This window comes from Sparus aurata, chromosome 5 (assembly GCF_900880675.1).
Source record: "Sparus aurata chromosome 5, fSpaAur1.1, whole genome shotgun sequence".
NCBI lineage: Eukaryota > Metazoa > Chordata > Actinopteri > Spariformes > Sparidae > Sparus > Sparus aurata.
Window position 1 is genome coordinate 6,107,786 of NC_044191.1, and position 63,537 is coordinate 6,171,322.

General features: G+C 39.4%; 1 protein-coding gene across 8 annotated transcripts; it reads left to right on the forward strand.

Moving 5' to 3' along the window:
• The first annotated feature begins 11,582 nt into the window (after positions 1 to 11,582).
• Positions 11,583 to 56,811, forward strand: fgfr1a (fibroblast growth factor receptor 1a). 8 transcript variants are annotated; one of them, XM_030416502.1, is made up of 18 exons: positions 11,583 to 12,204; positions 19,445 to 19,625; positions 25,133 to 25,369; positions 25,960 to 26,046; positions 27,039 to 27,211; positions 34,054 to 34,177; positions 35,724 to 35,914; positions 36,160 to 36,310; positions 43,683 to 43,879; positions 44,921 to 45,066; positions 45,914 to 46,035; positions 46,513 to 46,623; positions 47,453 to 47,643; positions 47,771 to 47,893; positions 48,832 to 48,902; positions 49,012 to 49,149; positions 52,874 to 52,979; positions 53,071 to 56,811. In XM_030416502.1, the coding sequence occupies exons 2-18, from the start codon at positions 19,472 to 19,474 to the stop codon at positions 53,245 to 53,247; spliced, it is 2,499 nt and encodes an 832-aa protein (XP_030272362.1). In that variant the 5' UTR covers positions 11,583 to 12,204; positions 19,445 to 19,471; the 3' UTR covers positions 53,248 to 56,811. The 8 variants fall into 8 exon arrangements, with proteins under 8 accessions (XP_030272362.1, XP_030272365.1, XP_030272363.1 ...); XM_030416505.1 differs by having other exon boundaries at positions 43,683 to 43,873; XM_030416503.1 differs by having other exon boundaries at positions 25,963 to 26,046.
• The last annotated feature ends 6,726 nt before the right edge of the window (positions 56,812 to 63,537 follow it).

A 63,537-nucleotide genomic window follows, 5' to 3' on the forward strand; every position in this document is an offset into this window, starting at 1 on the left:
CAAGGCTGTGAACAAGGCTGGATGTACTCGACAGGACGAACGAAATACTCTAGCAACGAGGACAGGGGAAGACAAAGACTATATACACATTAGGGGGAGGGAGCACAGGTGGAAACAATCAGGGATTAGGGGAGACGCTAGACCGGTAACATAAGAGGAAGGGCAAGTGACCTGAAACGAGAGGAGAGTTACTTTTCAAAATAAAACATGAAATTCACAAGACAAAAAACCCAAAACAGGACATCCCTCACTGCAGTGTGACAACACACAGGAGCTTAAATGTCATTCAACTTTAAAATATGTTTATGTTTTAATCATTATACCATTCTTCTCTTTCCTTTTTTTCATCCTTTTGTTTGTTCTGTCACCACTGAGTCAAATCAGAACGGTGGCACTGAATAGGAACTGCTGAGACATCCAGTATCATTATTATGTACCATGAGCATATGGAGGTAAGTACTAAGGATAATCATGTTACGTACAGGGATGTTACACACTAGTACACATGTGCATATACAAACCAAGGCTACTTTGTCCTACTTCATACTTCAACTCAACTACATTTCAGAGGGATTTTTGTTTTTGGCACTTCATTTATCTGACTGCTATAGCCACTAGTTACTTACTCAATACACATATGATAAATTCATAAAACAATACATTGTTGTAGATTATACTATCCAGGAATTTAAAAAATAAAAATGAGCTTTACCTTATCCGGTTAAAACATTAAAATCACATTCACCTTCAAAACATTCCTGTAGAAATATAGAAAGGCAGACTTTATGTAAAGGCAAGCTCCTGCCAGCCCTCATTTTAATATAAGTCAGATTCTCCTGAGTATTCAGATATCATTTGAAAGTAGTGGGAGCACATAAGAAGGGTGGAGCTAAATTGCTGCATTTGGTGATTTGGTGATTCACACAGCTGACACCACATTAATTCTTCAGTACCAAACAGCAAAATATTCACAGCTTATCCCATCAGTGTGACTGACCATGGAATGCAATACTGTGCTGCACACATATTTCAACAAGATGTTTATATTGATGGACTAAGACTCATAAAAGCACACCGTCCCTCTGTCAGCAGGTGCACACACTGGCTCATTCATATGCGCATTCCTGTCTCTCCACTCGCAGCCCAGCAGATTTCCTCACGACCACTCAAGACAGGGGTTGACGCACACAAAGAGTCTTCAATCTACCTCAGACAACAGCCAGCATAAAGGCCCAGAAAGCCACAACAGTGTTATGTCAAATAGTGGGCTGGGGGTGGTGAGGTGAGGTAGGGGGGCCCAGCGTAGAACAAGGTTACTGCTGATGGATTGATGAGGGCTGGGCTTTAGCGGAAGGCCTGCCAGAGGCTTTTGTGCATAAAGGAGGATATTTGGACTTGCTCAGTAACAATAGAATGCAAACACGAGATGCAAGGACAATAAAACACGACACTGGGGTGATGAAGAAGCTGCTAGGGAAATCATCATGCAAAGCATCCCTGTGGGAGATTTTGTTCACTCTGAGGACTGCATCACCCCCCTTTGTTCTCATGCTCATGTGTGGCTTAGCCTGCCTTTGCATAAGGCATTTTTGGCTTTAACAGTGTCCGGCACATTTCCTTACACTGAAAGGAAGTGAGGAGTGATCAGAAATGCCCCACCTCAACTTAAAACACACTGTTCAGGCTGCGCTTTTGTCAGCCACATCTGAGCTGGTTCAACTGACATTAATCACTCAAAAATTATTAATCATTATCTACTCAGCTCAATGCTGATGGAAGGTCAGGCAGAGTTTCATAGTCTACAACATTTTTCTGGAGCTTCACAGCAACACCAGGGCACTAACCGGAATATAATTTTAGGTTCTGCAGAAAACAGGTATGTCCAAGGTTGACATTAGTAGCAAATATGGCATATCACATATACATCATATGCTTTTCTGCTGTTATATCAGGCGACAGAGGGGACGGAGCTGGCATTATTACAAAGCAAGAATGCTGCAACAAAAGCAAAGATAATTGAGATTGTTGAGATAATTCTAGGGTGACCAAAACTGACTATTTTTCATTGGAAGTCAGACCATCTCCATCCATGATCATGGCAACCAAAACAGGTATTTTAAGTCAGACCATGATGTTTTTCTAACACTAACCAAGTGTTTTTAGTGTTTAAACCTAACAAGAGCATAAGCAGTGTGTTGTGATGAGAAGGAAATACAAAACTCCCCCTACACACCCTTAACATCCAGAGTTAACTTATTTGGGGTTTAGCAGAAGCATACTTAACTAATATTTATTCAGGTGATTGGGTTGGCAATGCAGATTTACAGCATTCTCCTAAACAACTAAAGTAGCTGGGGACTTGTTTAAAAATGTAAAAAACAAGAAAAGATAAAATGTCTCCAGTGCAGTGTAATCCAAGTCCCTCGAAGTCCCGAGATCTGACGTGTATTTACTGGTGTAAATAATGTGTTTTCAAATAATTTTGGGCTCTTGGGGCATTGGAGACTTGGTTTTCCCTGGATGAGCTGAATGGAGACATTCATGTTTTATAGGGGTGTTTTTTGTTATTTTCCTGAATTACTTGAGGCCTACATAGTCCTGATCCTACCACAGATTGTGGTGTATGATCTAATCCTTTGTACATTTTTAGCATTTCCTTACAGGTGTAAAGTATCCACACTGGTTAATTATTAATAAACATCATAAACTTTAGTCTATCATTTTATAACCTTTGTGGTAGGCTCGTTTAAATATCTCTTTCGCTACCATGGCATGCACATATCACAGGGACAAGTTGGTAATTAATGATATGTCTCCTCAGTGCTTTTTAAATCAATCATAGATCATCTTTTATTGGCCTGAGATTTGTTTTTTTTTCTTTTGTCTCATCTGTTTTGCACAAATTTTCCAGTCAGAGCTTTGACTGTTCAGACTAAGTTGGAGATTTACAAAGTTTCAGAAATATTACTCACCTCCAATCATCAGACGGAAACAATCAGCAGCCAAATGAATAAACAATCTCCATGTGTTTTTAATTTTGCCAAAGTACTGCTTGTGTTCACTGTAGAACATTAACAACAGCTTGATGCACATCTCAAGTTAACTTTTTTTATCAGTGACACAGAGAGAAAAAGAGAGGTCTATAAAATTTCTGGTTCCAAACCGCTGTTGCATCAAAGATCTTTTGCTGTGTTTTGATGCTCTAAGATTGTAAGATGTGGCTGATAGCATGTTTAACTCTCACTGTTAGTTAACCTGATAAGAATGCTTTCTTCTCTCTGGTATGTATGTGGTTGTCAGATTCACACTCCATCTGCTGCGAAGTTAACAGCTCTCTTTGAAGTTGGGTGCAAGTTAACTTGACCCAACAGTAAATGTTAGCAAGAAAAGAAAAAAAGAAATTTAAAAAATGCTGTTTATGTGTCTGATCAAAATATACCTGACTGATAATGTGAGGTTAAGGTAGTGTTACCTTTAGCAAAAAACAGCTGGCGTTTTTGGAAGTACGTGGTTTTGCTTTATAGAGCGCTGCACGGATGAGTTCTAAAACCGGAACATGGGTTTGCATTAGTAAAACATTTTGTTAGCAGACATGAAAAACTCACACTAATAAATACAGTACATCACTGGTGAGTTTTGTAACTTTAAAAAGTGCTTGCTAGAAGGTGGCTAAATGAGGCTATAGAAGTTGACAGGGACGTCAAACGAGCCATGATGATCTCTAATCCTTCTAACTATAGATGATTTTTGGTGCTGATGTGAGAGTCATGTGACCATGATGTCATATGTTTATAGCCTAACATAAGACATGTCAGTATCATGCACTTGTGTTTACCACAGATATTTTTTTCTGCAATTATCCCAAATCCAGGTGAAAAATGTGATACTCTTTTTGTCAAGGGAACCAGGGCAATGTTAACTTCCAGGTTAGCCTTCAATTAACGTCATCCTTGATGCGCTCTATTGCCAACAATTCAATGAGAAGATGTAGACCCCTCTCATGAAACAACAACAAAATCCACCACAAAATCCAAAGATACCAAATAAACTGCTATGTTGTTTTTTTCAACCTATTAAAAAAACAAAGTGTAAAAAAACATGTTGGATTGTAATATCAGCTGTGTGCTAACTATGATGCTACCACCAGCTGTCAACTAGCTTAGCTTATAACAAAGTCTGGGGACAGAGTTTGAATAATGACTGTTGCCATCTAGATTATTGGTAGCCATAGGTGGATGGTGTATGGAGCTGGCAAGAATAGTCAGATTACATTGAAAAAAATAAATCAAAATGGGGAGAAGAGAACACACCATGATAGCTACACTTTTCATATATTTTATTCTGAATGGGACCATAATTTACTAAATGAACATAATTCTGTATTGAAGAAGGAAAAGAACAACAAGAAGAAAACACGCCAAACACAACAAAGTTTTTCAAAACCCAACAAAATGTTAGATTTCAGAAAGGGTGGAAACATATTTCTTGTTCATAATTGGACAAGAAGGTCCCCATTCCATGGGACGTATTAAAGGGACAGTTTGGGTTTTTTGAAGTGGTGTTGAATGCAGTACTTGTGAAAGGTTATATTTTCTGCCACCTCAGGGCCATGATGATATCCTGACACGACTCAGTATTTCTTTTGTTAGGTTGTTATTTAAACAGTAAAATGTTCTGTTTTGGCAAAACTTTCTTTGTTTGAGGCTCAGTGTTTATGTCCCTCTCTAGTGCTGATCTTCACAAATACAGAATTTGGATCTCTATTACAGTAAGGCAAATAAAAATAGTCACCTCATTTTGTAAATTTGTCCCACACATCACACAAGGTTAACACTGCATGGAAGATGAAAGGCTAACACATGGGCACAAATCTGTTTCTTTTTCATTTCATTCTTTAATCTAACTACTAAGCTGGCCTTCATATGTCTTCACAGCTTCAATCGTCAATCATTTGTCAATGATGTCAAAATCAAAGACCATATGAGCTATTTGCATATGAACTATTTGTTTGATCAGCCAGCACAAACTTGTGTATGTGCTGAGCTGGCAGATACATTAGAATTTCTGATGTGCTTTGAAATGCTGCCAAAGCATGTGAACCTTATGCCAGCACAATAAAGCTATTTTACAGTTGCTTTCAACGGGAAGTTGGTGAAATAGCTCACTTTCTGTCAGGGAATTTGCATTTATGTTAGTTTGAATCTTGCAAAGAAAACAAATCTCCCTCCTAGAAGACTCACCTGTGTCATGCCTACCCGGTCTGTAAATAGATATCTCCTTACACATCTGTTTACATTGACTGTCTTTATCAGCCACTGCTCTTTTCAATGTGAACACATCTGTGGATGGTTGAAGCTTAAATATTGCCTAGGCTTCAATCATGTATGTTTACTTGAAGATGGAAAAACATCCACAGGACTCCAAGGTAAAAAAGGATAAACAAAATTTATTGTAGGGAGCTGAGGTTTCTTGATAGACAAATCAGGCAGAGAGATAAACTCTTTGGGAAATTCCCTTTTATTCCACTCTTCACATAGCTCTCTTGAGCTCAAGTTCAGCTCCAACACAGTTTGTTCCATTGTCTGAGTGTAGGACTTTCATCTGGCCTCTTCTAGCCATGAAACGATGACGAACATTTAGAAAGGAGTCTGTGTCCGGTGAGAAGGCTACCTATTAGTGCACTACACAGACTGCCAAAATATTGAAATTAACAACATATCTTTCACTGTACTTCTTCCTTGTTTTACCTTGAACAGATTCAAGTATTTCGCTGTACTTCAGGACTCTCTAACAAGGAAAGTCAGCCATCTGTTGCTGTGCTGCCAATAGACATGGCACTTGATACGATTCTCCTAATAGCCAAGTTTGCACCGGGTATTACAAACTTGGGCCCGTATTCACAAAGACTTTTATCTTAAAGTTAGGAGTACTTCTAAATCGAACTAAAAGTTTTTATGTAGGAGTCATTTCTTAAAAGTAATTCACAAAGCCGCTGAGACCTACTTTTAGTCATGAAAACAGTGAACTTCTAAACTAGAAGTAACTCTCTGTTGCTATGGATGACGTCATTCTATAAGGACGCACTTAGAAGCGGTGACAACGGTGATTGGTTGTTGAGTGACAGGGCAGCCCATTGAGAAGTCATTTGGGCTACGCAATGCATGAAGTGAAAATAAGGAAGTTGCCTACAAGCCCATGATAAAGCCTATGAAAAGATATTGGATAAAGAAATGTATTTGTGAGGAGAATTAAGTGCCCCCCCCCCCCCCCCCCCCCCCCCCAAAAAAAAAAAAAATAACAAACCAAGAAAACAAAAACAAATTAGAAGATTGCGATGAAAAGCTGCATCAAACCACTCTCTATTTAAATTCGGGAATTGTGTGTTGAGCCGGGCCATTTCGCAACAGTGTCCAGTATATTGTAACATGCGTCAAAGACAATTTGTGTATTGATGGAATGCAACTTTTTCCGATTGACAAAAGCCCTATTCACACAGGACTAGTATAACCTGGGGACCTCCAGTAATTTGTAATAATTGCGGCGGTCGTCTGTGATCTTAATCCCATGCGAATCTGCCATGTCTGTAATTTGTAAAGAGGAACGCACCGCAAATTACTTACCATATTTCACCAAACACAGAGGTCATGTGATAATATTAGTCCCATGCGAATCGGCATCTCTGTGATTTGGGGTCGTTTTTTGTTTTTCTTAAGGTTTTTGGTGTTTTCCACACCTTTTTTCTGCCTTTTTCCCAGTCGAGAATTATGGAGGCTGCGTCGGGAATTATAAATGAAAGTTTTGACAGCATTTTGGGTGCAAATTCAGGAGGCTCATCAGAAGAGCGAAATCTCGAAAGATGATTAGATGGATTACATGCATGGCAGCATGCGGTAAGGAACATTTTTCCATCTTTCAACAGACTCACCAGTTATTATATTAAAAATATCCATATCTAACAGTTGTGCTGCTCCAGTAAGGGCTCCGGTGCGATCAAATGTCAGTAAATTAGAGTTAAAACACAGACGTTGCTTATCCTGTGCGAATGCGCCACACGAAACACAGACGTGGTGGGATAATTTCTAAATCACTTGAGGTTCCCAGGTAATACTAGTCCCGTGAGAAGAGCTGCATTTTCCCCGTAGCCTAATACCGGAGTGTTGCCAAACATTTTAACTCCGGCGTTATTGGATTGTTTCGGTTGGTTGGGAACGTTATTGCGTCCCTCACCAACTCAACCACAACTTCAATCCCTTCACGGTCCATCTGACATCGTTTTAATAATTCCCTGTCATTTAGCGTCTCCAAAACATTCGGCTGTGACCAGGTCTTAGCGAGTTAGGAGTCCTCTGGACTACTTCTAAGGTCTCCCAGACTTAGGTGCTACTTTTAGGCTTAAAATGTTTTGTGAATAACTCTTATTTTCAAAAATTAGGAGTCCTAAAGTTACGACTGACACGCCCATTATTTTTAGGAGTTGCTCCTAAATTCGCCTGTTAGAAGCTACTTTTAGCCTTAAGATTCTTTGTGAATACGGGCCTTAGGTCTGCAACTTCGATAGCACATGATTGCGAATTGTGACCAAAGTTCATATGGATATCTTGGAGTAACAGTTTTGTGACATGTCTTTTATGGGCTTGGTGTGCAATTCTGGCCCCTGCAACCAAGTGTGGCTTTGGATGAATATTCTGTGATTATAGAATCAGACCATGCCCCCAAACTAATGGATATCCATTTCCACCACAGTAAACGCCCTCAGTGGCGATTTAACACTACATTGCTATCAGATCAAACATTCTGCAATTCATTTCTAAAGCTAATTTACAATTTCTAAAGCCATCACACTTTTTTGGAAATTAATAAAACAGATTCTGTGTCCCCATCATTATTATGTGAAAAACTTAAAGCCTATCTAAGGGGAGTAATTATAGCTTAGTCTTCTCATCTCAATAGGGAAAGAAACAGACAAAAACAACAGTTGATGCAATATTTGAGGTGGATTGTAAGTATTCCACCTCTCCAAGTCCATTGCTTCATAACGAGAGAACAGCATTACAAACTAAAGCCTCAAACCTCAGTATTTACAAATCAACTGTGCTCCCAAAGTTTTCCTCTATCGAGAGGTACCACACAGGGTTGCCCATTGAGCCATCTATTCTTCACTCAAGCAATAGAACCACTATCCCTTGTCTTGAAATGAACATCCTCAATACATGGTATTAGTAGATGAGGATTGGAAATTAAGTTATACTTATATGCAGACGACATGCTACTTTACATATCAGATCCATTGAGATGTATCAATTAAATAATTTCAGTGTTACATACCTTTAGTCAGATTTCAGGCTACAGACTTAACTTGTCAAAAAGCGAATGTTTACCAGTAAATAAATTAGCTACGCAAATGCTGGACCAAGCTCCGCCATTTCATATCTCAAAATCAGGATTAAAATATTTGGTATTAACATAACTCCTTCATTTAAAAACCTATTTGATGGATATTTGATGCCATTTGCCCCACTCATTTCTAAACTTAAATCAGATTTACAAAGATGCAACATTTTGCAGGCAGGCAGAGTGAACTGTGTTAAAATGAATGTTCTGCTGGGGCACCATTTGGTGTACATACACCAATTGAATTTGTAATGATTTCCTCCAATGACCAAAAGCAGGAGGTGGGTTGGTTCTGCCAAATTTTAGAGGCTATTACTGGTCAGCAAATGTTCAGAAAATGTCATACTGGATACAATCTCCAGTACAAACTGGTGTGGGCAGGAAAGCATGTCATGCATATCATTCTTCCTCCATGCCCTGGCTTCATCTAATATTCCGATTAAGATTTCACAGTTCACATCCAACACAGTTGTCATCTCCACTGTCAAAATATGGTCTCAATTTAGGAGACATAATAATTTGAAGGAAACTCTTTTTATTCAGAGCCCACTGTGTAACAATCACAACTTCAAAACTAGATCAAATCTTTGCAATGTAAGATGGAAAAGTGATCAGAAGGTTCAGAGATCTTTACATTGATAGGACCTTTACTAGTTTTCTATGATTTGTGTCTCAAATGTGACCTCCAACAAAAGGACCTATTTTGCTACTTTCAAGCCCGCCAGTCTGCTAAGAAGGTTAGAGTCTTCATCTGGCACCTTAACCTGGTGGATAGTCGCTTCCACATCAGCCAAGACTCACAGTTCCTCTTGCCTGAACTTGGTGATGACACCAAAGAGTGTGTTAGTGAGATTTGCTCTCTGTAACAGCTGATCATTCAGAGTAGTGCACTGGTAGGATGCTCCGCAGTCAAAAACCACTCTGAGCTATGTTCTTCTTGGAGTTATAAACCCCATGGTGTGGCAGGTATCAACTTACTATTGTCACGGCTGGGGTCTTCGCTGGGGACCTTCCAGATATAGTCCTTTTCAGTTATGTTATCAATGAATGTATGGAAGGCTGGATTTTTTTAATGAACTTAAGCTCAGAGTGCATTGCTTAGCTACCTCATGGTTCCTGGACCTTGTTCCTTAGTGGCAGAGCAATGCTGTACTGTCCACTTGTTGTACTGTGGCAGGTGTCTTCCCAGAGATGTCCAATGATGGTCCAACCAAGCCATTTCCTTACAGTATAATGGTTCTTTATTTATGATGATACCTTCTGAATGATTTCTGGTCAGCATGGACCTTCGCACATTCCCACTGTTATTGACACTGATCTGCCCAGTCAAATTCACAAAGTACAAGTCTTGCCCTTTCTGTTTGACAAGATTATGATATGTTTTCTGGTTAATGTCGTTGAGTTTTCTGACTTGCTGATGTGTTTTCCGACTTGCTGTTGCGTTTTCTCAATTACTATTGTGATTTCCACCCGTCGGCCACCATTCTTAGGACTCAGGTCCTATCTTGTTTTATGTGCCCTAGACTGCTAAATACGCTGCTGTAGTTTCTTGTGCAGTTCCCAGACTGTTTTTTGTGTTCTCTGTAAATCAACATTTATTAAATCAAATGAATATTAGCTGACTTTTACCTATGACTTACCTTATGCAATGAAAATGTGTTTATTTTCAATGGACATGAACTAACAAACAATAATACAGACAAGCTTAGTTATTGAACCAAACATGTATGAACTTTACTTGGCTCTCACCCCCTTTTAAAGTGCATTAGGCTATTATTTTGCAAAGTGGAGTTGTTTAAGTTTTCAGTAAGTTTTAAGTAAAATATTATTGTTCTTTTATTTCTATATGTGACTTGAGTGATCCATAGGAATCATTCCAAAGTAAATGTGGTGTTCAATAACGTATTTAATAGTTTCTAACGTTTTATTGCATTTATTTCTCAAAGCGTTTTTGTTTTGATCCGGAATGAGTTTGCAGTGAGTTTATCTGGATTATACTCAGTCGAAATTAAGGCAGGAGTACTATAATCATTCATAATCACAGTATTAGCCTGTGTTTTATTTACGTCTCCAATCCCACAAAGCAGAGAGCGCGGTGTGGAGAGTTAGTTGTGCAGGAGAGGTGCTGTGGATGGCAGGGGGAGCCAGGTTTCCACCAGGCCGGATAGACCTGCGTCAAGTTGGAATGTGGCAGCACGAATAATGTCGGACTTTCGGCAGTTTAACGTTCAGAATAAAAGCAAACCAATTACTCTAAGAAGGGCTGCAAATGATTTCCAATGTAAAGTCAAGTAAAAACTAATTGTTCAGCACGAACAAAATAGTTCTTGCAGTGATGGAAAGTACATTGTACTATGTACTCATGCACTTTACTTAAGTACAATTTTGAAGTATTTTTATTTTACTATATTTAGAATTAAGGATATGTATAATATATATCTTTAATATTGCTTTGGTAAAACTCACTCATTCAAATAATATTTGAGTAAAATATTAAAGTATCGCATGTACTTAAGTATCAAAAAACTTTTCTGATAAAATGTAGTAAGATTCGGAAGTACAAATGAAAGTAATAAATGAAAGTATATATTTTACACCGTGGGATGACTGTTTACCTGCCTGGACGATTATCAAATCTGATATTCAGTATTTTTCTGATTATCAGAATGTGTTTTTTTCTTAATTTGTTTTTTTTTCCTTACTTTTTCTTTTTTTAAAATCTAATTGCAGGTGAAATAAAAAAATTAATTTAAGTGCAGTTTGTATTTCTCAATAACAACTAACTAGTGACTAGTGATTTAATCAATGTATTGAGTGTACAAATAAATGTATTGAGTAAAAAGTACTATATTTGCCTCCAAATTGCAGTTAAGTAAAAGTATGCCGTAGCAGAACCTAAAACTTTTGCTCAGCTACAGTACTTGAATAAATGTACATAATTACATTCCATCACTAAGTACAGGGTAAAATATTTGTAATGTTTGATTTTTCGAAAAGTAATCGTTAGGTTAAACATTTTGGTGTAATATACTTACAGACATTGCCGTGCAATTTGTGTTCAGTAACTGTTTACATTTCCAGTGAAGCGCTATCAAGCGATTACACTTCAAGCATTGATCGCATCGGCTTTTATTTTGGAATGAGCGAGCAGAAGTGGAGTAATTCACGGTATCCGACTTCACATCGGCCCGGAGGATGCGCATATCATCAGTTTGAAGGGAGGAGGTTTGGAGCAGCACAGACCGTCGTTGTTCAACAGCATGTCTCCGCCAGGAACAGTCTAATTAACCCGAAGGGCTTCATTTCACTGCTGCCGTGTTGTAAGAATATAAACCTGACTGACATTTTGCTTTCGGATATTTTGTTAGAGTGAGTCGAAGAACTTGAGCACAAAGTTTTCGGAGGTTAGGGGACTTAATTTCACCGTGAGCAGAACCTTTTTGGGATAAGGGGACTAGACTGGTGCCTTCTGTTTCTGTTGAGGCGAGCTAAGTGAAATAAAAGACGCTTGTCGCCAAGGAAATACGAAGAAAAAAGCGAACCTAAACGCCGCTGAAGAATTTCTTCCCGCTCCGTTGGTTCTTTGGGGGTTTCGGAGTGGGGGACGCACATTATTTTCTTCTGCCGCATAAGTTTGGCAGAAATGCGCAAACTTGTTAGCCAGCAGTGTTAGCTCTGAGTGCTCGAGCTTTGTTAACGGGCCACACGTTGAAATCTGGATTTTCAGTTTTTGGGGGGGTTTTTTGAAAGTTTTTCTGCCTTAAATCTGAGTTCAGGAGTTTATCAGACCCCCCCCCCCCCCCCGCTAGTAAGGTGAGTTGGTGTCTTATTATTCCTTCTCTCTTTACTGTTACGTTTACATGTCGAATGTGGTTGTCTTGTATTGCACGTTTGATTGATTAGATTTTACTGATGAACATCTAATCATGTTATTGAGACGATTAAACAATTGTGGCTCTTGGATAGTTATTGTTTCCACTTCCTGTTTAGCTTTAGAAAATATTTGTCTGCTCTGTTATTAATACAAATAATAGACCTCCAGACCTCAGACCTCCTCCATGCTTTTAAAATTAAAGGCCCAAATGTTGTCTGCAGTCCTGCTAAAAACTGCTCTGACTTTCTATCTGAAGCCTCAGCAGGCGCCTTTAATCAGATTAGATGATTATCTTGAATAAATGCATGCCACATCAAAGATGAGGCACAGAACGCAACGGTTTCAAACTTCTCTTCCTGGTATGGTCTTTGCTAAAATGATCCCGATTCTTGTCACCCCATGCATCTTTAGTTGTGTCTTTAGCAATACGGTCACAGACAGAACTATCAAAACTGTAAACTAAAATCAAATGTCTTCTTTTAAATCCAAAGTCTAATTACATTTTTAGCACAGTTGCATGTATAAATCCTCAGGATTAGGTTTGCCATCGTTACTGTGTCTGTCATGAAGTCTGGGTCTGCCGGGGCCAGTTTGAAGTTATGTAAAGCTCTAAATGTTATGATATAGAGGGAGAGGATGGGAGTTCCCCACGAGATTAAAACGTTTTCTCCTGAACCATATAATGGGAAGTGAGGAACAGTCCTGCCCTTAAATTTACTAGGCAAGTTACTAGTAATTTAATTGTAGTGGCTCATCCTTCAGATTGATATTTTTAGTTGTTTTCAAGAAGTTTGAGATTTAATTTGTGTGTGTTTTAGTCAAATATACTAATGTGAATGTTGGTAACAATGTTGTGAGAGTCTTGTCTCTGGATTTTACCTTCCTTGGGAAAACACACATTCATGTATAATAGTGAGGGTTGGACAACCATATGGGCCTTTTTTTTTATTTTCAAACAATTATAAGAATAATAATGCTGTTTGGTTTTTTTGTGAGGTAAAATGCTCTTTAAATGTAAGAAATGCCTTCTTATTATTTTTTTATCTAAACACAAAAAAGATTGGCAGGCAGTGTGACACTGGAAACGTGGGACAAGACACGTGTACAAGACACTTGATGTTACTTTTTTACCTTCAGCCCAAATTATTTTCAACTTTTCAACAGTTAAAGTTTGGCCATCAAAAAGGGATTGAGCAAGCTAAAAAAGCACTTTGGATTCATGTGTCTTTCAGATGGCTTTACATAAATGGTCACACTATACATTTGAGTTTAGTCCCATAACACCTGATTCCCCCCCCCCCATGACATGGCGGTGTTGAACTGCTGATTCAGACGGTGAAGCTGCAAAGAAAAAAAGCCAGAAGTGTGTGTCTTGGTGAAAACAGTAGCCTGAGGGAAATGGTCGGATGCTCTGTGTGCATACTAGCCTGTTGCACAGTTAAACTGGAAAAGGGGCTCCAGATTTTTGGGAGCTGAGGAATTTTATGCATGGATGGCAGTGAACAGTAATTATGGTGCAGACAATGTTATGGGTTAGGCCTGTAACCTTTTGTCTTTGATAGAAGCTAAATGTGCCTAGCGAGATGTAATTGGTTCAGTTTAGACCCGCCAGTAAAAGTTTGTAATGAAGCAGAATGTATAAATGCTTTCAAAAGCAAGTTTTCTTTTATTTTTGGGCAGTTTCAGTACTTTTAGAATAATTAAATTGTGTATTTAGAAGCAAAATTGCTTCCTGAAAAAAATGGGAGTTCCTGTCAGAAAGTCCTTTTTATGCCATACCAACATTTATTAGTAATAACATGGCGCAAAAACAATTTATTCCCCTCCAAATCACTAGTGAGTCTACAAATTTTAACAGGACAGGTACTCGAAATCCAGTTTTAAATGGCCCTTGTGGTTGATTATTAAAGACTGTAGTATCACTAGGCTCCAGCATTGTTGGAGAAATCAAGACATTCATCTATGATGCATTTTTACAATTCTCCATCCAGAGGAGAGGTCTTTCTATCTCCTAGGATATATTTTTTACATCTCAAATATAATTTAATAGTTTGTAATTGTTATTTTGTCAACATATAATATTAATCCTGTTCAGAATGTTTTGTTTTCTCCTCAAAAAATTACTGAAAACATCAGATCTATAAGAAGTATCGGTAAGAATAGTAATACTTTTTTAAAGTCTTCACAACATCCATCCTTAGAAGTTTTCAGTTGTTTGTTGTACAGTTGTATTCTGTTTTGGCTTGTAAAAGAAGCAAATTTCCCAGCCTCTTGCACATTTTATTAGGTTTTGGCCGGTATTGGTGCCAGTAGTGTGTCCTAAGTGATAATGAAATGCATCAGAAGTAGGCCTAAGAGTTTTTGAAACTAGATGGTTGTGCCCTGAAAGAGCAATGAAACATCAAATCTATGAACATGTTTGTTGGTATTTTGGTTTAACTTCACACCAGTCTGGTTTAAAGTTTGAAGTGGATATAAACAATATAATCAATCACCACTAGTAGATGAGGTTTAGCTACCTAAAGAAGAGGACTGTAGATTTGGGTTGCCCACAGGAGTGAGACGTGTTATGCAGGAATTTGGTTGTGGAGTTACTAGTACTGATAATGTTACTTTTAATAAATTAGTGGTCAACTTATCAATTCATGTCCAGCTACTTTTGAAAACTTTTGATATTTAAATTTTTTTTTTTAACAAAAAATAGTTTTCAAAATTCTCTGATCCAAATTCGGTTGTGGACCAAACAAGACAATTGAGGACAACATCTTGGGTTTTGGCACACGTGATTGATTTTTCACCATTCTCTGACATTTTGCAGACCAAACAACTAATCAAGTAAAATGACAATGAAAATAGTAATTAGCTGCAGCCCTAATTGGTTGCATGTATCACAGATCAAATGCTGGTAAAATATTAAAGTGGCTGGTAGATTTTAGACACAAAATAATGATTTACTGTTGAGTGGCAGGTGATTTTGCACATTTATCTGTCGGTGGCTAATAGATTTTCACATTTTAAGGTGTTAATCTTCCACCTATACAGAAAAAATTCTCGAAACTTATTGGCAATTCGTCAATATATCTGCTGTAAGCTAATACTGACTGGATGAATTTTTGTTAGTATAAGTTACACTACACTACACTGAAAAAAAAAATCTGATAAATTAGGGGTCACATTTTACTGCAAATTCCTTTGCTGATACTAATGATAAAACAATAATATCAGCAAGTGTTGTCAGGCTGCTGATGTATCTGTCAGTCTTGTTCTGACTCACTCTCAGTTGAACATGAGTGTCTCATGCGTATTGACAGTAAGACATACTGCGTGTTTAACAAGATTACACAATGCTCTGTCATACTTTGAAGAAGCTACTTCCTCCTCCTTCAATTAGTGATGGTTGTCGTTGTGACGATGGCCGAGGGAACGTGGTCGGCTGCTCTCTGCGGTTTATTCTATCTGGCAGCAGAAACTCTTTTCCTGGAGCCTTCCCAAACATTGACTCACTGCTTACAGAGCCACAATGACCAAGCTTCTTTATCCCGCCCAGACCCTCCTGACCCCGCTCAGCTGCTGGAACACTGGACCATTCTTGGAAAGTCAAATTGAGTTGGTTTTGAGGAGAACACAGTGACTGTTTCAGTGCTGAACACTCACACAAGTGATTACCTCTCAAAGGAACCCACAGCTGCATCTGAACATGACTTCGTGTGAAAACACAAACCAAGTCAGGTTTCTTTGACTAGATGTGAAAAAGCCTTCACCTTCTCTCCTTTACTCCTCCTCTCCTCTCAAAATCAGCAGCAGCGGTCACATGTCAGCAGTGGAGGTTCACCGCTGCTAGATGCATATAGGGGGGGACAATGGACTTTGATATACACAGAATCATTTATAACAGACTTGAGGTGCCTTTATGTAGCCTATAGCACTGCCCCTAATGATTACTTTCATTATCGCGTAATCTGCCTATTATTTTCACAAGTAATTGTTTCGTCTATTAATTGTCAAAGAACAATTTTCCAGAGCACAATCCCCTTTTGTCCAACCATATGTCAAAAACCCAAAGACTTCATTTAGTTTAAATGACAAATAAATTCAGCCAATCACTACACTTGAAAAGCTGGAATTGGCTAATGACTGAAATATTAGATTGACTATCAAAATAGTTGGTGATTATGATCCTTGCATCACTATTGTTGAGGCCAGTTTGACTCAAAACAAGCATTTTGAGTTTTTTTGGTGTTGGGTCTTTGGTCTTGTGGTGGGTTAGTGGCCAGTGTTAATCTCTCTAGATGCTGCAGAGGTGATGATGTGAGCAGATGTTCATGTGAGGGTCACCCAGTGCACTGTGCCCTGTTTCAGAGGGTACTGTACATCCTTCAATCCCGACAGTTGTGTAGCAGCAAAAACAAAAACCTGATGCAGTGTTTTCTGAGTGGTCTGACTTAAAGCGAAGCTCTCGCCAAAAAGCAACCGAAGCTTTATTTGGGATTGAATATGAGTCAAACCTTCGTGTGAAAGCATAATTACGACGAAAGAGGCACTTTTAAGATTTACCGTAGTTTCGGTTTTGGGCACGTTAATTTTGAACGGGAGTGCATGGGGCAAGACATGCTAGCATCAAAATCGCTATTTTTAGAACACTAAAAAGGCTCGACACAACATGAAACTTTGCTCGTAGCATCACTAGGGTCTCTACTCATGAACAAGAGCATTGAGAACATTGTTTGTGTACACAGAGTTTATGAAAAAGAAGGTTTTTGAACTACTCACGTTAGCTGCTGCACCTCCTGCGCGTTGCCGTCATGGCAGGCAAAAAGTGTCGATCCCCGAGTACGACCTGACAGGCACGCTTGAGGAGTGGTTCACCATTACTCTCCTGCCTGTCAGGTCGCACTCGGGGATCAACACTTTTTGTCTGGCATGACGGCGACGCGCAGGAGCGCAGCAGCTAATGTGAGTAGATTAAAAACCTTCTTTTTCATAAACTCTGTGTACACTAGGGCTGCACAAAAAATCGTTAAAAAATCGCGATCTCGATTCACACATACACGTGATCTCATTTCTACACACAGCGATTCTGAAGCATTTTATATCTCGAGCCGAATCACAAACAAATGCTCCTATTTTCCTCCCGGATTTTTTGAAGCGCCCCCAAACGCAGCACGGCCGCTGCCTCCTCCCTCAACCTGTGGTAAAGCGTATTTACAACACGTCATTCAGTGGCGGAAGCCCACCTGCAGTTGAGTGTTTGGAAGGAGTGTGAGAAGCCGTTTTTAGACAAGGCAGCAAGCCGCCAATCTGCCCGTCCTATTGACGGCTAGGTCCGCGGTTTTAGACAGAGGGCGGCAAATTGGGGGTCTGTTTTAGTCCGCCGATTTGCTGCCTCGGACGGTACACTTATTTCCGCCTCGACTGCTAGCTTGTTGTTGTAGCGACAAGCTAGGAATGGTTGCTACTTTCAAATTAAAAGCCCCACGCTAAGAACCCAGTTCTAAACTCCAATGGGGTGCAATGTAAAGCTCTTATTTTGAAGACAAATTTGTTGTCAACTGTTTGCAGCCCAACTTCAGGCTTCACGTCACCTCACCTCTGAGGCGGCTTTTGGAAAAGGAAGAATATTATGCCTCCGTTTTAGAAAGCCGATCACAGCAGCTATCACATATCACCTAGCCAAAGCTACGGCCCCAATAAACACTGTACAACATGAGGTATTAGAGGATGCCCTCTCATCTTGGAGACTAATTTTTTTTTAATTTTGTAAAAATCATTTATTATCCAATGATAGAACTAACAAAACAAAAAAAGACATTGCTTTGGCAGAGGCATAGTAGTATGCCTCTGCCATACTTCAATGTTTTTTTTTTTTGTTTTGTTCAAGTTCATCAGTGCAATAAACATTTTGTGAAAAAAATCGTGCCAGAGAATCGTGATCTCAATTCTAAGCAAAAAAAATCGTGATTCACATTTTTTCCAGAATCGTGCAGCCCTAGTGTACACAAACAATGTTCTGCTTTTTAGCGAGAGTTTCACTTTAAGACCTTTTTACTTTTAAGTTTTTCCGACATTCAATTCCTCAGAAGTAAGCAGGATGATTCACTAGCCGTTTTTAGACAGGGCACCAAGCCACCAATTTGCCCGTCCTTTTGGCGGCTCAGTCCGCGGTTTTAGACAGAGGCCGGCAAATTGGGGGTCTGTTTTGGTCCGCCCATTTTCTGCCTCGGAGGGTACACTTATAACCGCCTCGCCTGCTATCTAAATCTGAGGCGGCAATGTGCCGGCCCCTGTGTGAGATGGGCGGAGGTGTCAGTGACCTGCACTGTTGTGCACAGCCGGGGAGTTTTAAAACATGGAAACAGCTGATGACAACAGTCAGTCCATCATTTAATCCGCGGACATTAAGATGAGCAACAGGACAGCCGCTGAGATCCAGGAGATGTTAGCGTCTCCTCGGTCTCTGTAGCTTGTTTTAGCTTGTTGTTGTGTCGGCAAGCTAAGAACGGTCACTACTTTCAAACTAAAAGCCCCCCGCTAAGAACCCAGTTCTAAACTCCAATGGGATGCAATGTAAAACTCTTATTTTGAAGTCATTTCAGTGTCGTCGTTCACAGCCCAACTTCGAGCCTCACGTCACGTCACATGTTTACGCCTACCTCAGAGGCAGCTTTTGGAAAAGGAGAAATATTACGCCTCCGTTTTAGAAAGACAGGCCGGCACATTTCTGTCCTTACCTTGGAGCAAATGTGCCGCCTTGTCTATCTAAAAAGGGCTACTGATTGTTTTTTGGGCCTATCCGAGCTCCCTGGTGTTCCCTGGTGCTCCTGGCAGTTTCTAATCAGGGTTTTTGTAAAAGCAGGCCTGAAGGCTGAAGTCCTCCTTGAACCTTGAAAACCTACAGAATATTCTCTTGTTTTTGACTAGTGAATTTACTTCTTTATTCATTTGTTAAAGAAAAAAAACATTATTATAGAGAGTTTTTTTCTGGTTTGTGAAAGGTTTTTGAAAAAAAAAGCACATAAGATTTTCAATGGTCTTGTTTAAATCTTGTGTATCTTTTTTTTTTCCGAATAAAAGTGTACCCTGAATTAATTATTTCTCACTCTTAAAAGACCGTTAAGGCCATGAGGTTTACTCATGTGATCATGCATTCATTTGTCTTTTATTATTTTTATCTGTCTCTAGTTTTGCATTGTGAATGACCTGCTGCTGATGCCCCAAAGGTCTGAATGGAGTTCCAGTCGCCAAAACACCAACAGTTGTAACTCCCTCAGCAGGATGCTGATGAGACCAAGATTACTTCTGTTTCTGGCTTTATTCGCCCATGTTTTTAGGACCCAGTCCCGGCCTGCCAACCCTGATGAAGGTAAGATGGTTGAAAGCTACTCAGACTTTATTAGTATTCTACTCTTTTTCCACATTCTTGGTGCAGTATCATAAATATATTGTAACTGTTTGAACTTCTTAAGTCTGTATAATCTTTACTCCTGTCTTGATAATCAAAGCTTTGTTCTAAGAACAGGAATGTAACACTAACACACTCGAGGCTTTAGTGAAGTCTTTGTAGCATCAGTTTTTCCTCCACCGACCCCTTTTAACTAAGCTTAATGTTGTTGCCCCGTCAGATGTAGCACAAACATTTCCCATTCTTTACTCTGAGCTTATTGGCTGAACATTTGGTCTAATGATTTTGTTCCTAAACTCGCTAGTACAACTTTCAGATTTTCTCTGGTTGTTACACAAGTCCTGAAAAGGGGAAAGAGGCACTGAAATCGAATCCTTAAAAATGTGTTGTTTGGACACAGTCCAGCAGTGTAATAGCTGCCTGGACTTGTGGGTAGATGGGTTTGGATGTTTACACTGTGCAGTCGGAAGTGGAGAGCAGCAAAAGAATATGATAAAGCCCAGCATTATAATTAGAGTCATTAAGCAAGATGGTCTCTATTGGGCTGCAAGCCCTAAAATAAACTGGCTGTGGCTGTGTTTAAGCCAGCAGTGGGACAGGGAGGAATAAATGACTCCCATCTGTAGCCCAAGGGCAGCCCCACTACTTGCAGTCCTTGCTCCTCTCCTCCTTTGTAATGAAAAGGTATTTGTTGTCATTGAGAGAGGTGTTGACTGCCAGGGAAACTATAATTTACCCTGTTTGTGAAAAAGAGAGAAGATGCTACTTTGAGCTCTCCTTTATCCTCGAGGATCGGGTGTCTCAGGAGAATGTTTGTCTTCTAAGGTGAGCCATAAATTTCCACAGAGTCGGGGCGGGGGGGTTGGGGGAAGTCTGATGCATTTACACTCCACCCTGTTCTTAATCACCAAATGGCCAGGTACTATCTATGTGGCTCTGTGCTTTTTCTTTCCGCTCCCCCACTGACTTTTGCTTGAGAATGCTTCACTACCCCCCGCCCCCCGCTTTCCTGCTGGGTGACGGATGGCTTCAGCTGTCGACAAACAATCACAGCAGAAGCATTTGGTTGCATTCCTTTTGTCTCTGTTGGGAAACTAAATAGTTATATGGAAATTGTCGTCTCTTATGTGTGCCTCATTGTTTGACTTTATGGCTTTTGTTTCTGTGTTATTCACATAAGAAAATAGTATTCACATCAACAAATGTAATACATTGAATTTCTTCAGGGGCCACATAAACAGCCCTTTTCAAACTATTACAGACCCTCACAGTGATCATTCAGAGAAATCTGATGTGTTTTTCCTCTCATCTTCATAATGTTGGTGTATTTTTCTGGTGACAGTGAATTGTCAGAAAGTTATTTAATGTTGTTTCCTAGAGGGTTTGTGTGACTTGATGCTCTGCCCTCAGTCACAGTGGATGAACCACTAACCCTTCAATGAAGGGCTCTTCAGATCTAGAGTTGCCGCAGTCCTGAGAGACTCTTCAGACAGTGACAGGGACCCAGGGGGGACGGCTCTGCTGACACTCAGATGTTATTTTGAAGTCAGTTCACTCAGATTCATTTTACTCTTTCCCCTTTATTGTCTGGTGATGCACCACTATGGTGATTATGACAGGGATCGTCTTCAATGCTTTATTTTTTACTTTAAATACTCATGTTAAACTTTAAAATTTGTTTATGTAAATGCTACCATCAATGCAAAATGTAACGTAATAAATAAAAAGTTCATACAACACCTGAAGATAGAAGAAACATTAACTCGTACTAACAGCGGAACCTTAAGCTTCAAAGCTTCCACAGACCATTATAGAAAAGGTTTGTTGACCCCTGTCGTGATGGATAAGATAATATTATGCTGCTATAAATATTAACATGTGTCAATAGTTGTGTAAAATAAAATGATGAATAAGAAAAAAACGTATAAATGTGTTAAGTACATGGAGAACGTTTTCCCAAAGGTGGAGTCCAAGCAGTAAAAATTATGTCAAACTACATTTGTAAAGAGAGAGATCGAAAGAATCTGACTACAGTCTTAAAGGAAATTGGAATTTGCTAAGTTAACTTAAAAGCTTTGATACATTCTCTATGTAGAATAAAAAAATGTGACACCCCTAATTAGATTACTGTTTAGCAACATATCTCTGCAAAACATTTTTATGATGTTTTTCAAACTATGTTGTTTACTACTTTCTGGTTCCTAAAGCGAACCTCCAGGGGAGCAGATAGAATAATGGATAAACATATAAAGTCTCATTCTGTTCAGAGCTGATTGTCTTCCTGTTTGTCAATTAAAGCCATAATGTAAGGCTAAATGTAGCTGAACTCATTTGAATGACATTGGAACAATTTTCCACTACACAGTAATCCATGTAGTTCCTAAGTGTTAATCTGGCTGATTGTCAGTGGCTCATTTAGGAATGAAAAGCTCCTCCACTGGAGTGCTTTTAGGAGGGACACTGGCTCAGTAAAGTTTTTTTTTGCGTCCTGCCAGTCCTGCCTTTTGTCTCTTATCAATCCCTCCACACGTCAGCCACCCTTTTTCTCTGCTCTCTTGAAATCAGTGAAGGAAACTCGCCACAACCGTTTTTCTCTGTTTGCCACCACCAAGCTTCAGTCAGGCTGACTTCACTGCATTCAAAGATCACTCAAGTGAGAGCAGGAAATCCCAAAAGTCATTCACACGGCATATTGCTTCCTATCTTGTAGCCAGAGAAAGTTGCAAAGACTGGCGCCATGTCTTCCTTTTTGTTGGTCTTGAATTAACAGGCTGTCCCCCCTCCCTAGTTAAAAACCTCTCACTGCTTTCTTCTTCACAAAATTCCTTTCACAGTTTGTGTAATTAGACTGATTAAAAGCCACGTCAATCAATTTTTCCAAATGGTCGAAAGAACACATGCGAGACCATTCCAGGTGGGCTGGTTCTTGAAAACACGGTCCTTAATCCATTTTAATCCAATAGCAGCAGAAAGATTAATTGAGATGAAACATCCTCAAATTCAAAGAAAATGCTGGAAACTTGGCACCTACATCTGAGATTAAAATACATTTTCTGTGAGTGATGCAACTGTTGCTAAAAAAACAGCATCAACTTAACCTTTTTTCAGTGGAGGGAGCCTGACTTAGTTTTGTTAAATCTCACTCCGGTTTGCGTTAGGTTGTCACAGAAGCACAAATGGTCCTGACTGAGCCCACAATAAAGCAACCAGCACATTTTACAGCTTTTATGGGTGTTTTATGATGCCTGCCGTTAGATTAACAGCTTGGATGTTGACACAGTCTTATCAGTGACATCTCCATTTAAAGGGCAGGGACAGAGACCCACTGCCCCAGACAGTTACAACAACAGTAAAACACACACACACATACATACATACATGCATACATACAGACATACATACATACATACATACACACACACACACACACACACACACACACACACACACACACACACACACACACACACACACAGGCTGTGTCCAGGTTGGATAGCTACATCCCATCACTAAATGCCACCTCTGCTCTTCCCCCTTTGGTTTTGTTTTTGAGGAGAAAGTTGATCCTACCCCGGCCCCTTTTCCTGCTGAGATTATGGGCCTGTCAGACACATGTGATCCAGGAAATACCTTTACTATGCCCAAGGCAGGTCACCATAGCAACTGGCACTAGAACCTGCCGCTGCAGGCCCTTGCTCGCTTGCTCCTGTGCACATGCTCACTGGTTTCCTCTTCCCCTTCATTGTTCGCTGGGTTTTGTTCTGATGGTGAGAGGGATTAGTCAGGTTATGCTGTATAGATGTGCTTCCTGTCGCGAGGAAGTGCGTTTACAAATACACAGTGTGCTTTGAGAATTATTTAATCTTGAGGGTTTGCTTATGGAATTTGATTATCTTCTTCATTTTTTTTTTGTCATAATGCCAAAGAGACTGTGTAAGAAATAGGGAAAAGGAGGATGAGTGAAATGACTCAGATTTTGCCTTGAAGTACTGCCACAGGGGATTAGCTAGGATAAAGCAACAAAACAATACCAACTAAAGCTAAAACAGTTTGTCAATTATTCAGTTAGTCTGCGGAGAAAATATTGATAAACAAATGTTTTGAAAATTGCAAGGCAGTGGAGTAATTTTTGTAGGCTCAAACCTTGAAAGCATTCTTTGGTTCCAGCTCCTGTAGAAGCAGGAACAATTTCACCTACTAACAAGTTGCATAGAGAAGGGGAAAACGTCTACAATGGTCAGATCTCCAGCAACACTTACATTATACAAAACAACTTTATTATTAGACCAATCGATTCTGCCTATAGCCTTCATCAGGGTGATCATTAAACAAATTACGTACAAGAGTAAAATCAGCCCACCCTATTTAAATGTTTGTAATATGTTTCATGATGAAGGCAAGAGTCTGAAATGTGTTGATCTAATCATAAAGTTGATTTTTATACCACAACTGTTGCTGTATTTTTCACCTCTTTGGTTCCAGCTTCTTAAAATGGGAGGATTGCAGATTATGAATATGATATTTCTGAATTGCAGGGTGTTGTTCAGACAAAATAAGATGTCATCTTTTGCATCTGGGAAATTGTTTAGCATTTTGGGCTAAATAGTTGCCCAGACCCCAGCAAAAATCACACCATCACCATCATCATTTTTATATTTTTGTATGCAGTGAAAGGGAAATTAAGAATTACGATTTCCAGTAAAAACTTTACATGTCGTTATCACTATCTGTGAAATGTCCCCCCTTTCTTAACGAATCGTTAAGACCAAGTGACATTTCTTACCATTTTTGGACCTATTCTAGATTTGATTCATCGAATGTTAATTGGAGCAGTGGACCTTGCATGTGTTGTTGGCATGAATGTGTGATCCTACAGCAAGAATGTCATGCAAATTGTCCAGTGACGATCTTTACTTTTTGTAACTAGAAAAACAACACCATTGTGATGGACAACGTGTCAGAGTAATTGGGTTACCCCCTCCCCCCTGTGGACTCTGTAGTCATTTAGAACAAGGGGGCTCAGGTGTCTCTCTGGGTGACGCCTCCCCTCTCTTCAATTCTCTAATTGAATTTCACCTTCCTTTCCCAAGTAGCTCCCTGCCTGCCTGATGATGGGGCCTTAACTAATTTGGGATATGATTTAATTTGGGGGAGGTTAGGCAAGCGGTTTGCTGGGAGGAGATCTAGGAAGGACTTTTCTGTTTATGTTTTATAATTGAAGTACTTTTTGATGTCTCCACAGTACGGATACAGTTCATTTTCTGTGAGAGCTGAACGTTTTAGACACTATGTTCCCCCTCTTTATTATTTAGTCTGACATATTTTGCAGTTATTTAATAGGAACAAGCTTGTTAATAACTTAGAGTATGTATCAGGTAAAATTTGTGACAAAAAACAAACCTTTCTGTTTTCATGGAGCCATGTGTGTCTAATAACTATGTCACACTTTTTTTTTATGGTGGCCTCAGTGGAAACACAAGCTGAGCTTTTCACGCTCTATCTCGGGGATCGTTTGGATCTGAGCTGCTCTGCCAGGGACTCCCACGATGCTGTTAACTGGACTAAAGACCAAGTGACAGTAGTGGATGGAGAACACACACGCATTCGCAACGGCCAGATGGAGATTGAGGCTGTGGAGTTGACAGACTCTGGTCTGTACGCCTGCACCACATTTGGTAACCACAGTGTTTTCTTCAACGTCACAGGTAAAGTCCTAAGCCCTTTTCAGAGAGAGATTCCATATAGCCACCGCAATAAAAGCTTTTTTTTTAAGTATTTCCCCTGGTTTCCGCCTGTTAATCTAAACATGTATCCACCAACTGTCTATAATCATATTGATGCAGTTATAATCTGATGTGGTTGAGATCCTGACCCACCATTCATCATGGAAAGTGACAAAGTAACATTTTTTGTTCTGAATTTCAAAATCACCATCTGTAAATGGAGGACCCTGTCTGATTTTTGTGTAAAAGTTATCTTTTATAGTGGTCTTTTATTAACCCTTTAGTTAATTAGTAGCACAAGATTTTTGCTGATATGATCCTGTTTAAAATGATCTAAAATAAAACCATAAAGGTATCGCATCCATTTTTTTTTACAGCAGGAAGCAAAGGCTTTCGTCTTCTGCTTGATTAGGGGTGTGCTAAAATATCGATGCTACAATGTATATTTTGTAGTTTTTATTACAGTGTTTTTCGTAGTTGTGTGCATATTGAGTATTTGAAGAATCAAAATAACAGACTAAAATACTGTGTAAATCAGTTTAAATGAGACTGTTTCTACTTTTCTGTTTCAGTAGTTGATGCCCTGGCCTCATCTGAGGATGATGATGAAGATGAAGAGTCGTCCTCAGAAGAACAGTTGGGTAGTCAAAAACAGCTACGTAAGTGTGTTTATATCTTCACGTTACTAAGTCTACTGCACCATACGGTCATTACTCCCTTGCCCAGAGTCACAAGGTTTTGACTTGTGGTCTTAGTCAGTGATTTGAGAGCCTTCTGATTCAATTATGGGCCTACCATGTGTCTGTGGGGGTCACATTTGGGTGAATGATTTCACCCTGAATCAGAGGTTTTTTACTCCCTTAGTGACAGCTTATATATGAAGAGACTGTGGTGACTAACTATAGTTAACCTTAGATGTCTTCCAATTTATCCCATGAGCAATTAAGACAATCAGGCTTCATTTTATTATCTTGCAACTACTGCCCACTTTGCACTCTAGTGAATCTAGTTGCTTGCCAAGCATGACAAGCGTGCGTTCCCTGACTATTGGTGCTTTATCTCCCTTTGAAACTTTCACAACATTACTTTATGAAACTGAGGCAATTTCAGCGCTATCGCATGCAAAACAATTTTTTTTCCAAAGTAACGATCTAGTACTGCCAAAGCCTATGACTGTAATTTAGAAATCTATTTTTGGTGGGGTAAACAAGCGTTATGTAAATCCTACCATATTATACAAATTATCCGAGGCCTAGTCATTGTGGCAGGAGAATAAGCAAGGTAGCCCAGCAACATGTTCCTGCTCTAATTTAAGACATACAAGATTAGTAATCTTCGTAGCATATTTTGGGGTAACCCCTTGGTCTGCTACATGTATGCACGTGTACTGATACATATGTGTATACAATATATTACAAGAACAGAAAGCCCAGTAACAAAGCACTTTTCAAGCCGTTAGCCCTTTTGAAATCAAAATGCGAATCCCAACTGCACCGGATGACATGCTGAGTCAAACGAAGTCGAACTGAGCCATCATATGTATATGATTAAGTTTTGTCAATTTTATGTTCATTTTATTTGCATCTTAATCAAACAACTAATTGCATTGGCTACTCAACTGCTAAACATCCTCTTCTGTCTTTTGCTGTAGCAATGCCTCCAGAGTGGGCTCATCCAGAAAAAATGGAGAAGAAGCTTCACGCTGTCCCAGCCAGTAAAACTGTGAAGTTTAGATGCCAGGCAAATGGAAACCCAACTCCCACTCTGAAGTGGTACAAGAATGGCAAGGAGTTTAAGAGAGATCATCGCATTGGAGGCTTCAAGGTTAATAATTATAATCTTCTTCACTCTTCTTAGCATTTCTTATTGAATCACTCCAAATTACGAGAGACGTGTCAGTGATCTCATCTCCACATTAGATCACCACCCTCTCCCATGCAGTAACACTTCCAGCAAGTGAAAAGCAGAGGCAAGTTTCACATTTGACCAGAGAGTGTAGTAATAATAATACCTCCAGGTTGGCAATCCTAGCCATGAGTCTGGATGAAGGATAACATTGGCTGTACTCATTCTGGGTATGCTCATTTCTGTAATTACATCGATGCAGCAGTACCTCTACCATGTTAGCTACTGTTTCTGTGAGACATGATGTTTAGTGTGATTTCTCCTTTTGTCAACACCTTCCCATTTCCAGGCAAGGTGTATTCAAATGTGACGTTAACTGCTGATAAACTGTGAGGTTATGATAGCAGATAAGACAGTATACTGCAGCCTGTGGATTTACTTAGCAGAGGTGTGGACCGCATCTGTTTAAATCACCTTCATTTACATGGCATCATGACTCCTGAGGGATGATTAATGTGTTGATTCTGTCTGAACCATCATTCATTTCCCATAGGGCACAATTAAGTTATTAAAAGCCAGTCATTGTATTAACCAACATAATATGATCAGTATGTGTTAGTAGGCTGTAAATATTCAGGATTTGTACAAAGTCTTTTAAGTTTGGGAAATGCATAATGATGACCGTTTTTAAGGAATATGCATTAATTCAAATATATGCCTTAAAAAATATTAGATTTTTCATAATCTGATGTTTCATCTACACCAGGGCTACCCAAAGTTGGCCCGCCAGATGTTTCCACTTGAGAAAAGAAATAATCAAAGGAATTATCATAGGAATGTCTTGATGCTGTCTAATTTTTTGTGATGTAAAAATGCTCTTCGAATATGTCGGATCTATGATTATTAGTTAATTTTATAATCTGAACACGGTGGGTGACACTTTGAGCAGCTAGTGAGTCATTGAAGGAATTTAGGATTCCTCTTCTACGGTAGCCCAGGGAGGCAAGTAGGAACATTTGCAAGGAATTAGATTAAAGGTCCCATATCATAAAAAACACGTTTTCTCTGCTGTCTACATATATAAGCTGGTCCTCCCTGAGCCTGCCAACTCCCAGAATGAGGAAAACAAGCGATTTCTGCATGGTCTCTGCAGCCCACCCACTGGTAAAACGGCGCTCCTACAGGCTGTTCAGATTCTTCTCCTTTCTTTTCATCACATAACAAAAGGAGTCATTATCATAGGCTGGCCTCCTCTGCGCGGTGATAGGAGATATCAGAGAGGGGGGCGTTCATCCCCGAGGTGAAGTTCGGTGTGTCCAGCGGAGAGACAGCAGTGTTTCGCAACGTTGTCGCTCAGAGCTAGAGACACAATTGCTCTGTTGTTGGTTGTATAAATCAACAGAAATGCCTATATTCTGTCCCAGCTACAGAACAACAGAGGACACAGTGGTTGTGTTTCATCTTTAACGACAACGTGCCGTCTGCGGTTCGTGTTAGCTTGTATGTGTGTGCTAACCACATCGGACTGCTTCAGTAACGAGGGTCAGTACAAAGCTGGCTTTGCCTTGACACTGACCCTCGTAAAAGGATCAGTCTCAACCATACGGGACCCAGCACCTGCACCCGAGCCACCGATAAGTGTCGCCGCGATTTGATAGTATTTACAGTTGCCGACGAGTATGGTGAAGTCAGCTGGAAACTGGCTAACTGGTTAGCTCCACTTTGGTCTGCTATGCAATGGCGTTTGAAGTGAGTTTGATGTTAATAATATTACGTTGGGGCTTGGTTGTCACAGTAAAAAGTCTGGAAACATGTGCAGACTGGAGACAGAGACGATGCGAACAGTGTCCAAGAGTTTGGAGACTGTGTTTGAGACTAACACAGCTTTCACTAGCTGTTAGCCATTAGCTACATGGTAGTAACTGTAACAACACATACAAACAAACTAACATTATTCAGACACACTAACCATTCTGAAACATCCTGCTGCAGCCACAGAGTCTGTGCTTCTTCCGGAGCCTCTCCTTCTGGGTCTGATTCTGGGTCAAACTGGTTTGGTTGAATGAAAAAATCTCCGCGAGCCACAGTGTTACATCCACCGTAAAACATTAGCACATGCTACCGTTAGCATAAGGGGCTTCCTCTCCCTGAGAGTGACGTAGCAGGTAAGGCTCCCCAAGTAGGCGTTGACAGACGGAGCTCATTAGCATTTAAAGGTGCAGGCACAGAAACAGACTGCTCTGAATAGAGCTTAGCAGAGCGACTTTTAGACAGCTGGAATTCAGGACCACGGATGTGTTTGGGGCAATGCATATCGAATACAGAGTTGTTGGACCTCTGACAGCTGTGTGAAATTGATGAAAAATAGTATAATATGGGACTTTTAAGGAAAGATAGCCAGGCATTTTTTTCCCACTTGTACTTTAGTCATAAGCAAATGAGAAAGACTTTATATCAGATTTGGACAATGAATCAACAAATTAATTTTTTTTATCACTTATCTGTCAGGTCGTCTTTACAGTACCATTTAGCATTATCAAGTTTTGCATTAGTATTAGTATTTTGTCAACGTACCAACAGTCATCCCAAATAAAATAAGTGCAATAAAGATATCGAGGTATTGGACCAAAAATATTGTGATATTACAGTGTTTCCTCTAGGATTTTTTTCAGCAGCGGGGGCAGGCTCCCCGGGGAGCCGTGGCGGCGTAAACAAATGACACTTGACTGCAGATTTTACTTTTATGTCCAGCATAATCCCCCTTTTTATTGAATGGCTGGCATGGAAAATGGCTTTTTAAAGGCTGAATGTAAAAATAAAAAATAATAACAAAAAATACAACAATAAAATAAAAATTAAAAAAATTATTTAATTTAGATTTAATTTAACTAGTGCAGTGCCCGTAAGAAAAGTGTATTCCTATAAAAAAAAGTGGGAGGTTAAGCAGCTTTTTCATGGATGGCCAAATGAGGCTGTGTTTGAAGGTGGGACGTCAGGGATATTTAGGTTTGTTGTGAAATCCGATATTCCAGGGTATAATTGGCTGTTTTTGACTATTTTTGATTTTGCCATTATATTTCACCTTAAAAGCTGTTTACTTGGTCTCATTATTTTCAGCACAACCTCACGTGTGACTGTACAGTTCTTTTTTCATTTTGACATACTGTATTAACACAATGGACCTAAAATCACAAAAAAAACATGAAATCCGAGTAGAAAAAGTTTGATTTTTTGACTGTGAAAACCACAAATATGTTTAAATATGTTTTTTACTTATAATGCAAATATAAATTGTTGTTTGCTAAATTTGTGCATACATTTAAAACATTTACAAAGTTATATGTAACTATTTACATTTAAATGCAGGCAATGCTCAGGTCTGCCTGAGCTCCTTCCAGCTGAATAAATAGCTGGACTGCCTGCTCCACATTCAGCTTCTCCCCATTATTCTGACTCATTAAACAAAAAACCGACTCCACTACACACTAAACACACTACACCAAACACTACATAACACACTAACTACACACTCCAAACATGCTAAATGTCACAAATCTCTCAACTCTCAATATCGCTGTCTACACACCGACCGTCGTTGCCTGTCAATCATCCGCTTAGGTCCCTCCCACAACTTCCTGTTCCTCAACAACCATACTTGCTGCTTGGACACTTTCGTGACAAAAACCCGTTTTTTACCGTTTCTTCCTGCACCAGACACAAAGCAAACGTGACGGCAATGTTCGTGAAAAAGCGTGACAGACATTATTTACCCTAGGTCCGGTTTTGGACATGCCGATGCGTCCGGTCCATCGCCTCGGGAGGTGGGCCGTGTAGCTAGCGGCTAGCGGCTAGCAGCTAGCTAGCGGCTAGCTACACATGAACATCCACAGATTCCGATTCCACTTTGTTGTCCACACGTCTCCGGATCTCCTCAGACCCGAACAGACTCGGTCCGGACTCATTTAATCTTATTAATCCACAACAGTCAGTTTAGATGCACAGAACAGAACAGAACGGACCGAACCACTGGCAAAATCCCGGTCCAGCTCGCGCCGCTGCAGGTATAAATCCGCTTGTTTCTTCAGGTTTGTCGTGGGCTTGAGCTCTGCAGTGATTGGCTCTGGTGACCACGTGGCCACGGTGTGCAGTGATTGGCTCTGGTGTGCACGTGACTGTGGTTGCTCTGGTGGACAATGCTCGGCGGAATTTGTAAAGCATGTATGAAATAATTTATTCATGGTATCATTGCAGTCCAAACAAATGCTTAGATGCACACCACTGAACCACGCAGCAGCCATGTTGAAAGTCTCGGGTCAGTGTGATCCTTATCCGCAGAGATATTTGACCAACAGACACATACACACACACACACACACAGACAGAGATTCCTTGTATTTATAGATAGATTTAGGGTCCCAGCCTGATGGCTCTCTCCTGCACCATCATTTTGCTCTCCTGCTCCTTCACTCGGCTCTCCCCCTGCTGTACTCTGCTCTCATTCACTTTGTTCCACTGCTCCTACCTGTCTAATGTTACTTGTCTTATACGATTACATAAAACATTAACGTTAGATAATTTACATTCACATCACATCTGATTACAAGTGTGAACACAATTTTTTATCTAACCATCATCATTTGAGTCAGTAAAAGGCTAATGATACCTGACTAGCGTCATCTTCATCAAGTGTCTTTCTCTTCTTTGAGAAATATTTGAACAAGCTCATCTGAAAATGCAGTCAGCAGTTACATCATGGCGTGTATATATTCGCTCAATGCTATCAATTATTTTACTCACGTTAGCGACACTGAGGCCCAATTAATAAAGCTACCGATATGTTATGTAATCTTAACTGGCCATCAATATTTTGCGAATGTCTATTGAACTTATAAAATCTATTTCAAGTTTTCTTAAGCCAATAAGTCTACCTTTTCTCCGGTGAGTCGTTGCCCTGTTTTCAAGATGACACTCCTCTGACTCTCCGAGCTGGTGCCTGGGTGCTTGACGTGATGTCACTTTCAAGGCTGCGCACTCGCAAGTAATTAACGTCGATGGCACCAGTAAGTTCTTGGGGGAGAGGGATCTACTCCAAAGAGTAGATACTGAGCAAGATAGTTATCTAGTTTACCCCAGCACTCACGACACCCGACCCAGTGCAGGACTCTGCTGTGAAGGTGGAGATATGATGCAGCGGTGGTGTATTTGCGACAATTAAAAACACATTTGAAGGAGCGGCGGCTAGGATTTAGGAGTGGCCGCCACTCCTAAATGAATATAGAGGAAACACTGATATTAGATTAAGTCGCTCAGTCTGTGCATTTATAAAGTGCTTTAAAGGAGATTTCAAAATATTGTGAAATATATTGTGTATCACGATCTAGCTGAATAATATCACAATGTTATTTCAAGGCCATTTTACAAATGATTATATTATGTGTGGATTTTATGGCTAAATGTGTAAATGCAAGTATTGGTACAAGTGGAACAGTCTGGTAAGTTCAGAAAATGACATTACACTTTACTGTAAAGCTGTAGACACCACTAAGACAATGTATAGACTTATATCACGATAAAGATTTAAAATTGATAACTTGCTCAGCCCTAAAGGGATTTCTGTAAAATTCGTTTATCCCAGAATTGCATTTATAGTACCCATTAAGTCGATAAAGGCTACAAAAATTGAGAGATTTTGGTTGAGGTACCTTTTTAAAGTGCGTGAAAGGTGCTGGAATTCTGCTCTTCAAAAGCTGTTAAAACCCTGATTATATGCTTTATGTACCATTACACTGACTTTGGTTTCCTCACAGGTGTAGGGTGTATCTGTACATTCACCCTCCTCCCTCCTGCATCTGCTTTTTTGCCATCGAAGTGAATAGGTTTGCATCAGCGGTTGCGGACATCTGTCATCTCTCCCACACTTTTGCTTTTATGGCAGGGCTTCTATTGTTCCTATCGTCTGCATGTAGACATGTGGGAGGGAGGGAATAATGCACACCACATGTACATGAACCTAAGCACAGCACGTCTGGCAGCAGGCAGCTGGACTCCCTCATCACGTTTTTAGCTATGTGGGAAACCGTATGGCTCAGTCTGTGTACATGCATGTTTGATGTTGCCATTGCCTTAGAGGTTGGTTGGTTAATCGCACACTGCCGGTCTTGGCAGATTTATGGAAGAAAACATGTCTTGGAAAAAAAGAGCCAGACATCAGTTAGTGCTAATAAGACAGGCTGGGACAGATTAATATAAAACATGCACCCTTTTTCCTGTGGTCTGTGTTAGGTAGGACAAAGATCCTCTGATGAAAATGTTGGGTGGTGTCACAGGAAGAAGGTTATCTTGTTATCATCACATGGAACGTCATGAACCTTGTTAGTTTTTACCTTAAAATGAACAAAATTTGATTGAAGACTACTAATTTGGGAGAAAGCAGGCAGAGAAAAAAATCGTTTAGGTATTTGCTCTTATACACAGAAATGCAGCAGTGCGTCATCTCTGCTGCCATGATTGGCTCCCTGCTTGTCTTATTTATGTTAATGACATTTAATTCAAAATATTTTAGCTTTGACCATCCAGTTCTTAAAGATATTATGTACTACATTGCTTATTCTTAGTGTTTCTTTTGTGGATACGACCACTTTGAGATTTTCTGCTTTGTCTCCTAGAATAAACTGTGTCCAGTTTAAGTTAATTACCTTAACAAAAACAACATATTTCGATCCAAGTTTAGTCCTATCTGACTATATGATTTTTGTTCTTTGCTGCCACATCCTATTTTGTATGGCAGCTACTTTAACTTTGTTCTTTCCCTAAACCTGAAGGTCCGCGACCATGTGTGGACCATCATCATGGAATCTGTAGTACCCTCTGACAAGGGAAACTATACCTGTGTGGTGGAAAACCAGTACGGCAGCATCAATCACACTTATCAGTTGGATGTGGTTGGTAAGTGATCACCTAATTAAAATCAGTAGTTAGTCGTTATCAGTACCGTTGGCCATTTCAGAAATGTGACCTTAAACCTCCCAACCACCAGTTGTAATTGTTTTGAATAACAACCATTTTACATTCACTTTATATTAATCATAACCATTTTACATGATTGTATTTTAATTTTTCTTCCAATGACTTAACTCAATCCAATAATTACTGTGCATGAGGCTAATGTAGACAGACTGACAGTCCAACAACACAAGGTGATGGAAAAGAAATGTAAAAACAGTGGGCGAATGATTTACGTCAAGATCATACAGTAAAATGAAAAGTAAAGATTTACATTAACACTACACAAATTAAATGTGCATTTGAGGGTGAACTCGATCTTTTTGTCAGCCATTTGATAGATGAAATCTGTTTACCGGTGGCTTGATTAATAGATCCATGTAGAGGAGAGAAGTGATTGTTCTTCAAGGACCTGCCCTCTGACTCAGTCCTATACCATCAGTTCTATAAATCAGTCCTACATTACTGTTGCACCCTGAGCTTCTCCTGAACTCAGCATAGGTCTAGACTCCGAGCAGTGAAATCTCGTCAATGAGGTGAGAGTTTTGTCACAAATGCTTTCCTCATGTCTACATGGATGTCTCTGTCAGAAAATCCTGGACAGTCTTCATTTGGCCAGATGCTTGGCTTGTAAGTTTACTTGAGAGAGTTATCATTCATCAAAAAGGAGCAACAAGAATATTTAGTTTCACAGTAACAGCTCCAGATTAGATATTCAATGGGCTTAACCATCTACTAACACCCAGTTTATTTCATTTGGAGAAATTATTTTCTGTAACTAAAATTACCCAGCATCAGATCAAATTATACAGGCAACCTTGTTTGACAAATAAAAGCGACGAGTCAAAGTTTTGCTAGTGTAAATGGCTGGGCAGATGGTAGTGTGTATACTTTTAAATTATTACATCCGGCATGTAATTTTTTCACAAGTGTCTGTGTGTTGGTTGGGTTGTTTGTTTGCCAGCAAGATTTTTTCTCACTTTCTTTAATATTGTAGGGGCCATAGGGCGTTTTTGAAAGTTTTGTAAATATCTTAGAGAATATTGCAAAGATCTTGACTTAAAAAAAAATAAACAGTCAGGCATATTTTGGTGGCTGGTATCCACCTATAAGCTAATGCAACTTGATGCAGATAAAAGGGGACTGTTGCACCTTGGTGGAAGTATGCGCATGTGTTTTTCTTTGATATTGCGTGTTTGCATCACTGCTCACTAGGGCTACAACTAACATTTCATTATTCATTATTGATTAATCTGACAGTTATTTTCATGATTAATCATTTGGTCTATAAAATGTAAAAAGAAAAAAAAAAGTGTGACTTGTAGAAAATGCGACTTTTGTCCAAACGACAGTCCAAAACCCAAAGACTACTTGCTAAAGAAGATAATAAATCACAGCAGCATTTAATTTTCTTTCAACTAATCGCTGTAGCTCTACTGCTCGCCAGGCTTGTAAACTAAACTCTGTATATATTTTGATTGCATTGCAGAGCGCTCTCCCCACAGGCCAATCTTGCAGGCTGGCCTTCCAGCTAATCGCACTGCAGTAGTGGGCAGTGATGTTGAGTTTGAATGCAAAGTGTTCAGTGACCCTCAGCCTCATATCCAGTGGTTGAAGCACATCGAGGTCAATGGGAGCCGAGTTGGTCCTGATGGGTTACCGTATGTCCGTGTCCTCAAGGTAGGAGCTTCTGTGACCAATCCTACTGCAACAAGCCAATTTCAATCTGTTTTGTAGGGATTGTTCTGAGTTGCTATGTCAGTTCTTTTCTTAGATGCCCAGCACTCTCTGTAAAAGTGCATACTGATTCAAAAATATGTATTTCGTTTTGCTGTTATTACTGAATTAATTATGAATTCTTTATCTAGTTTGATTCTGTGTTTGACAATTTTTTTCTGTGCTGCACTACATGTTTTTATTTCCAGCATTCTGGGGTCAATAGCTCGGATGCTCAGGTGCTGACCCTCTACAATGTGACTGAGGAGGAGAGCGGAGAGTATATATGTAAAGTGTCCAATTATATAGGAGAGGCAAATCAGTCGGCCTGGCTGACTATCACCAGATATGGGTCCACAGGTAACCACCACGCAACAGAACAGGGATGACACAGTGGAGGCGCTTCTAGGGACCAACGGGGAAAACTAGGGCCGTATAACTGGAGACGGCCTCAGCTGTTTCTCTCCTCCCTTCCTCTGTTTCTCCCTCCCTCTCTCCCGCCTCAGTGCCCCTCACTGTAAATGACGCTATGGAAAATTCCCAGCAGAATAGTTGAAAGTGTTTAGTCTCAGGTTTATGTTGGGCCCATTCTCATTCCTGCCCCATGCCTGTGCTGTGCCCTCCTAATAAGGGCCTCTCCTGCCATCTTCTTCTATTACTCTCGCTCCCTTGCCCTTTAAAGTCTTCCATCCATGGCTCAGGGGCTGTGTCTCCCCTTTGTTTGTCTTTTTTCACTTCTGTCCTCTGCTTACCTTTGTTTCACTGACCTCCTGTTTTTTGTGTGAAGTGTGTGAGTGTGAAAGTTTCCTGTTCTGCTGTGGAGTTTTCCATGTTGCCCATCTCTTGCATGTAGAGATGAGACTGAGGTATTTGATGTGGTGATGGGGTGGCCCTGGGTGGAAGACTCAACCTAACCAGCTCCTCCACTAACAGATACTGGAGGGCTCTTCCTGACAGAGTCCTCTGCAGGGGCTCTCGTTGGTACTTTTCTGGCAGATGGTGTTGGATAGCGGAGGAGAACGCTCCTCCATCCCCTTTCTCTTTCAGAATCCTTTACTCATAGTTCCCTTTCCCCTCATGGGCCTCTTGTTGGGTCTGCTTCCTATGTTATTTTCTAGACTGCTGGCCTTAACACCACGGACAAGGAAATGGAAGTCCTCCAACTGAGAAATGTGTCTTTTGATGACGCTGGGGAGTACACCTGCTTGGCGGGCAATTCTATCGGGTTCTCTCATCACTCTGCATGGTTGACCGTTTTTGAAGGTATCAGTGGTTCTGTCTCTCTCCTGTATTTCCTTTTTTCGCTTTTCCAACTGAAGCCTGGTTGTCCATCTTCACATTTGCCAAAAAAATCGTCTTGTTGGACTTGTTTTGTTGAAAAATGTGACGGGAAGCCAGAGCAAGTTACAAGTATTAAAACTATCCCTCTATCCTCAGCATGGCTCCTGTTCCATCTAAACTCTCTAGATGGGACACAAAGACCCATGCTCTGTTGAATTTTCAGTTAAATCAGTAAATGCCAAACAATCCAAATGCATTAGCCTACATGACAAGTTAAAACAGGCAAGCAGTCTTTTAAAAATAAGAACACAGAAGTATAATTAATGACCTCAGCCATGTAGAACTTCACATTTACAGATGGTTTGTTTGGCAGCTCTGATCAGGTTTTACTTGAACTTCACTGTACTGTCTCTGCCACTATGCTGTTTAACTGGTGTTCACATTTGATTCGGTGGTAAGCTGATTTTCTCTGACAAGCACTACAAATGACATATATTCCTGATGTCATTTCCTGCCATGAGCACAGCAGCTGGCTTTGATAATTGGCTCGCTGTTGTGGATGTGTCTCATTCCTGAGGGTTGGAATGGGCATTTGTCCAATTATCAAGCAGCTTGTCAGTCAGCCACTTCACACAAACACAGCTCACTTGTATTGCTGGTGTTGGTTAGGGGTGTAATGGTACACTTCAGTCCGTATGGCAGCCTTGATTTGGATTGGTTTGCTCTACATGGTGCCTCCAGCACAAATTAGTTAGATAATCTCACTAACATAAGGCAGCCAAATGCTCTATCTAGTAATACGTAATACATTATCATGTATGGAAGCCTATTTCAGCCAGTGTGATGAAAATGTAAGTCATTATGATCAGAAGCTTTTTCAAAATGATTTAGTTGGAGAATTTTGAGATACTACAATTTTAGATTTTTTTAGAAGCTTTTTACTGAGATAAGAATTCATTATTTTGAGATGATAATTCTTTGAATCACTCATTATCTTTTAGATACTGAGTCATCTTTTCGAGAAAATTGCTAATTAGTTTGAGAGTTAACATTATTTTTAGATACTACTTTTGAGCTACTAAGTCTTTAGTTTGAAATACTTAAATATTTCAAAAAATAGAATATTGAAAGAGATTTTCACTGCCTGAACATACCCCAAAACTCACCAAACTTGGAATATAAGTCACACCTTGCTACTTCGCGAAATGTCGAAAAACTACTTTTTCGGACTCTTCCCAGGCGATTTCACCGGTTTGCATGAGACTTGGCACACAGCATCTGTGGACCCTCATGACAAAAAGTTATCAAAAGACTTTAAATAGGACAATTAATTTTAAAGTTATTTAATAATAACTTCCTGCAGATTTGTTTCAAGACAGGAAGTGTTGCATATCTCCACGTTGGTGTGGTCTAATGACATGAAACTCTGGTTACTACTTTCCCATGAGCCCCTGAGGCTTGTGCAAAATTTTAGGCTATGACCACAAGGTGGCGCTCTTTAAATTGAAGTATTTTATATCTCCACAACGGTTCATTGGATTAACACGAAACTTAGTACATTTATTGTCAGTGCCCTCCTGAGGACAGCTGACGAAGGGTTTACCGATCCGCCAATAGGTGGCGCTCTGGTGGCCATCTAATTTAATATTTGGCACTGTGCCCACACCATAACACTTATGGAAATGAAATTCATAGGGGTGCTACAGAATGGCCCCTGTTACACACCAAAAATGACCAGCAGGTGGCGCTATTTTAAATGCAAAAGCGTTTTTGGCCCATAACTTCCACATAATATGTTGCACATTGTGAAACCTTATATGTGTGTTCCCTGAATTCAGCTGAATGAACTATCGCCGTAACTTTCCATTCGCAAAATCATGACAAAGGAAAAATTCACTTTTTCAAACTCCTCCTAGACGATGTGACCGATTTGCACCAAACTTTGCATGGAGCATGTGTGGACCCTCCTGACAAAAAGTTATCAAAAGAATTTTGATAGTCAATAAAATGCCCGAAATATCAAACAACAATTTCCTTTACATTGTGTTGAAAACAGACAATATTGCCTATCTTTACAAAATACTGTCCAATTATCACATAAATGTTCATAATTGTGTGGTATGGACTGATGAGGGTTTGTCTAAAATTTGGTGCAAATCGGCCAATAGGTGGCACTCTGGTTGCAGTCTAATTAGTGTGAATGTAAAGTAAATGGGAAAATCTTCAAATCCTCTTCAAAACATACTAACTTTGAACCTCTTCTTGTACCTTATAGTTTGAGCTACAGACACCATTCCACCTTTAAAAGGGTCAGTAGACCTTGAACTATTATGCACGTATTCAGTTTTTAAAAACGTTTATGCTTTTCAAATCATCACAGTTTTAGTTTTAAGGATTTTCAGCTTGTCTTTTGATTTTATAATGGGTGTGTATTGCGTGAGCTAGAGTGTGTGACATCGCTAGAGTGGACAGCAGCTGGAAGAACTGGAGAAAAAATTCTCTTCAGCTTTATTTGGATCCCACATCTTTTACTTAACATATACAATATATGCATAGAAATGTAGGAAATCTTGTTGGCGTTCAGCTGATGGACTTATTTCAGATGTAGGACTTACAGTTTTGGATGTGGAAGCCTCAGAGCGACAAGCACTCAAGCAACTCCCCCATAAGCTGCAATGTTGATGTTGAGCTGGAGGAGAGCAGATAGTACCTGTTTTGTCTCTCACTCTGGTGTTCTCATTTTTCACTCTACAGAAATAAAAAAAGACATCACAGAGTTCAGCAATGTCTCCTGTGACTCAATATATAAATAATTTGGCGATAACCATTACATTTTTTTCAAAAATGGCGGGAGTTTGGGAGGCGTGTTCCCTTTCATTCTTATGGAGACCTTTTCAACTTTGGTTCTGCTACTGCTCCAGCATTTTCTTCAGCCAGCTGCAGAGGCAGACCATCGACTCAGTCTTAGTCCGGGACTCATGCAGCAGTTCAAACAGTTTTTCTGACTTCAGCATGCATTATTCCATACCAGCAGTAGCAGGCAACCGATGGCATCATGCCCCGACACGCGCGGCCTGCGAGGGCCTGTTCATCGCTGCTTGCAGCTTTAATTTGAAATACTAACTGTGTTTCTCAATTTTTATTAGGCACCATTTTTTGAGATGCCTTCTCATTTTGTGAAAGGGTTTCTTATATCTGTATTTTCAGATTCTGTTTTTTTAGATAACACATTTTTGAGACCCTGATTCATTTTGAGATACTAACCTTTTTTTTCCCCTAAATTTTCTCATTAAATGGAGAAAATGTCTCCTTTTTTAAAGATGCTAAATCATTATTTTGACATTCTCATTATTTTGAGATACCCACTTTATCAAAAAACTAAATTATCTCATTATAGTCAGATACCATTTTTTTTTTTAGATACCAACTCATTTTTTGGAGATACTCAGCTTACAGATCAAATGAAAGATAATTGAAACTAGATTAAAGCAAAGCAAGGATCAAATACACAAAAGAAAATAAGAAATATAAGATAAAATACTATGATTACGTCTGACTATTTATTTTCTAATTGCCTTTCACATACAAATATGACCAAGGTGGAACATTTGACAAGGATAATTGCACTTGGAATGTAATACACACATTGTGTGTAGTAATATTCTAAAAAAAAAGGTATATTAGAATAAATTATACAGACTCAAAGAGATAATGCGGTTTTACAGGAAGCAAACAGGATTACTTGATTCACAGTGCAACAATGTGAGGGATGAACTGTATGAATATATCTACTTTTATGAAATGAACTAATAAAATGCATCCCTCTATCATGTAGTTTAAAGTAGCTTGGAGGTTGTTATGGTGGTTTATATTGGCAAAGAGAGAGGGGGGAGAAAAAAGCATTTTATATTATGAGGTTTTTGTGTGAAAGAGTCTGACAGCCTCTAGATTAAATGACCTGCGGTAGCGCTCCTTCTTACACTGTGGGTCTATGAACCTGCTACAGAAGAAGCTGCTTTAGATTCCCACAGTCACAGTCGGGAAGAAGTGTTGTCCATAAAAGACATTAGCTTGGCTAACATCCTCCTCTCACCCACCTGTTCAATGAGGCCAGAGGGCAGTCCAGGACCGAGCAGAACAGAAAGTGAGAGAGCACCATACCCTGAGAGGCCTTTGTGCTGCAGCCTAACACATTACAGATACAGCTGTGAGGCCTCACATACTGTGATATGTTGGTGAGGTACTAGTCATTAGTCAGTGCAGATTGGTGGCAGTCAACTACTGACTTTTCCAGCTTCACCCTGAGCATTGATGACTGTATTGTGTTGAAGGCACTGGAAAAATCGAAAAACATGAACCTCACAGCACACAATGTACTTGAGGTATGAGAGGGATATGTGTATCAGGTTGATGACTACGTCACCCACTCCAATACTTGTTTGGTAAGCAAACTGCAGGGGTCAAAGATTTGAGTATAATCATCTACATGGTCTTTGTCAGGTGAGATGTCAAGACTACTAGTCTGAAGTTGCTGGGCTTCTTAAGGGTTTGCAGTCTTTGGTACTGGGGCCGCACAGGATGTTTTCCACAAGACTGGGACTAAGTTCGAGGCTCATATTGAAATTTGCAGAACCACCTCGCAAAACTTGTCTACACAGTGCTTGAGCAGCCTGGAGCTGATGACACCTGTGGTTTTTCTTAGCCTAGTCCTCCTTAGCTTCTCACTCACCTGGGTTGACAGTCATGGAGAGGCTGTAGTAGGTGGGAGTTGGGGGTTGAATGGAGTAGTCTGACGGGGTTGCAGTTGATGATAGACTTTGATAGACTAGAAGTTGAGTGGTGCGAAGAGGGTGAGATGGGGGAAGGGGAGCGCAGTAGCCAGGGAGGGACTGGTTGGTGCACAGACTGATGCCTGATGGTGAGTGGGGATGGAGGTGGGGCCAGAATCAAAATGGTTTAAGAAAAAATTTAGCTATTTTTCCCGATCCCAATCCAATTCCAAATTGATTTTAAGGTACCGATTCATTATTTTAATGTACTCGTTTTCATTGAAAACATTTTTGAGATACTTAAAGATTTTTTTAGATACCAAGTCATGTTTTAAAGTGGCAACTGATTATTTTGATATACTCAATTATTTGAGAAAGTTGGATTGTTTTTAGATACATTGTTGGAGATACTTTCTCATTCTGAGATTCTGACTTTTTTGAGAAGGTTTTTCCTTATTATGAGGCACATTATTTTGAGATGAAATAAGAAAAGAAAGTCTCTAAAAAAATACTAAGTCTTTATTTTGAGATACCAGCATTTTTTTTCAAGCTACTTCGTCTTTATCTTTAGAGAGTTGCTCGTTATAATGGCATACATGATTTTTTCCCCCATCACATTAGCAGAAATGACTTCCATTATAATGAGTACAAACGGTCCTCTAAAATTTAAATCCTAAACACAGCATTTTAGTCAAGTTCTGAAAAATAGGTATACAGGTATATAATAGGTACCTAGAATTAACATCTACTCCTGAACAAATAAAACTGTTCTGGTACATAAATTAAAAAGACAGGAATGACAGCAATTGTGTGGTTTTTTAAGGCATTGCATAACTACTGTGAGCTCCTGAGTATAAAGCCACATCCCAAACCAAGGTATGCACTTCACGCTTTTTCATTAGAATATGGAAGCCAATACACCCCCAAGATTAGGTATAAATAAATGTTGGTGTTTTCACTGAATGGGAGGAAAAAAACAAGGTCTGAAATGGACATTTTATATTTTAAATGTTAGCACATACATATAATATTTGTATTACCATCACCAACACACAATTTGTTTAGAATAGCATTACAGATTAAAGACTTTTTATTAAAGATTTTTTTTTAGCTTATGCTTTGTGCCTGTATTAGACCTATGAGTAGACATGATAAGTAAATTAGACATTTGATGAATTACAAATGACGTGCATTGTTGAAACATTGTGTGTGTGTGAAGTGTTTGTATGCTGTATAAAAGTCAGATCCTTTGCACACTGTTACATGTTTTGCATCCATTTACAAAACATTTAGATTTGTGTTTCTGTTTAAAAAATGAATTATCTGATTCATAGTCAAGGGTCATAGTCAAAATTTGAGTCGTTTGGGTTTTCCCCAAACTGTTTCTTGGCAATTTTAGAGACTGTAATCACACTCACATTAGCAAAAAAATTTTAGTGACACCTTAAAATAAGTGATTTTTTTTGCTATGAAACGATCGTGTCCCATATGTGTCAAAGGTTCTGGTTGTTAGACGGAGCGGCTGTGTGTTTGTGTAGTCAGTTTGTTTTATTTTGTTGCTGTGTAATTAAAAGCACGGGTATATTTGGTGTGAGTGGGTAAATATTATCAGAGATTCTGTGTTTTGATATCGCTGATGACCGCTGACCCTGACCTCTGTCACCCTGCATACCCCCATCTAGCTGTTCCACACTATCCTCCAGCCAACCACACTTACCTTGAGGTTGTCATCTACTGCGTGGGTTTCTTCTTCATCGCTGTCATGATTGCTATTGCAATTATTGTCAAGATTCGCAGCTCCTCAAAGAAGAGTGACTTCAACAGTCAGCTGGCCGTCCACAAGCTGGCAAAAAGCATCCCCCTGCGCAGACAGGTAACAGAAAGTAGATAGGGGGTTTGGAATATTTATACCTTTTCATCTCTTTTTTTTCCTCTCTCCACATGTCATTTTTTGTTTATTTAAAGCAGTTTTGGGAAAGAAGTTTTAATCAGGAAGAGCTCAATTGACTGATTTTGTGATAATAATAATAATAATAATAATAATAATATAATAATAATAAAATTGTTATCACAAAATCAGTAATAATAATAATAATCATTATATTATTAATAATAATAATAATACTGTAATAATTGTTATTATTGTTATTATTGCTATTACTGTTATTACTGTTGTTGTTATTGTTATTGTTATTATCATAAACAACCAAAAACTTTAGTTTTGTTTTTCATGACCGAATGAACTGAATTAAAAGATATCAGCTTGTTTATCCAGTTACAGATTTCTTTTATTATTATCAAACTGATATTGTTAATATTAAAATTCTGAGTTTTAAGTTTTTTTCTCCAAAACTTTACTGTGCCCGTTGAAGCTGTCTGCCTCCACAGAGTTTCTATGTATGTTAACATAAAAATTGAAGGTTCACTGTAGCTCCTTGAAGTCTTGTTCATCAGGTCAGTATGATAAGTGTTCGAGGAATCTTTTCTATCCAAAGCCGAGCAGTTTGGGTGTATTTACATGTTCTTATGAAGAGCTGCAGCAATTAATCGATAAGTTATAAACTGTTAAATCATTTGCCAACTGTTTTGATAATGAGTTTGAATAATTTTTAAAGAAAGTCAAAATTCTCTGATTCTAGCTTCTTAAATCTGAATACTCTCTGATTTCTTTCCCCCTCTTTGACAGTATACTGACTATCCTTGGGTTGTGGACAGAACGAGACATTTCGGACGTCATGATCAACATTTTATAGACCAAACAACCCATCAATTTATCAAGAAAATAAACAAGACGTTAATTGAAAATGAAAGTAATTGTTAGATTGGCAACTAGTCTGTGGTTTTCATTTTCTTTAGGGTCACTGTTAACTGTTGTATTTTCCACTATGGGGGGAGTAATGTCAGACTTCTTTCACCTCAGGTGTCTGTAGACTCTAGCTCTTCCATCCACTCTGGAGTGATGCTGGTTCGTCCTGCCCGGCTCTCTTCCAGCGGATCTCCGATGCTTTCGGGGGTGTCTGAGTATGAACTGCCCCAGGATCCCCGCTGGGAGCTGCCCAGGGACAGGTACATAAACATCCTGGAATAAACATTAACACGGAAAAGTGACCTCCTGACAGGAAAGTTACTGGTTTGAGAAAGTCAAGTTTGTTGTTTTTTGAAAATTTCTCTCTCCTTTATGCAAGGCACTTAAACTGCCCCAGAACAGGGTGGTTGTACCGAGTTAACAGTCTGTATGTAATTTAGGTAAACCTCAAAAGTATTGTATCTAACTGACAGATGCTACTGTGAAACTGTCACAGCTGATTAGTTAGAATACTTGCAAATGAGTTCTCATCTAATTTAAAAAATACAAACATGTTTAAGCCAGGTTCAAAATTCCTATATCACTTTTACTTGGGCAACTTAAGATATATTTTTATACACTGTCAACAGCCATAAAAAAGATTGTTGTAATCTCTGTTTTAATGTTTTTAAAGAATAAAATGTTTTATAAATGGTATTTTTGGTCTATGTAAGTGATGGTGATGTGGAGATTTCCGATTCTGATTAAGAGAAAAATGTAATTTAGTGAAAACTGCCTTTAAAGATGTGTGTGAAATTCTATATATTTTTTTTGACAAGAAAATGAATAGGATAAAAAAGTGATAGATATTACCTTGAAACATCCCTTGTTAATTACTGACATAAACATTTTTTTTGTATCAACATTTTTCTGATATTTTATGTTTGAATATGCAAACAGAGCCATTTTATTAAATATGCACAGTTTTGCATGATTATCCATGAATTAAAACATCTAAATGTGTATTGTGGGCAATTTCTTTAAAAAGCCTTAAACCTCAAAATTGACCAGTGCTTAAAAAAAGGGTTCACCTTCAGTGCTGATCCATGTGTCTTCTCCCACTTACAGACTTGTTCTTGGGAAGCCGCTGGGTGAAGGCTGCTTTGGCCAGGTAGTGATGGGTGAGGCACTGGGTCTCGACAAAGAAAAGCCAAACCGAATCACCAAGGTTGCAGTCAAAATGTTGAAATGTAAGTGAGTATACAGTATAGTAAGTAAGTTAGTAAGAATGTGATGGATTTGCAACTCCTCAGTGTTTAGCAATAGATTGTACAGAAGCCTCCTGTCCAGACATGAGGGACAAGAAGACTTCTGACACAAAAATGTGATGAGCAGATACTAAGAAATATCTGCCATTGGATCGCAGCCATTAAATGTATGTGCAAATGGAAAAGCAGAATGAAGATTTATGAGAACTCTTGACACCCCATATAAAGCACTGTTCATTAAACTGTACAAAGAGTGAGGATGGAGGGAAAATAGTATGTATTTTTTAGCACTTTAGGTGCCTTTCCCTTAGGAGCATTCTCCAAATCAAACGCTAGCCTGTCCCCACAACAGCTGCAATGTTGGTGTGTAAGGTGATTATTGTGAGGCATTGTTGGGCCTTTCCATGAACAGAACATCGTCTAATTACCCTGATGTGATTTAATTCTCTTCCCCTCCAGCTGACGCCACAGAGAAAGACCTGTCAGACCTGATCTCAGAGATGGAGATGATGAAGATCATCGGGAAGCACAAGAATATCATAAATCTGCTGGGAGCCTGCACACAGGATGGTAGGACCAGACAGTCAGGGGTCTGTTGATGACCTGCCCTGACCAACACACACACACACACACACACACACATACCTTGCACTCTATGTTAACCTCAAGGCATTCATAGTCTCAGCCAGTATTCACAGGTTATGTTTATGAACTTGCTATAACCCATTATCTCCCCAACCCCAACCACCAAACATTCTGGAGCTTCACAGCAAAACATTTTCTCAAACAACTAAAGTAGCCAAGGAATTGTTTTAAAATGTGAATTACAAACAAAATCAAACATAAAATGGCTCCATACTGCCCTTCCAGCATAATACATATCTCCGCACAGCCCACGATTCGAAATTGATTTGAAAAGATATTTACACCCTTATATAAGTCTTCACTGCGGTACACTGGAGACTTGGATTACACCAGCCCAGCAATACAAAGCCATTTTATGTTTGTTTTGTTTTTGTCTTTTTTTTTTTTGGTTGGTTTGTTTTTTAGATTTAAGTCCCCATTGTTTAGGAGAATGCTGAAATACTGTTTCGCTCTGAAGCTCCAGAAATGTTTTGCGATGATGAAACTTTACCTGACTTTCCTCCAGCATGGATTAAGTCATTTTAAAAAAAGGAGCTGTAAAACGGTGAATTTTCTTTATATGATCATCACAACCCCCTCAAAATGACTCATTTGATGTCAGAATTTTAACTATTTGGACTTATAACTAGAGTTGTCTAGTCTGCCAAATTAACATCATGAAGTTTATTTTGGTGTCCTTCCATTTAAAACGTTATGCTTTTATGGTGTTGATTTTATGATGACTTGCTAATTTATTTCATCCAATCGCTTCCAGGTCCCCTGTATGTGATAGTAGAGTATGCATCCAAAGGCAACTTGAGGGAGTACTTGCGAGCTCGACGGCCACCAGGCATGGAGTACTGCTACAACCCAGACCAGGTGCCTGTGGAAAACATGTCCATTAAAGACCTGGTGTCCTGTGCTTACCAAGTGGCTCGAGGGATGGAGTATTTATCCTCCAAAAAGGTAACAAGAAAGTACAACTAGTCATTCACAGCCTTCCATATTAAATTTACACAGATTTACCTCTCTATTAAAACTGTGTAAGACTTTCAACTTTCAGTTCTAGTGATGTCTGCTTCTATTTGTGTAGTGCATCCACAGAGATCTTGCTGCCCGCAATGTTTTGGTAACAGAGGACAGTGTGATGAAAATAGCTGACTTTGGACTTGCAAGAGATATTCACCACATTGATTACTATAAGAAGACCACAAATGTAGGTATTTTCATTCTTTGTTTAAAGGAGAATTCTGATATTTTCCTGGGTCTTATATTTACATGTTTTAATGTGTAAATGATTCATACTTACCAAAAGGTTTTGGAATTGGTCAAGTAGATCACCTCAGCTGGCAGTCACGACACAGCTGCAATGACAAAATTACATCCACTAAAAGTGCTTTTTGTGTCTTTGACAACATTACAGAAACGATTAGTACAGAGAGAGAACTTTTTGTTGAATATTAAGATCCCCTCAAGGAGAAGTCTTGTGAGAGCTGAGTTGTTGAAGGAGGACGATGCTGGTAACGTGAGTCTGAGTTGCAAAGAGCAGTTTGGAGTTTACTTGAGAAACTGCAGCAGGAATTTATGTATGAAGTCATGACTGAATATTTCATGATTTTACCAATCTAGGCTTTAACAACTCACCTTTTGAGAGACCTCTGTCAGACAATCTCAGCTTGTCAGGTGCAAAAATAAGCACATTTAGTGGATGGAACTTGGTGGTCCACAATTGCCCCAAAGGATTACATTGCAGCTGTTTCTCAGTGGCCAGCTGTGGCAATCTACTCGACAGACTTAAAAACGTTTGGTAAGTATGACTTATTTGCATACCAGAACATGTAAATATAGGGTCAGGGCTTAGAAAATTAGAATTCCCATTTTAATGCTATTTACCTATATGAGAACATGTTGGGCTTTTGAATAGCAAAGGCGTTAATGCAAGCACTGGCACGATGACATGTTGATGACCTGATGGAGGAGCCTGTCACCTGCAGCCATTTTCAGCTCACCGTGGCTGTTTCTATTTGTACTATCCTTCCTGCATGATATCAAACTGTTCTGATTAAACAGTACAGAATGATGCTGCTCGGCATCCTCTGAGGTGGAAAAAGCCTAGCACTGTAAATAGCCTTAACCTGCATTCCTTCTCCCCAGGGTCGTTTACCAGTCAAGTGGATGGCTCCTGAGGCTCTGTTTGACCGGATATACACACACCAAAGTGATGTGTGGGTATCACGTCTTGTTACTTTTCTAAGGAATGGAATGGAATGGAATGTGAGGAAAACCTTTAGTCATGCAGAAAATATAGACATACCCGTGTGATTCTGTCTGCAGCTGGTCATTTGGGGTACTGCTGTGGGAGATCTTCACACTGGGAGGCTCTCCATATCCCGGGGTCCCTGTTGAAGAGCTGTTCAAGCTGCTGAAGGAAGGTCACCGCATGGACAAGCCCTCAACGTGCACTCATGAGCTGTAAGGAAACGCTGCACACAACAAATCAAAGCTCCTCTTCTGTTGGTGCTTTCACTGTTGGCCAGAATTTCCTTATTTGATAAAAGTTTGAGGGTAATATTGACATACCCTAAAACTAAGTCTAATTTGAATTTTGGAGTGATGCAAGAACACCTTCAGCCCATCTACTAAAGCCAGAGATTCTGAGGTACTAATGGTATAAATAAAGATGCAAACATTGTTTTCATCAGTTTTAACCATTACTTAATCTTTGTTCAATGTAAAAACAGACCAGGCAACAGTAGGTCCAAGTTACTTGAACAATAAACTAAATAATAAAAGATAATGATTTCATTTTAATTGTGGAGCTTCAGTCTGTTGCCTTTCAACAAGATCCAACCCATATTGAGGCTACTAAGTTGTTTTTAAAATGTAATAAGTTAACCAAATACATTTTAATTTAATTGTATATATTTTAAATAGGGGAAATTCTTAACAGAGATTTATGTGTTAATCACTAATATCCTTAGTATCAAAATAATGGTGCTTATTTTTTTGTGTGTAATTTTTTGCTAATAAAGTCTGTGATGATGCTGCACAGCATATGCAATAAAAAAGACTATTTTAGGCTTGGGCAATATCAAAAATGTGATACCACGATATTGTCCCACCCAAATATCGCAATAAAAATATTATCATCCCTTTAACTGTGCTGGGTGATGGACTCTGGTGAAATTGTGAATTTGTTGTGTTGCGTTGTTTAGTTAACACCTGCTTACAGCAAAGACGACATGTAATCTCATTCAGATACTTTGGCTCGCCATATTCTCTTCCATTAAACCCAAAATATTGCCACGTTGGCGAGCTGGTGTTCTTTAAAACAAAGTCGTCCAACCTGTAAGCATTTCAATAAGCATTTCCTCCACTACATTTTCTTTTCAAATTAAAAGCCTGATCTATTTATCGGCCCATTATTTTCAGGTTAATTTAATCTTTTTGTGTATAAAATGAGAAGAAATATTTTTTGAAAAATGCTCATCACAATTTCCCAAAGTGACATGTTCAAATCCTACTTTGTCCATCCCATAATCCAAAATCCAAAGACTCAAAAGCAGCAAAATTTCACATTTGAGAAGCTAATGTTGGACATTTCTCTTTGGACACTGAAATCATTGGTTATCCGCCTCCAACCGGCTGCAGTCTGCAGTGGCATCTTGCAACTGCTGCAAACCCATAACATCTGCTGTGTTATATTCTTTTATCGTGTTCACTTTCAGCTGTTTCAGGAGTCTCATTTACTGTTAAGTTGCTCCTTGTGGAACACATTATTTCCTGGAATGCTGCTTCATAATACAAGCTTTTAGATTTCTTAATAACATGGGGCTTTTATTGTGAAGAAGTTATAGTAAATGAAATGTGTTTGTAACTGAATTAGTGGTGCTACTTGTTAGTTGTGAGTCTACCATAGTACTGTGTGGATCAGGACAAGCACATCATTGGTTTAAGATAAACCTTCAAGCAGGTAGCCCAGTTGAAATAGGTGAAAATACAAATTCTTGCGGTGCCGAGTCAAACCGATTAGAGCCAGGCCGGCAGATGTAATGGAAAAACGGCATAAAAATCTTGTGGTTTTGTGTTTTTGAGCTCTCATGGTCACAACCACACTTACTCTGAACCAGATGTTGTTGACGTCAGTGACAACCATTGAAGGAGCGTTTGTTTTGATTTAAACCCTTTTTTCAATTTGACTTGGTCTTGCCAAGAGAAAATAATAAAAATTATTATAGTAAAGGTGAGTGTTTCCTGCATCCAAAAACCTGAAAGTGTTTGGCACCTGGGGCAGTCTGTGAAGCTTTTTAAAATCAAAAAGGTGAGTCACTGCTTGGTCTCATGTTCAGCCCAAACAGTTGGCATTAATATTTACATACCCCGCAATGTTGTATATCAGAAACATCCAGGTGCTTAGCAACGTAATAAAGGGTCCCTACTGTTGTTTGTGTGACGAGCAATAAACTGAATCACTTAAAGGTTGATTGAGCTCCAAATGGAGCATTTTGTTCAGCTTCGTTTCATTCAACCTTCCTGCTACAGCTGATTCTGACTGCTCCTCGCAAGTATTAAAGGGACAGTTCACCCCAAATCCAATGAACATATTTTCCTTTTACTTGTTGTGTTGTTTATCCATCTAGATTGTTTTGATGTGAGTTGCAGCATTTTGGAGATATCAACTGAGATTTCTGTCCAATGTAGGGCTGTCAAATTGCTTGGAAATGACGTTTGAATATTCGCTGTAAAAAAAACACATAGGTTCGAACAATTCGAATATCTGTGTTTGCGCATTATTTCAATAACAGGAGGACAAACTAATGCAATGAGACTTAACTACTTGTATAGGTATTTTTGGGATACAGTACCTCGGTTCCAATTCTTGACAAAACTCTCTGAAGCCCGTGCCATCAACGTTACTGATTGGCCTCATGTCCTTGCATATGAACGAAGCAAGTTTCTTCGTGCACGCCTCTTGTCATGCTGCAGACAAAGAGCTTGTGGCGGGCGGTGAAAAATATGAGTCGAGACGTGGCTGTTTAGTTGGAGTTCCAGACATCATGGCATGCTCATTTTTGTGCACATTTTTGAGATGTGCCCTCATGTTGCTAGTGGTGGAATGGTAAGCTAACTGTAGCTTACACAGCTTGCATACAACTTTATCTTGAGGCTCCACATTTTTGCCGTCTACGGCCCAAAATCTGAAGTATTTCCAAATGGCCTTTTTAGGTTGCTTGGAATCCTAACCCCTCTGTCTGCTGCCGAGTTGGGCTCTGAAATTTCTGCCATTACATTTTTCTCTCTGCCATCTACATCTGCCACTGTTTTTGTCGCGTCTCACTTTCAGCAGTGAGTGACGCTTGCAAGTGCGACTCCTGTGACCTGTCCCTGACTCGTCATGTATTGCGCCCACTCGCAAAGCAGCCGCTGATGTTTTTTCCACTGTCAAATATTAATTTTCAATCGATTCTCCGTTGTTTTGTTTGTTTTTTTAAATTTTAATATATATTCGTATTTAGAATATTCGTTGACAGCCCTAGTCCAATGTTATGAAAATACATGGCACTCTGCTTGTGGTGCTCAAAGCTCCAAAAATATCCTTTTCCAGAAATGATGACCTGGTTACTCGAGATAATCCATGAACCTTGTTGTCAGCAGTTTAATGCTTACATTTTTTTTGTATCACAGCGCAGAGCAAAACATATATTTGGACAATGAGCTAACCAAGCTAGCGATCGTGACAGCTTAGCCGAGGAGGACACCATTAATGTTTACATCCCGCACAGTCAGGAGCACAAGCCTTTTGGCCATAAGCAGATGCATTTATCTGTCTGCGCTGTGATACAGAAAGAAAATAGTCCTATTAAAAATGTGCATATCGGTGGTAGTTACAGGTTGCGTCTGAAGTAGGACAACTCCTTATGAAAAATTCCTGGATCTGTCCCTTTATCTTGAACCGCACTAAAAGTTAATGAGGTCTATTCTGTGCTGAGACCCATCCTCCATATAATCCCGCTGAAAAACTAAATAACAAATAGGCAGATGCGGCTGAAAACAACCCTTGACAAGGGTAACAATCTCGACGAAATGGTACCACACACAGGAGGACAAGATGCAGCTTAAACTTTTAGGTGAACTGTCCCTTTTACATAGGTTTATTAAAAAAAAAACCACTCAATCTCATTCTCGATCTCTGCAGGTATATGATGATGAGGGACTGCTGGCATGCTGTGCCCTCTCACAGACCCACATTCAAACAGCTGGTGGAGGATTTGGATCGCTGTCTGGTCATGACATCCAACCAGGTGAGTTCTGTCCTCATCATACAAGGAAGAAGCAGAAATGTATTATTTGGAAGTGAAATGCTGAAGTTTTGCCCTCTCTTTGTGCATACAGGAGTATTTGGAGCTGTCAGTGCCTCTTGACCAGTACTCACCGAGCTACCCGGACACCCGCAGCTCAACCTGCTCCTCCGGCGAGGACTCAGTCTTCTCCCACGATGCTGGAGCCGAGGAGCCCTGCCTGCCAAAGTTCCCTCCCCACTCCAATGGAGCAGCCGTTAAGAAACGCTGATACCTCAATCTCGTTCAGACAAACATTCATTTTCCCTCCACTCCTTGCCTCATGGGGTTGGACTCTTCCCCACATTCCCAGAGATGAAGCTATTAAACACTGGTGCTCTGTGAGAAAGGAGCTCGGAGGACACTTCAGAGAACTAGTCGGATCACGTAGACTGAAAGTTGCAGCCGTGCTCCAATTCTCGTGCTGACGATGTTTATGGGGCACTTTGTCTAAACGTGAGTAGCTGTTGAAAAAACGGCAGACTCCCACTCTTCTCTCCACTTTGGGCATTCCACGGGTCAGGAGAACCAAACAGACTGACTGTCAGGTTTTTGTTTCTTATGTTGCTGTTTTTCCCGTCCTTTCAGTAGAGAAGAATGACTTTCTACCTTTCAGACCAAATCCAGAGAATAAAAACAACCACGGGACATGCAGCATCATTCACTCTCTTCTTGTAAATACAGTTAGAAAAATTATAAATATGAATATATATTTACATTGTACTCTTATTTTTAATACCATAACTGGTTTATTTTCTTTTGTACAAGTTGTGTTTGATCTGTGTTTTAATATAGTCTGTAGTGGCAGTTGTGACATGAGAATTTCCAAAATTGCTGAGAATTACATCCCCTAAATTTACTGCATAATCACCAATCGAATATATATATATATTGGGTTTCTATTTTTTAACCCTAAGTTCTTCTCATGAAACGACCTGCAATACAGTAACAGTTTTTGGGGAAGAAATATTCTCATGAAAGAATGTGTGTGTGTGTGTGTGTGTGTGTGTGTGTGTGTGTGTGTGTGTGTGTGTGTGTGTGTGTGTGTGTGTGTGTGTGTGTGTGTGTGTAAAATTGTATGTTGTCTCATTTAAGATTAATTTCCTTCAAGGATGGTCACAACTTTAAATATTCCTGGTTGTACACCGTGCTTATTAAAATTATCTGCTTCGGTCAACATCATGCACTTCCACTGTGCATGCCTTGTGATGAACTTATCTTCTACTGTAAATGCTTCAACAGGAGTTACATTTGCTGCCACATAACTTCAGATTTAAGGGTTGCAGAACATGTATGCCATCGTTAAAGGATTACATTAAATAAAGATGCTATTGAAAACAAAGTGCTGAAGCTGTCAGCGTCTGAACTCAACTCCATAAAGGAGGCCTATAAATATCGAGATTTTCATGTTTGTGATGTAAATCATCTTTACAGAGATGGAACGAGGGCTACTTCAATCTCCCAACCATTTAACACTGGTTGCTGGGGGCTGATAAGATATGATAATGTGCTGCTGACATCAGAATTTGGCAGAATGTTGGCAAGCGCATGTAATTTATGGCCGTGTGAATGGCTTGGCAAGTGCTGGTGCTACACTTCCATCCCTAAGCCACACCAACCATGATGCCCGTGTCTGGCTCTGGCTTCCTGTCCATTGGCTGAAGCATCACTTGGATTTCAGTCACCATGCAACAGGCTAAACTCAGCCGCGCAGGAAAGCCGAACCTTTTGAAAAGCTGGCCCTTACAGTGTAAGCCTTCTGTGCATACAGCACAGAGGGCAGAACAGTTGATAGAGAGCTTGTTACTTTTATTCCAACAGTTTTAAAGTTGATGAAAATGAACGCTGACATGTCATGGCCTTCAAGGATACAAGACAACACTTCAGGATGCAACCTAATCTTATTGAAAAAAAAATATCATCAGATCCTGGAAACGGGGAGTAATAAAAAGTACAATCTATGCTGATGTTGAGGTGATGATGAAGAGCTGTGTTTAAGGATAGAAAGGACAGGAGAGGTCTCACTTTATTACCTGCTAATGGTGCAGGACGAGCAGCAGAGCTGTCATTAGGTGGAGGTTGTTATCACTTCTGACAGATGGCACAAGAAGAGTGGCAGAGTAGTTCATTCACTGTCGTCCAGTATAGCAGCAGTTATGCTGTCATTGTCTTTATTTTGTTCTGATTGTGACAAAGGGGATGATGTTAATTATTATCTGACAGTAATTAAATGTTTTCTCATCATAGACGAAGGAAGAAGACACTGCTATGTCCTGTTTTTGTCTCCTCAGAGAAATTACTATCTGATGATGATGAATGTTAATTGATTTGGGAATAATGGAATTTCAGACATCTGAGCATCAACCACTAACTGGTATGTTGAGCTCCAATCAAACCCTCTCTCATTTCTGGTCGCCCAAATATAATGTGTCCCATTATAACAGCATTTTGAAATACTGAATTATTTATATTCATAAAAATGCAGTTGTACAAAATGTGGCAATCATTATCACATCTTCTTTGGCAATGCAAAGAAGATGTGGGATTTCAAAACATATCTTGAACCAAATCAGTCAAAATTAAGTGATTTTATTTTTAGGATATACATGTGTTTTTTCCAAAGCACAATGTAAAACAAATTTTCATTCAATCTAAATAGAAACAAAAAAGATTATTATGATCAGCTGGGTTGACTTCATTTTACCAATATGGGAGAGGATAAATCAGAAATATGGAGTCCTCTAGATTATGTCATAATCTCAAAATAATATGAATTGAATACAGTATTGCATATTGGTATTGTGTTTGTTATTGCTATAGGTGCTCATAATGATATGTCTCTGATGCAAACTTGTGCAAAGTAACTGAATCTTTGCTAATGTACAAATATGAGGTACTTATATTATTGTATTTCTCAGAGAGAAATAGTGTAGTTTTTAATCCACTACATTTATCTGATGGCTTTAGTTACCAGTTACTTTAAAAATTAAGATTTCTACTCACAAAGCATATGAAGAAATTATACAGTATTATCAATAAAACTGCCAATCAGTTGAAGCAATTTGTCTATTCATCAATTAGTATTTTGACAGAAAATCAATGGCCAAATATTTTGGTAATTGGTATAATGATTATTTTTCATGTAAAACTTTTGATGTGTCCAGATTGACCTGTTTTTTCCTTATTTGAATAATTTGAATGGTGTAATGATTTTAAGGTTGCACTGTTCATTGTACTAAACAAAAACTGTAAAGGCATCACTTTGGTCACCAAATTTGTCACTATTTTCAGAATTGTTTGAGCAGATTGATCCAGATTGAAACTGATTATTAGATGCTGCACTATGAAAATAGTTGAAAATTGGTCACGATAATCTAATGATATATATATATAATTTTATGACAGTAACGTGGGACATTTTACGGCCCTGACAAGTTTTGGTTCTCTGCTTCAAGTACTGGTATATTATCCTGTTTATACTAACAAACTTGTGCTCAAGTAACAATTTCAATACAAGACTTGTAAGGGTCGTACAGTATTTCCTCCAACACTGACTAGGGTTGATGTTAGCAATGTTTCACTGAACTATTAAATCAATGAGGTATTGGGCGTTGAAACATGATTTGTCATAATGCCCCCCCCCCCCCAAAAAAAAAAAGAAAATGTCAAGCTTTGTCATGTTGGTTTTAATCTTTCTACTGGCCCGTAATTTAATAGAATACACCTGACTGACTTAATGTTGTCTGACAAGCTGGATGAGTTTAACTACCCAACTGCATTAAACCCTGTGAATCTGTCAGTGTTCATATTTCCTTTTATAATTTATTGAAGCTGCAGATTTTGGCCTTAATTGCGTCCATATAACATTAATTGCAAAACAGAACGTATTTAAGCATAGGTAGGTTATTGCATCTTGAAGATATAAATGACTAAAAAGTATGATGAGGCTGGAATTTAGCTGTGCCAGTGTTTTGGGTTTTTTTTTTTTTAAAGATTTTCTGGCATAGACACCTTTATTAAGCAGTAGACAGATAGGAAATACGGGAGAGAGAGGGGATGTGACATGCAGCAAACGACCTCCGGCCGGAATCGAACAGGGGTCGGCTGCGTTTATGGCATGCGTTCTAACCACTCGACCACCTGTGCGCCAGCTGTGCCAGTGTTGCCATGGCATGCACTGCAAATGCATCCCTAGCAGATTAACTCAAACCTATGAATGACTTTACTTGACTGTAGACTTTTCTCAATCTGTTTTGCGTGGGTCCTCCAGTTGTAGAGCTTAAGTGCAAAACTATATGGCTGAAGCAGCCCTTTTCAATGTTAAATATGATTAATCTTACAATATATATTACTATTTTTATCAGACTGTGAAGTTTGTTCAGATTTTCCATGTTACTAGCCTATCATCTCCACTTAGCATCGGCTAAATTAATGTTGAGAATTTATTGTAGTTGTTAATTACCTTTTTCAGTTAATCAGATGCAGTCAGCAGTGCTGTGAAAATTAAAAGTAGTAGTGCAAATGTGATTTTGAAATCCATAGTTATAAAGATAAAGTAAACTTCTTTACTTTGGTAAAGTAAAATTCAACCAAACCAATAGTTGCCTCGGCGTACATGAGTAAGAGTCATAAAGTAAGCCTAATTATCAAAAGTACATTTATGTCAGTAAATGTCCTTAAGTATCAAAATTACATCTAAAAGTACAATTATACATACTGTATACGTACATGTGTACATTTTTATCCAATTTTATCCAGTTCCTGATAGAAAATAATAATTGTCTTAGAAAAGTGCTACTTTGCCTCTGATGCAGAATGTAATCTGTCTAATAAGTAATTAAAGCTATCAAATAAATGTAGTGGAGCAAAAGTACAATGTTTGCATCACAAATGTAGTAGAATGGAAGTAGGCCTGTAATGTAGCTGAAAGTGGATATAGTTAAGAATACCTCAAAATTGTACTCAAGTAAACATACTTAGTCACATCCTGTCTCTGACAATTACAATAATTCTTTGCCTTCCGTGAACTGGAATGCATCATCATATCTTGAAGGTATAAATTACTGACAAATATCGTCTCAAATTCACTAATATGAGCAAGATGAGATGCTTGCATATTTCCTTGAAGGCCTGATAGATTAATTACTTAGTTTTTTTGTTTACCAGAGATGGTTTGATTTATTCCAGTTTTGGATTATCATTAACGGGTCTAGAGAAAAGCCTGAGCCTCACCATTTATCTGGGCCATGTGTGTTTCCTGTCAGTGCTGACAGATGACCTGCCCTTGAAATCTCTGCCACCCTGTGGAGGAGACACGTTGCCAGTCAGAGATAATTTCTCATTGCAATTAGGAGAGAGGGACTTGGGAGGGTGAAACCACTGCTGATGGTGTGTTATGTGCGTGTTTGTGCGTATTTCAGCCTCCAGGAAACAAGGAGCGGTGACATCAGTATGTTGCCGCGCACTTTTGTCTCCTCATAAATTAACTGATTATTTATGTGGAGGGGGAGCTGTCGGTGAGTGTGAGGGGACAGAGAGGAGTGCAATACTGGATCTCATGAATATCATTTGGCCAGTGTCCATGTGCAAGGTGAAGGACACATGTCTCTTGTCCTGGCATTCATCCTCATGCAGAGTACATAAAAAGGAGACCTCAGACAGCTTGTGTGGGTTACTGCAGCAGACGGGCTGCTCCACTGCACCATACATTATTGATTTCAACACAGAGGAGGAATTTTAATTTTATGTTGTTTTCTAGTTGTGACAGACTCCCCACCCTCGTTAACAATAGTTATGATGATGAATGGCTGATTTGTGGTCACAGTGGTTTTGGGTGTTGTTCATTCATGAGGACATATTTATCAGAAAATATGTCACACTTCAAGCTTATTTATAAATATGTTGTCACAGCACTGAACTCTTTGCTGGCCTCCTGAAGTTGAAATGACAGTTGGTGTCGTCTCCTCATCTCTGCTCTTTGGTTGTTGGTGCTTTGGTCCTCACAGAGGGCCCAGGCCCGTTTGTGAGATGGCTGTCGGTATGACAGGTCCGTGGTGCTCCAGCTGCTCTGTGGGACTCGCATAACAGAAGGGGTGAGCCTGGGGCACAGCCCGTCACTCACTGCATGTCTCACAGTTGTCTCTGTGTTGTTGCCCTTTTCCGTCTTTTCACCACAGCAAAAAACAAAAAACAGGAAAACAAGCAGATGCGTTTGTAGTGGATGTCCATCCACCCCAAGTACTGTGTTAAGGGGAGACACTACAGACTTACCTGGTTGGTTTCTTACATTTTGACAATCAAGGATGTCACTTTGTGTTATAAAGTGGTGGGACATTAGAGCTCAGTAGAAAAAAAGAATTATTGTTTAAATAGAGTCATGCATAAAAGATGTAGAATATTCTAGTTTATTGAAAAGCGGACGCTAAACTGAAATGCTGGCTGTAAATAGTGGAATAATATCACATATGTAGAGGCAGGTTAGAGTAGATAATGCATAATGCAATTCATTGCAAGCATTTTTTTTTTTTTGGCACATTTTAAGATAATAAGTCTTTATAATGGGGACAAAATTCGTCATTTGACATTCTCACACCACTTTTTGAAAATGGCACCTATTTTGACAATTATCATTTCTTTTGATTTTTATGATTTAATATGCAAATATAAGGAATAGTCAAATTAAAAATGGTTTGTTTTTTTCCCCATAAATAAAATGTTGACACTGGATAAAGCCAGGGTCGAAATTTTTGTTCTGTTTTGTTGTCATGTTAGAGTCGAAGGTTTTTACATAGCGATTTATATCTCTCTCTATTTAATAAAGGATCAAATAAAGAACCATAAAAGAAGTGATTTGAGTAATTGAGCCAGTATCTGGGCAGTTCTTTTCTGCTACAGACAGACAGACAGATTTAATCCAACATTAAACACGGACACTTAAAGTCACGCAGAATGTAAATTAAAGTGGTCTGTTGTTCTCTCCCTTATCACAGGAAGTGTTACTGTACAGTGTCTGTCGACATGTCCCCCCTCCTTAAATAGAAAAGCTACTAGGAGAGGACACACAGACTAAATAAGCTATATTTGTTGTACTCTAAATTAATTTAAAAAGTACTTCAAGTTATTTTTATTTACTTCTTCTCTGTCCTTAACACATAATTTGTCTACTGTAGTCTTAAGCTACAAACGTCTTCAAAACTGAATTGAAACACTTTGAGGCAAAAGGTTCTGAATGCTGTCTGGTAGAAAAACAAACCTCTGGCAGGATTTGTAGGCGGAATATTTATGGCGTCTGGAGGCACGGGTGTGGTCAGGTAAATGAGATGGATGAGTGTATTTGTTTGGGGGTGGAGGTGTCTGCCCCAACAAGGTGTGTGTTGGCACCCATACAAAAACTGACGCCTACAGGCATGGCCCCGCCTCTTTCCCACCAGATCGACTTTCTCAGTGCAGGAATGAGACACAGACACCTCCTCCAGGCTGAGACATATAATCTGGGCCTGTCAGTGCCTTTATCAAACAGGATCAACTGGTGCACTGGGTCTTTCTCCACAGTCCCCACAGGCAGCAGGATACCTGCACACACATTCCTTTCAACACATCCCCGTCCCAAGAGGCATATCACCTGTCTTTTATGGCAGCTCGACTCAAGGACTTTGGGAGGGCTGAGCTACAATTGCTGCTCTGCAATTTCCCTATTGAGAGCTAAAAAGGGAGCTTGGAATTTAGTTTAGTTGATATTCCTGACCCCCTGAGTCTCAAAATGTAAGATTAACAGAAAAAAATGTTAATGCTTAATGTTAATGTTTGTGTGTTGACTGCAGCCAAAGAAAATGATCACGACCTGTTGATTATGAGAGATCAGTTCAGGAGGCATTTAAAAGAACAGTTTACCCAACAGTTAAAATTCAGTCATATTTTTTTCATCCACATGCTGATGGAAACTTGGGTTAAGTTTCATGGTCCACGAAACATTAGGGAATTCCACGGCAAAACAGTGATGCAGCTTTCTCCTTGTATTCTAGGCTTTCCCCCGTTGTTTTTACCACAACCTGTTTCTGGCACTGCATAGTGTGTAATCTGCTTTCCTGTTCCGCCTCATCCTCCTCAGTGAGAGACAGACAGAGAAATGTGGAGGAGAAATAATATGTAAACACATTTCAGATGCCCTGGAAGAGAGAATTGCCATTTCTTACGTAAAGTCTTCAAGGACTGGGGCACGATGAGGTCGCAGCACATCAATCCCCATCGAGAGGCTGAAAAACAAGGTAGTGGCATGCACAGACTGTAAGGGGCATGGGCAAAAACAGAATGACACGTAAACGATATTACTCATTGTCACATATTTGCATAAGTAAAGAATAAGTATGTTACGCTAGAGGGCGAGTTTCCATCAGCATGGAGGTGAGGAAATAATGACTGAATTTTCATTTTTTGGGTGAACATTTCCTTGAATAGACCCTTGAGGATACTGCAGCCCACCTGAGGGAGCCCACCTCAGCTCAGTTTGTTCCAGTGACCAGATAAAAGATGGTATGAATCAAAGCTGCAGCGGACACTAATCATATAACTCCCCCCTGAGCCATATGTCTCTGTACTCTCTTTAATTGAATTGAGGCCAGGATGAGATTGGCTGACATACCTCCCAGTGACTGAGGCGCACTTAGAGAGCGAGGCGAGCAATCTGAGATGGCTGTTTTCTTGGCACCGTTTGGTGTAACATCCTAAAGATATCCTGCAGCCTGTATTTGAAACTTCACTGGTTTCATTCCTGTTATTAGTCTGGTCCGAGGCCTCAACCCTTATTGTCTGATAAGAAATAATTGTGAATTTCACTGCCGTGTTGCAACGCTAAATAAAGACAGACTGATCAAACGTGATAGATTGGTGCTCAGCAGGTCTTAATGTGACAAATACTTACCCTATTGAATTCTTAGTCACCTGTGACTACGTTGTTTGCTCCTGACTCACTGAGGAGGACATCTGATGTCAGCTTGTCCTCAGACTCAGCCAACTGAATTACTAGCACCTATCAGCGAGTGGCCTCATGGGGACACATGAAGATTAAGTTAATGATTTAAAGCCTCAGAATCGCCTGTCTGAGGCTGCCTGTTCATCCTTGTCCACTTCTGTAAATCAATTTGTGTAAAGAAGAGCAGAGGAGGTGCAGATGCATTACATTTCATGTCTCCAGCACACCAGTATCCACAGTATCACACCATAACGTGTGCAAACATGTCTGACTGAAATCTTATTCCCTTTGTGACTCCTACATAGAGCAGGAGCACATTGCCTGTAGCAGCTTGGGTTTTCCCCGAAAAGGACTGAGGGGAAACAAATGTCCTTTCCTTTCCTTTCCTTTCTGTCCTATTTCGTTTTTTGTTTCCCATACAGCCACAAGGCTAAACCCTGAAAACCAAACCAAAGTGAAACAGACGGACAATGAGGTCTTTTTAGGCTCCTTCGCCCATAATCAGAATGGACCACTGCTGAAGAGGATAAAAACGCATACGTGCCAGACAGCGGAGGATACAATATAATAACAAGTTGAGAGTCTTGAGGAGACAGGAAAACTGTGTGATGTTGGATGAGTTTTTATTATTTTTTTTTATTTTTTTTTTTACAAACTCAGGATAGCCAAGTGCTCCCTCTAATGTTGAGCCCTCAGAGTGAGTGTTAGCTTGGCTGAACTTTCTTTTATCATTTGAGGAGTCGATGTGAAACAAGCCAGCTCAAGAGACAATGCTGTTAATATTATACAGCACCTGACCGAGGGTTAGAGTTAGACCTGCTAAGCCTGCACTGCTGCTGCAGCTCACAATCTGATGTTTCAATTAAAAGACCCTTGACTGACATACAGTGCCTACAAAAAGTATTCACTCTCTTGGATGTTTTCCCTTTTATAGCTTTTATAAATGGAATCATGGTCAATATAATCTGGCTTTTTTGAAAATATCTTTTTTTCTTTAAATGTCACCAGATTTCTACAAAGTAATGCCACTTAATCAAAAACACCTATGACTACTCTGGAGGAGTTAAAAGATTAACAGCTGAGAAACATTGAGGATTTTGCTGAATATTCTATTTAGATTGTTGTAGCCTAAAATGCCTGATTTTACTGCAGCTTTTCAACAGATAAGAATGCAATGATAATGCTGTTTTTATGTGTTTTTTGCAATCAAATGAATAATTGAAACTAGTGTAACCCCCCCTTAAGTGCACTTATGCACTTAAGGTATACTTGATAAATATCAGCTTGAAAATTGATATGTTCCATCCATCCATCCATCCATCCATTGTCATCCGCTTATCCAGAATCGGGTCGCGGGGGCAGCAGCTTCAGTAGCGAGTCCCAGACATCCCTTTCCCAGATTTTTGATATGTTGTTACGACACATTCAATATTAATAAACAGTGAACACAGCTCTGTACATCAACAGTGGAGTGGCTCCAGCACTCTGGCTTTGTGACTCTGCAGGATGAAACTGGGCTCACACATGATCACTCGAATGTGATCGCTCTCATGT

Coding starts and splice junctions, on each gene's coding strand:
- fgfr1a (XM_030416502.1), top strand. CDS start 19,472: ATGCCCCAAAGGTCTGAATGGAGTTCCAGTCGCCAAAACACCAACAGT. Junction 27,212..34,053: donor ATCGCATTGGAGGCTTCAAG/GTTAATAATTAT, acceptor CTAAACCTGAAG/GTCCGCGACCATGTGTGGAC. Junction 46,624..47,452: donor GGGAGCCTGCACACAGGATG/GTAGGACCAGAC, acceptor AATCGCTTCCAG/GTCCCCTGTATGTGATAGTA.